At 45.7% G+C, this 68,122-nt stretch overlaps 1 protein-coding gene across 1 annotated transcript; it reads right to left on the reverse strand.

Annotated features, from left to right (window-relative positions):
- Positions 1-45,124: 45,124 nt before the first annotated feature.
- LOC119268345 (transcriptional corepressor LEUNIG-like) lies at positions 45,125-60,571 on the reverse strand. The gene is made up of 18 exons (XM_037549955.1): positions 60,162-60,571; positions 56,802-56,899; positions 56,586-56,695; positions 55,428-55,859; positions 55,082-55,170; positions 53,271-53,358; positions 53,077-53,152; positions 52,888-52,937; positions 51,701-52,009; positions 50,299-50,463; positions 49,423-49,650; positions 49,214-49,331; positions 48,062-48,171; positions 47,829-47,978; positions 47,574-47,738; positions 47,355-47,474; positions 45,750-45,956; positions 45,125-45,646 (listed from the first exon to the last, which is right to left on the reverse strand). The coding sequence occupies exons 1-18, from the start codon at positions 60,221-60,223 to the stop codon at positions 45,500-45,502; spliced, it is 2,724 nt and encodes a 907-aa protein (XP_037405852.1). The 5' UTR covers positions 60,224-60,571; the 3' UTR covers positions 45,125-45,499.
- Positions 60,572-68,122: the final 7,551 nt, after the last annotated feature.

The following is a 68,122-nucleotide window of genomic DNA, read 5'->3' on the forward strand; positions in this document are numbered from 1 at the left end:
TGGACGATGAAGGCCTGCTTCTCAGTGGACTGCCATCTTGCTCGCTGCTTCACGGGGCGTACGTTGGGGCACACCCTTAGATGATGTTGGATTACCTCTCTCGGGATACCTACCAGTTGGTTGGGCTCCCACGCGAATATCTCCTTGTTCGCGCGCAAAAACCTCACCAAAGCTTCTTCTTGTCCCGGGTCGAGGCCGGTTCCTATGGTGAAGGTGGCTCCTGAAGACCCATCCTCATTGACCGGCACCTGCTTGGTCTCCACCTTGTCTTGGGTGAACAACTGCTTCTTCTTGGTGGGCGCGGTCTCCTTGGCCTCGGGTGCACCAGCGCCGGCTGGCTGTGCTGCTGCCGCGGTCTTGAAGGCGAGCCTGAGCGCCGTCACGGCCTCCTTAGTGTCCCCCTTGATGGTGAGGACGCCCTTGCTCCCTGGCATCTTCATGAGGTTGTAGGCCAGGTGAGTCGCCGCCATGAACTGAGTGAGAGCCGGGTACCCGAGGATGGCGTTGTACGGGAGACCGGTGCGGGCGATGTCAAAGTCCACCAGCTCAGTGCGATAGTTGTCTCGCGTGACAAAGGTGACAGGGAGGCGGATCTGCCCCAGAGAGTGGGCAGCTCCACCACCCACGCCCACGAAGGGCTTGCTGAGGCCCAGCCGCTCGAGCGGCACATGAAGAAGGTTGAAGGCTTCTATGGAGAGCAAGTTGAGGCCGGCACCGTCGTCGACGAGGGTCTTCGTAATGGCCACGTTGCAGATGGTGGGCGTGCAGAGCATCAGGAGCACCCCGGAGCCGGCGGTGGAGTCGGGGTGGTCTTCCGAGCCGAAGGTGAGGTCGGCCTCCGGCGCGGCCCAACCCGGCGGAGCCCCCGGGCGCCTGGTGGCTGCCCCAATCTGACGGAAGAAAGGTTTGACGTGGTGATCTGAAGGTGGTGCTTGAGAGCCACCCAGCAGTGCCGCGACTGCGTGGTGCGTCGGCACCGCATAGCACGCGGTGAAGAGGTCGCGGAGTTCCCCTTAGGATGCCACCGTGGATCCCGGGAGGTTGAGAAGCTAGGAGCGCGGCTCGCCGGCGAGGGCCATGGGGAACCAGTTGGCCTTGATCTTGTCGTCGCCCCCGGCTTCGAGGACGGCCTCTGAGGGAGTCCTGGATTAGGGGGTCTCTGGATAGCCGGACTATATCTTTCGGCCGGACTGTTAGACTATGAAGATACAAGATTGAAGACTTCGTCTCGTGTCCGGATGGGACTCTACTTGGCGTGGAAGGCAAGCTAGGCAATACGGATATGTGTATCTCCTCCTTAGTAACCAACCTTGTGTAACCCTAACCCTCTCCGGTGTCTATATAAACCGGAGGGTTTTAGTCCGTAGGACAACATACAATCATACCATAGGCTAGCTTCTAGGGTTTAGCCTCTCTGATCTCGTGGTAGATCTACTCTTGTACTACCCATATCATCAATATTAATCAAGCAGGGCGTAGGGTTTTACCTCCATCAAGAGGGCCCGAACCTGGGTAAAACATCATGTCCCCTGCCTCATGTTACCATCCGCCTTAGACGCACAGTTCGGGACCCCCTACCCGAGATCCGCCGGTTTTGACACCGACAGCCTCCTCGTACGCCAGCAGGAACGGCATCGGGTCTGCCGCACCATCGTAACGCGGCGACATCTCCGGCTTGAACTTGGTTGGCCACTGCACTCGCCGCAGGGCAGGGGCCAGGGCTCGGTACCCAGACTCCCTGTTGCTGGTGTCGGCCGCAGAGGTGGGTGGCGGGGCACCTGCCATGGGAGCGAAGTGCGGCGGCGCGGGGCGCAGGTTGGTGGAGAGGAGCTCCGACGCACCCCTACCTGGCGTGCCAAATGTCGGATGTGGGGTTCTGGCAAACCCTTAAGGTTCGAACATTGGGGTGCACGCGAAGTCTTTCCCTCCTACCGATCTACGCTCTAGCTCGCTAAGGTCTTGCGGGCGAACTCGACGAACTCACAACACAGAAAGACACGGGGTTTATACTGGTTTGGGCCACCGTTGTGGTGTAATACCCTACTCCAGTGTGGTGGTGATGGATTGCCTCTTGGGCTGATGATGAACAATACAAGGGGAAGAACAGTCTCCTGAGGTTGAGGTGTTCTTGTGCGTATGAACTTGTGGTGTGTAGATTCTGTCAAGCTAAGATGAGATGCCCCTACTATGGTGGTGGCTAGTCCTATTTATAGAGGCTCTGGTCCTCTTCCCAAATATTGAGCGGGAAGGGAGCCAACAACGGCGGGCTAATTTGAAGGGGGGCAGCTAGTACAAGCTATCCTGACAAAAGCGGTCTTCGCCTGTGAAAGGCTCTGGTGGCGACGCCATCTTGGGCTCCACGATGACCTTCGCCTTGCCGTCCGCCTGGTCTTGGTCTTGTTGCACCGAAATGGCAACCTTTTCCTGAGGCCTCGGTACTCCACGGTTGCGCTTGCCTCCTTTGCACCAAAGGGGAAATAAGGACGTTGTGCGCGTTGGCGCCCGCCTGGCATCGTTTGTCATGGCTCACGTCATGAGAGCCTCGTGAGGTTTGCCCTGCCTTGGTATCTCCGCTCCTTGCGAGCCTGCCTAGCTAGGCCACTGCAGAGAAGGTCTTGCGTCGTCCGCCTCACGAGGGTCTTGGATGCTTTGTTGGTGAAGATGGGCCGTACGGCCTGCTGCTTGGCCACGCCGTGGGCCGCAGGCAGGCAAGTCTGGGGACCCCCATTCCCAGAACGCCGACACCCCTGGCCGGCCTCCTCCTCCCCCTCCTTTATATATGTGGGCAGGGGGCACCCCAATGCACAACAAACAATCTCCTAGCCGTGTGAGTTCAACACCTCGGTCATATCGTCGTAGTGCTTAGGTGAAGCCCCGCGCCAGTAACTTCATCATCACCGTCGCCACGCTGTCGTGTTGATGGAACTCTCCCTCATCCTCAACTGGATCAAGGGACGTCATCGTGCTGAACGTGTGTTGAACACGGAGGTGCCGTACATTCGGTGCTTGGATCGGTTGGATCATGAAGACGTTCGACTACATCAATCGCGTTACTAAACGCTTCCTCTTTCGGTCTACGAGGGTACGTGGACACACTCTCCCCTCTCATTGCTATGCATCTCCTAATTAGATCTTGCGTGATCGTAGGAATTTTTTTGAATTACTATGTTCCCCAATAGTGGTATCAGAGCCAGGTCTATGCGTAGATGTTATATACACGAGTAGAACACAAAGAGTTGTGGGCGATAATAGTCATACTGCTTACCACCAACGTCTTACTTTGATTCGGCGGTATTGTTGGATGAAGCGGCCCGGGCCGACTTTACATGACCGCATTCATGAGACTGCTTCTACCGACGTGCTTCTCACATAGGTGGCTGGCGGGTGTCTATTTCTCCTACTTTAGTTGAATCAAGTTTGACTACGGCCGGTCCTTGTTGAAGGTTAAAACAACACACTTGAGGAAAAATCGTTGTGGCTTTGATGCGTAGGTAAGAACGGTTCTTGCTAGAAGCCCATAGTAGCCACGTAAAACTTGCAACAACAAAGTAGAGGACGTCTAACTTGTTTTTTAGGGCATGTTGTGATGTGATATGGCCAAGACGTGATGAGATATAAATTGTTGTATGAGATGATCATGTTTAGTAGAAGTTATCAGCAACTGGCAGGAGCCTTATGGTTGTCGCTTTATTGTATGAAATGCAATTGCCATATAATTGCTTTACTTTATCACTAAGCGGTAGAGATAGTCGTAGAAGCAATAGTTGGCGAGACGACAACGATGCTATGATGGAGATCAAGGTGTCAAGACGGTGATGGAGATCATGACGGTGCTTTGGAGATGGAGATCAAAGGCACAAGATGATGATGGCCATATCATGTCACATATTTTGATTGCATGTGATGTTTATCCTTTATGCATCTTATTTTGCTTAGTACGGCGGTAGCATTATAAGATGATCCCTCACTAAATTTCAAGGTACAAGTGTTCTCCCTGAGTATGCGTCGTTGCTATAGTTCGTCGTGCCGAGACACCACGTGATGATCGGGTGTGATAAGCTCTATGTTCACATACAACGGGTGCAAGGCAGTTTTGCACGTGCAGAATACTCGGGTTAAACTTGATGAGCCTAGCATATGCAGATATGGCCTCGAAACACTAAGACCAAAAGGTCGAACGTGAATCATATAGTAGATATGATCAACATAGTGATGTTCACCATTGAAAACTACTCCATCTCACGTGATGATCGGACATGGTTTAGTTGATATGGATCACGTGATCATTTAGATGACAAGAGGGATGCCTATCTAATTGGGAGTTCTTAAGTAATATGATTAATTGAACTTTGATTTATCATGAACTTAGTACCTAATAGTATTTACATGTCTATGTTGTTGTAGATCAATGGCCCGTGCTACGGTTCCTTTGAATTTTAACGTGTACCTAGAGAAAGCTAAGTTGAAAGATGATGGTAGCAACTACACGGACTGGGTCCGTAACTTGAGGATTATCCTCATTGCTGCACAGAAGAATTACGTCCTGGAAGCACGCTAGGTTTACCGCCCGCGCCAGCAACTGCAGACATTGTGAATGCCTGATTGTTGCATGTTGATGACTACTCGATAGTTCAGTGTGCCATGCTTTACGGCTTAGAATCGGGACTTCAAAGACGTTTTGAACGTCATGGAGCATATGAGATGTTCCAGGAGTTGAGGTTAATATTTCAAGAAAATGCCTGAGTTGAGAGATATGAAGTCTCCAACAAGTTCTATAGCTGCAAAGTGGAGGATAATAGTTCTGTCAGTGAACACATACTCAGAATGTCTGGGTACCACAACCACTTGACTCAGCTGGGAGTTAATTTTCCTAATGATAGTGTCATTGACAGAGTTCTTCAATCACTGCCACCAAGCTATAAAGGCTTCGTGATGAACTATAATATGCAAGGGATGGAAAAGACAATTCCTGAGCTCTTTGCAATGCTAAAGGCTGCGGAGGTACAAATCAAGAAGGAGCATCAAGTTTTTATGGTTAACAAGACCACTAGTTTCAAGAAAAAGGGCGAAGGGAAGAATGGGAACTTTAAGAAGAACAGCAAGCCTGTTGCTGCTCAAGTGAAGAAGCCCAAGTCTGGACCTAAGCCTGAGACTGGGTGCTTCTACTGCAAAGGGACTGGTCACTGGAAGCAGAACTGCCCCAAGTATTTGGCAGATATGAAGGATGCCAAACTAAAAGGTATATTTGATATACATGTTATTGATGTGTACCTTACTAATGCTCATAGTAGCGTCTGCGTGTTTGATACTGGTTATGTTGCTCATATTTGCAACTCGAAATAGGGGCTACGGATTAAATGAAGATTGACTAAGGACGAGGTGACGATGCGCGTGGGAAATGGCTCCAAAGTCGATATGATTGCCGTCGGCACGCTACCTCTACATCTACCGTCGGGACTAGTTTTAGACCTAAATAATTGTTATTTGGTGCTAGCGTTGAGCATGAACATTATATCTGAATCTTGTTTGATGCAAGACGGTTATTCATTTAAATCACAGAATAATGGTTGTTCTATTTATATGAGTAATATCTTTTATGGTCATGCACCGTTGATGAGTGGTCTATTTTTGTTGAATCTCGATTGTAGTGATACACATATTCATAATATTGAAGCCAAAAGATGCAAGGTTAATAATGATTGTGCGACTTATTTGTGGCACTGATGTTTAGGTCATATTTGTGTAAAGCGCATGAAAAAACTCCATGTTGATGGACTTTTGGAGTCACTTGATGCTTGCGAACCATGCCTCATGGGCAAGATGACTAAAACACCATTCTCCGGAACAATGGAGCGATCAACTGACTTATTGGAAATAATACATACTGATGTATGCGGTTCGATGAGTGTTGAAGCTCGCGGCGGGTATCGTTATTTTCTGGCCTTCACAGATGATTTGAGCTGATATGGGTATATCTACTTAATAAAACATAAGTCTGAAACATCTAAAAAGTTCAAAGAATTTTAGAGTGAAGTGGAAAATCATCGTAACAAGAAAATAAAGTTTCTACGATCTGATCATGGAGGTGAATATTTGAGTTATGAGTTTGGTCTTCATTTAAAACAATGTGGAATAGTTTCGCAACTCACGCCACCTGGAACACCACAGCGTAATGGTGTGTACGAACGTCGTAACCGTACTTTATTAGATATGGTGCGATCTATGATGTCTCTTACTGATTTACCGCTATCATTTTGGGGTTATGCTTTAGAGACGGCTGCATTCACGTTAAATAGGGCACCATCTAAACCCGTTGAGACGACGCCATATGAGCTATGGTTTGGCAAGAAACCTAAGCTGTCGTTTCTTAAAGTTTGGGGCTGCGATGCTTATGTGAAAAAGCTTCAGACTGATAAGCTCAAACCCAAATCGGAGAAATGTGTCTTCGTAGGATACCCAAAGGAGACTGTTGGCTACACCTTCTATCACAGCTACGAAGGCAAGATGTTCGTTGCTAAGAATGGATCCTTTCTAGAGAAGGTGTTTCTCTCGAAAGAAGTGAGTGGGAGGAAAGTAGAACTTGATGAGGTAATTGTACCTTCTCCTGAATTGGAAAGTAGTTCATCACAGAAATTAGTTCCAGTGATTCCTACACCAATTAGTGAGGAAGCTAATGATGATGATCATAAAACTTTAGATCAAGTTACTACCGAACCTCGTAGGTTTACCAGAGTACGATCCGCACCAGAGTGGTATGGTAATCATGTTCTAGAGGTCATATTACTTGACCATGACGAACCTACGAACTATGAGGAAGCGATGATGAGCCCAGATTCCGCAAAATGGCTTGAGGCCGTGAAATTTGAGATGGGATCCATGTATGAGAACAAAGTGTGGACTTTGGTTGACTTGCTTGATGATCGGCAAGCAATAGAGAATAAATGGATCTTCAAGAAGAAGACTGACACTGACGGTAATGTTACTGTCTACAAAGCTTGACTTGTTGCGAAAGGTTTTCGGCAAGTTCAAGGAGTTGACTACGATGAGACCTTCTCACCCATAGCGATGCTTAAGTCTGTCCGAATCATGTTAGCAATTACCGCATTTTATGGTTATGAAATTTGGCAAATGGATGTCAAAATTGCATTCCTTAATGGATATCTTAAAGAAGAGTTGTATATGATGCAACCAGAACGTTTTATCAATCCTAAAGGTGTTAACGAAGTGTGCAAGCTCTAGCGATCCATTTATGGACTGGTGCAAGCCTCTCGGAGTTGGAATATACGCTTTGATAGTGTGATCAAAGCATATGGTTTTATACATACTTTTGGAGAAGCCTGTATTTACAAGAAAGTGAGTGGGAGCTCTATAGCATTTCTAATATTATATGTGGATGACATATTGTTGATTGGAAATATACATAATTTCTTGATAGTATAAAAGGATACTTGAATAAGAATTTTTCAATGAAAGACCTCGGTGAAGCTGCTTATATATTGGGCATCAAGATCTATAGAGATAGCTCAAGACGCTTAATTGGACTTTCACAAATCACATACCTTGATAAAGTTTTGAAGAAGTTCAAAATGGATCAGTCAAAGAAAGGGTTCTTGCCTGTGTTACAAGGTGTGAAGTTGAGTCAGACTCAATGCCTAACCATTGCAGAAGATAGAGAGAAAATGAAAGTCATTCCCTATGCCTCAGCCATAGGTTCTACCATGTATGCAATGATGTGTACCAGAACTAATGTGTGCCTTGCTATAGGTTTAGCAGGGAGGTACCAAAGTAATCCAGGAGTGGATCACTAGACAGCAGTCAAGAACATCCTGAAATACCTGAAAAGGACTAAGGATATGTTTCTCGTTTATGGAGGTGACAAAGAGCTCGTCATAAATGGTTACATCGATGCAAGCTTTGACACTGATCCGGATGACTCTAAGTCACAAACCGGATACATATTTATATTGAATGGTGGACCTGTCAGTTGGTGCAGTTCCAAGCAAAGCGTCGTGGCGGGATCTATGTGTGAAGCGGAGTACATAGCTGCTTCGGAAGCAGCAAATGAAGGAGTCTGGATGAAGGAGTTCATATCTGATCTAGGTGTAATACCTAGTGCATCGGGTCCAATGAAAATCTTTTGTGACAATACTGGAGCAATTGCCTTGTTGAAGGAATCCAGATTTCACAAGAGAACCAAACACATCAAGAGATACTTCAATTCCATCCGCGATCAAGTCAAGGAGGGAGACATAGAGATTTGAAAGATACATACGGATCTGAATGTTGCAGACCCGTTGACTAAGCCTTTCTCACGAGCAAAACATGATCAGCACCAAGACTCCATGGGTGTTAGAATCATTACTGTGTAATCTAGATTATTGACTCTAGTGCAAGTGGGAGACTGAAGGAAATATGCCCTGGAGGCAATAATAAAGTTGTTATTTATATTTCCTTATATCATGATAACTGTTTATTATTCATGCTAGAATTGTATTAACTGGAAACTTAGTACATGTGTGAATACATAGACAAACAGATTGTCCCTAGTATGCATCTACTTGACTAGCTCGTTATTCAAAGATGGTTAAGTTTCCTGACCATAGACATGTGTTGTCATTTGATAAACGGGATCACATCATTAGAGAATGATGTGATGGGCAAGACCCATCCGTTAGCTTAGCATAGTGATCTTTAGTTTTATTGCTATTGCTTTCTTCATGACTTATACATGTTCCTCTCACTATGAGACTATGCAAATCCCGAATACCGAAGGAACACCTTGTGTGCTATCAAACGTCACAACGTAACTGGGTGATTATAAAGATGCTCTATAGGTGTCTCCGATGGTGTTTGTTGAGTTGGCATAGATCGAGATTAGGATTAGTCACTCCATGAATCGGAAAGGTAGCTCTAGGCCCTCTCGCTAATGCACATCACTATGAGCATTGCAAGCAATGTGACTAATGAGTTAGTTACGAGATGATGCATTACAGAACGAGTAAAGAGACTTGTCGGTAACGAGATTGAACTAGGTATGATGATACCGACGATCGAATCTCGGGCAAGCAACATACCGATGACAAAGGGAATGACGTATCTTGTTATGCGGTTTGACCGATAAAGATCTTCGTAGAATATGTAGGAGCCAATATGAGCATCTAGGTTCCGCTATTGGTTATTGACCGGATATGTGTCTCAGTGATATCTACATAGTTGTCGAACTCGTAGGGTACGCACGCTTAACGTTCGATGACAATTTGTATTATGAGTTATGTGATTTGATGACCGGAGTTTGTTCGGAGTCCCGGATGAGATCACGGACATGACGAAGAGTCTCGAAATGGTCAAGAGGTAAATATCGATGTATTGGAAGGTTATATTCGGACACCGGAATGGTTCCGAAGTGATTCGGGTATTTTTCGGAGTACCGGGAGGTTACCGGAACCCCCCGAGGAAGTATTGGGCCTTAATGGGCTTTAGTGGAAAGGCGAGAAGGGCCGCAAGGGGTGCCCCCCCTCCATGGCAAGTCCGAATTGGACTAGGAGGGGGCGGCGCCCCCCTCTTTCCTTCTCCCTCTCCTCCTCCTTCCCTCTCTCCCCCTCTTGGAAAAGGAAGGGGGCTCCAACTAGGATTGTGAATCCTAGTTGGACTCCCCTATGGCGCGCGCCCCCCCTTGGCCGGCCTCCTCCTCCCCCTCCTTCATATACGTGGGCAGGGGGCACCCCAAAGCACAACAGACAATCTCTTAGCCGTGTGCGGTGCCCCCCTCCACTGTTCAACACCTCAGTCATATCATCGTAGTGCTTAGGTGAAGCCCTACGCCGGTAACTTCATCATCACCGTCGCCGTGCCATCGTGCTGAGGTACTCTCCCTCGTCCTCAACTGGATCAGGAGCTCGAGGGACGTCATCATGCTGAACGTGTGCTGAACACGGAGGTGCTGTACGTTCGGTGCTTGGATAGGTTGGATCGTGAAGATGTTTGACTACATGAACCGCGTTACTAAACACTTCCGCATTCGGTCTACGAGGGTACGTTGACACACTCTCCCCTCTCGTTGCTATGCATCTCCTAGTTAGATCTTGCATGATCGTAGGAAAAAAATTTGAATTACTATGTTCCCCAACAGTTCATCGTTTTCATTAATATGTTGATACAAGTACAAGCATTACAGAACACAAACATGGACTCGAGGGATTGCATTATTTGAATTAAAATTTGGCAAGTGCCGACAAATTTAAGATTGAAAAAAGATAAGTGCCCCATGATCCCCTCTTTTTGTTTTCCCTCCATCAGGCATTGCGGCGGAAGGAGGAAAAGACGACAAAAGGGCACCCAAGCAGGAGCCCATCCCGGTCCCGTCATGACCCACCTGGCGCGGCTTGACAAGACCGGGAGTGGCGAGGCTGCGAAGGAGGAGTGTGGAGGATGGGGCAGCGCCCTCTGATCGCCACCTCCAGAGCCAGCAAGAAGCCCCGGCTTGTGGACTTTTGGAGTTGTGTTGAATAGGTCTCTCAAATTTGCTCCTTTCCGGTCCAAAATTCTAGCTGCCGACATTCACCCTCTTCGTGTAAACCTTGTAAAATAAGAGAGAAAAGGCATACGTATTGTACCATAACTAGTGGGTCCACCCGCGCATTTGCGCGGCTAGATGTCTATTATTTACTATTTATTTATTTTAGACAACCATATGTTGTCATTTGATTATTTATTTTTCTAAGTGGTGAAATCAATATAGTATACCATTAAAAGTTGATTAGTTGTGTGCCACTAAAAAATGTTTAATACTAATGGACCTTGCATTATTTGATGCTAACTACAAAATTGAAATTTAAATTTGATATTATTAGGAGAGCAACACATTTATAGGAATTGATTTAAATGTTGTCCCGAGATATGCATTAATGGCTGCCTCAGTGCAATTACATAGTTCAAATATATGCACAATGTTTTTTATCTTCTTTGCTCTTCTCCGAGCCTCTTTAACAATGAGGCTATGATATTCTCCTAGAGGGGCATGTTTCGACAATAATCATCACTTGCTTTTCTTCTGTTTGTTCATTTTTTTTTCGCCTTCAATCAGTGCAGCAAACCTAATTTTATGATTTTTGTTTGATTCTCCAAACCCCAACGCTTATGTCACTGAAGTAGGTGCATGGTGACTTTGGTTTAGTTACGTTGATAGCCAGGTGGACGGTGAAATTATATGTTCCCCGCAAAAAAGCATTGATAGCGAGTTGCGGTTCGCTAGTACGCTACTCTTATTTTAAAACCTGATTTGTTGATATCATAATATGTATTCCACTACAATGTCCTTAGTTTAAGAACATGTAATTTCATGCAAGATTTTTTGTTCCATTTTGTTCAAACCACTTGTAATGATTTATTTTTCCATTATGTTCAAACCACTTCTAATGATTATGTTCAAACCACTTTTCATGATTTTGTGTCACTGATTTCATGCATGGTAGTGCAACTAATGCTTTTCCGCCATGTTGAGCACTGCTGGCCCTCTATCTTTATTACCATACATGATTTTGTGTTGCCACTTTTTTCCATATGATTCCATGTTGTTGGTCTTCACAACATCTTCTAGATAGTATCTTCCTGATATTATGTATTGATGGTAGCAGAAGTGCCTTCGAGTATATTCGTCTAGTGATCTACATTGATGTTGTTTACAAACCTTTGACTCAATCAAACAAGGCTGATTGTACGAACAAGGTGGTTTGTCTCAGGTGTGGGCTGCCGGGGCATGAGGCCAAGGACTGCAAGCGCCCCCGCAGTCCCTCACCGGAAGAAGATCTGAGAAGGACGACATCGGCCAAGGTGGCGAGGCGCGACGTGGCGGAGCAGCCCATCCGTGCGAGGCCAGGCTCTATAGGTCCACTGGTGCCGCCACCTCCGCCCCCGCCCCCAGCGGCGGCGGTGTAGACGGGCTCACGCGTAGCCTGGCCTTGCCTCCCCTCCCTGAGGATGGAGCCCGGGGGGCACGAGGAGTTCCTGCCGTCCGAGCTCTGCGTCGTCCGTCGCACTCGCGTCATGGAAGACCTGGAGCGGCGTCTCCAGTTCGTGATGGTGGCCTATGTCGGGGGGGCGAGGCATGGCATCTCATCGGAGTTTGTGGCTGAGACGCTGCACTCAGTGCTGGGCATTTCGCCGGAGTGGTTCTCGGTGCACGAATTCAGACCGGAAGACTTCCTTGTGGTCTTCGCCAGGCAAGAGCATCACAACAACATCGGAGCACGGCCTTCTATCGAGCACAAGGGCGTGCGATTGTTCTTTAGGCAGTGGAACCGACAAGCCCAGGCGGTCCACTCCGTCATGAGGTTCAAGGTCTCGCTGGTCCTCGAAGGGATCCCACTGCATGCGTGGGAGCGAGAGGTTGCGGAGGATATCCTCGGCTATGCCTGCCTCGTGGACTCGGTAGCGGCCAAGACGAGCGCGCGTCGGGATCTCTCTGCGTTCATGCTCACGGCGTGGACGGCGGACCCGGAGAGAATCCTGTCGCTGCGCTGGCTGGCTGTGCTAGAGCCAGGCTTGGTCGCGCCGCTCGCCGACCCGGAGCTTCTACAGTACAAGATTCTCATCCATGTTGATGCGGTGACTGAGTTCGATGGAATGGACGAGCCTTGGTTCCTTAGGGCATCCTTGGAGAGCGGCCAAAGCGGCATTCTGGAAGATGGCGAGGGCCCCATGGGAGGCCGAGGAGGAGGGGAGAGAAGTCACATGTCCAGGCCGCGTTGGAGCTTCAGGGTCAGAGATCAACGTGGGCGTCACGTTCTCGGAGGGTCGGCAACTGATGCCCCTGCGGCGCCGACGGCCCTGCCGGCGGCGAGTCCAGGGCCTGGCTCGGCTTGGTGCATTCCCCCGATGATTCCCCTGACCGTACTGTCAGCAGGTGGGGTCTCCCTCCCCATCCAGAGTAGGCTGACGCACAGGACTTCCGCTTTTGACCACCTTTTGCCTATGCGGGGTACCACAGAAGCAACAGACAGAGTACGTGGCCATGGTCCAAACGGCAACGTGGGGAGACAGCAGCATCAGATAGAGAGTGTGTCCAATGTTCAAACGGCCATGGCGGGGAGACTGTTGGGTAACGCAGTAATTTCAAAATTTTCCTACGCACACGCAAGATCATGGTGATGCATAGCAACGAGAGGGAAGAGTATCGTCCACGTACCCTCGTAGACCATAAGCGGAAGCGTTATGAGAACACAATTGATGTAGTCGTACGTCTTAATGATCTGACCGATCCAAGTACCAAACATACGGCACCTCCGAGTTCAGCACACGTTCAGCTCGATGACGTCCCACGAACTCCGATCCAGTAGAGCTTCACGGGAGAGTTCCGTCAGCACGACGGCATGATGACATTGATGATGTTGCTACCGACGCAGGGCTTCACCTAAGCACCGTTACGATATGATCGAGGTGGATTACGATGGAGGGGGCACCGCACACGGCTTGGAGCAATCAACTTGTGTGCCCTAGGGTGCCCCCTGCCCCCGTATATAAAGGAGCAAGGGGGAGGCCGGACGGCCAGCCCTTGCATGGCGCGCCAGGAGGAGGAGTCCTCCTCCTAGTAGGAGTAGGACTCCCCTTTCCTACTCCTACTAGGAGGGGGAAAGGAAGGAGGAGGGGAGAAGGAAGGAGAGGGAGGAAAGGAGGAAAGGGGGGCCGGCCCCCTAGTCCAATTCGGTTTGGGCTAGGGGGGCCGCGCACCCTGCCTTGTCCTGCCTCCTCTTTTCCACCACTTGGCCCATGAGGCCCAATACTTCTTCCCCCGTATTCCCGTAACTCCCTGGTACTCCGAAAAATATCCGAATCACTCGGAACCTTTCCAATGTCCGAATATAGTCGTCCAATATATCAATCTTTACGTCTCGACCATTTTGAGACTCCCCGTCATGTCCCCGATCTCATCTGGGACTCCGAACTACCTTCGGTACATCAAACACATAAACTCATAATACCGATCGTCACTGAACGTTAAGCGTGCGGACCCTACGGGTTCGAGAACTATGTAGACATGACCGAGACTCATCTCTGGTCAATAACCAATAGCGGAACCTGGATGCTCATATTGGTTCCTACATATTCTATGAAGATCTTTATCGGTCAAACCGCATAACAACATACATTGTTCCCTTTGTCATTGATATGTTACTTGCCCGAGATTCGATCATCGGTATCTCAATACCTAGTTGAATCTCGTTACCAACAAGTCTCTTTACTCGTTCCGTAATGCTACATCCTGTAACTAACTCATTAGTCACATTGCTTGCAAGGCTTATTGTGATGTGCATTACCGAGAGGGCCCAGAGATACCTCTCCGACAATCGGAGTGACAAATCCTAATCTCGATCTATGCCAACTCAACAAGTACCATCGGAGACACCTGTAGAGCACCTTTATAATCACCCAGTTATGTTGTGACGTTTGGTAGGACACAAAGTGTTCCTCCGATACTCGGGAGTTGCATAATCTCATAGTCATAGGAACATGTATAAGTCATGAAGAAAGCAATAGCAACAAACTAAACAATCATCCTTCTAAGCTAACGGATGGGTCAAGTCAATCACATCATTCTCTAATGATGTGATCCCGTAAATCAAATGACAACTCATGTCTATGGCTAGGAAACATAACCATCATTGATTCAATGAGCTAGTCAAGTAGAGGCATACTAGTGACACTCTGTTTGTCTATGTATTCACACATGTACTAAGTTTCCAGTTAATACAATTTTAGCATGAATAATAAACATTTATCATGATATAAGGAAATAAATAATAACTTTATTATTGCCTCTAGGGCATATTTCCTTCAGAGCCAAGACTGGAGTTGGGGCCCATCCAGCGGGACCTGGACACTCCGCCCCGCCATTCGGTGCATGGTGCGGTGGGGCTGGTCAAGCCTGTCCTCGAGCGGCATGCGGCACCCTCGAGATGCGTTCAGTAGGTGGCTTTGGTTCCAGCGCCTCCCCAATCATCCACGAAGCCAGGCGAGTTCGTGGTGGGCGCACCTACCCCAGGCCCCACCTTTGAGCTGGTGCTGGAACCTTCCCAACCAGTCTTGGAGACTGTTGTGACCGTTTCAGTGGTGGGCATGGCAGACACTGGCCCCGCTCCTGTGCAGGAGGGAAGCCAGGGCATTGGGCCACGTGCAGCATTGGTGGAGCCTGCCCCACCCGCCTGCAAGGCGTTCGAGGACCCAGAGCTGGTTGTTGCACGGGGCACAGTGGACACATGCAAATCATTGGAGGATGGGACCCACCCTGAGGGAAATCATGCTGTCATGCAGCCATGCACGGACGTGGGAGTGGTAGTCTCACGTGATCTCGCCCCACTAGTGCTGCTCGAGGGTGCGCGCGCTGGTGACTCCACGCTGTTGCATGGCTCAGTTCAGCTCAACATGGTGGGCGACTCTATGAACATGTGCGCTGAGGAAGGTGACTATAGGAGGAAGGAGGACAGGGCTATCATTGTGCCTTCCCACGATGGGCTATCAGCACAGGACGTAGAAGACTTCTCGAGGCTCAAAACTTTCTAGTCCAGCATAGTGAGAAAGCTTGCACCTCCGCTTCTCAAAGAAGTTCAGGCCTCTGGCCTCAGGCCTGAGACAGAGCCATTCACCCCGAAGAGAACACGCATGCCACCAAGAAGACAGCTGCACAGAGTGTAGCCAAAGCGACGCCGACCAAAAACGTGCTGCTTCGCACTCTCAGGCTTGCGCTAGAAGACTTCCAGGAGGATGACATAGCAGTTCACGAGCTCAAGCATCTCTTCGACTCACCGCTCCGCGAGCAACACATTCGAGTGATTGCCACACTTTTTGGCAAGGCCTTGCCAGGGATGTCTATGGGATCAAGAGTGGCTTCAGTGATAGGCGCACTATGATCGTGCCATGGCGAGTGAGGGTGTGGGCGTGGGCCATTTCCATGGACACAAACCCCTTGGTGACATGCTGGAACATTCGAGGCTTGAACAATCCGGCCAAAAGAAGAGCGGTGAAGGAGTTTTTAGACTCGGTTAAGCCTAGCATAGTGTGTTTACAAGAGACTAAACTTGCAGTTGTAGATGTTTTTCTGTTATTACAATGTTGTAGAACGTCTTTGGACGGCTTTGCCTACTTGCCGATGGAGGAGATGAGAGGTGGCATTATCTTAGCTTGGGACACCACGGTTTTGCATATCGACCATATCCAGAGGGACGCCAACTCCCTCACAGGACTGGCTCGCCCCAAGGTTGGAGAGGAGTGGTGGATCGCGATGGTCTATGGACCACAAGGAGACGAGCTCAAAACTCAGTTCCTCGTAGACTTGCAAGCTAGGAGAACATTGTGCACGGGGCCTTGGATGGTCCTTGGCGACTTCAACATGATCTTGCGTGCCTCGGAGAAAAGCAACATGAACCTCAATCGCACCATGATGAACAAATTTAGAGCCTTCGTTGATAATAACGAGTTGAAGGAGCTTTACATGCACGGACACCATTTTACTTGGACTAACGAGCGAGAGGCCCCAACATTTACCAAGATTGATCGCATCTTGGTCTCCATTGATTGGGAGCTGGCTAGACATGACTACCTCCTCCAGGCGCTCTCCACAAACATCTCAAACCACACACCCTTGCATCTCTCGGTTGTTGCTCACCATTAGCCAAAGAAAAGACTCTGGTTTTAGTCCTTTTGGCTCAAGATTGATGGCTTCGACCAGGCCACCAGCGAGGCTTGGACCTGTGACCCCGCGATAGTCGGCCCCTTTAAAAGGTTGGACACTCTATTCAGAAATGTTGGTGCTGCACTGCAAGGTTGGGGGCAAAAGAAAGTTGGTAACATCAAGTTGCTCATGTCCGTTGCCTCGCTAGTGATTTTCCGGTTTGATCAAGCCATGGAAGTAAGAGGTTTGTCGGAGCTCGAGTATTGGTTGAGGAGAACGCTAAAACTATCCTTGTTGGGGCTAGCTTCCTTGGAGCACACCATAGAAAGACAAAGGTCCAGGTTTATATGGTTGCGGGAGGGAGACGCTAATACCAAATTCTTCCAGTCGGTGGCCAGTGGTAGAAGGGCTAAAAACTTCATCCCCCAAATAAGAGTTGGAGATGAGACTATCACTGATCAAGCTCGCATGGAGGAGTCTTTTGCTTATGCTTTTCAGAGCCTCTTGGGTACGGCGCACACGAGGAACCACACCCTTGATCTTGATTACCTGGGAGTCAAGCAACTAGACCTGTGAGATATGGAGGTCATGTTCACAGAGGAGGAAGTTTGGGGTGTCATCAAAGAGATGCAGCCGGATCGCGCCCCCGGACCTGATGGCTTCACCATCGCATTCTATCAAAAGGCTTGGCCCATCATTAAGAGAGATGTCATGGCTGCACTCCTCAAGCTTTGCGTGGGTGACGACCGTGGCTTCTCCAGATTGAACCGAGCCCTCATCGTGCTAATTCCAAAGAAGCCGGACGCAATTAAAGTGGGCGACTTCCGCCCTATTAGTCTGCCTCATAGCTTTTCCAAGATATTTGCTAAGTTGCTTGCCAATAGGGCTTGGAGGAGAATCCATGAGTTTGTTGGAGTCAACCAGTCCGCGTTCATCAAAGATCGTACCCTGCATGATAACTACTTGCTGGTTAAACAAGTTGCCAGGAAAGTCCACGTGAGAAAGAGCCCCGATGTTTTCCTCAAGTTGGACATCACGCGTGCCTTCGACTCCTTATCCTGGCCTTTCTTGTTCGAGGTGCTGCGTGCTAAAGGCTTTGGAAGAGTCTGGTTGAAGTGGGTGGTGTCAGGACCCCGACTCAATGCCACATCGATCTAGCATGTAACACCTCATATCACTTTGCGGCCTCACGCACGGTATTTCCACGGGTGTCGCCTTACCTTTGCTCGGGACCGTTTGCGCCTTTTGGCACACGTATATGATAGTGTCGCTAGCATCCATATGATAAGGAGCCCGGGCTGACATGGCTAGTCGTAAACCCAAAGTGGCACAAACCTACAGGGACAGGCATCCATGACCCAGCATCGAACGTGTCGGCCATCAGCGAGTGAATCCAGGCTGTAGCACTGGGCTAGCAGGACTCCGGTGAACCGGGCTGTAGCGGGCTAACAGGACTCCGGTATTCATCGCGTGACATTTCCCCGAAGGGACAGACACAGGAACGAAGAAGGCCACATGCCGGCCAACCTAAGTGTTCCGGAGCAGTAGCAAGCTACCATGGCTCAGTGGAAACACTAGGAGACATTTCCCGGTAAGAGAGGCTACTAAGGATAAACAACTAGATAGTCAGATCCCACACATACAAGCATTTCAATAACATACACACAATATGCTCGATATGTGCAAATACAACATGGCATCACAACATGACTCTACGACTCAAGTAATATATTCAATAGGCTCCGAGGAGCGAGATATTACAAACATGGGTCTCATGACCCAACAATCAGAGCATACAAGTCAAAGCACATGCGGAAGCTTAACATGTCTGAGTATAGACATCTAGAAATGAAAAAGGCTGAGAAGCCTGACTATCTACCAGATCCTGCTGAGGGCACAAGATCGTAGCTGAGGTAACAAGCTAAACGTCGGAGTCCACGCGGTACTACTAGCGAGACTGAAGTCTCTCTGCAAAAACATAAATTAAGCAACGTGAGTACAAATGTACCCAGCAAGACTTACATCAGATCTATCTACATATGCATCATTATCAACAAGGGGGTGGTGGGGTTTAACTGCAGCAAGCCAGCTTTGACTCGGTGGCTATCCTGAACTACGACTGCAAGTAACTCTTGAGGTGGCGCACACGAGTCCACATATTCACCATATCAATACACCACTATGGATCCGCTCCCGTCTCCCTACGAGAACGCCATCCATAGCACTCACGCTTATCTTGCGTATTTTAGAGTATCCACTTTCACTTGTCTATGAACTGTACAAGGGGTCCAAGTTTCCATATCCGAGGAATCCGGCTATTCGAATAGATAATGATAACCCTGCAGGGGTGTACTTCTTCACACACGCTTTCGCCACTTATCGCCATGTACACGTCATGTACCTCGGCAACCTTCAAGCGGAAGCCGGGCGAGGGAGTCGGCCACGACCTGACTAACCGAACAAGTCTCTAGTCCAGGTTTATCGCCTATTCAGGTTCCATCCGCAAGGAGATCCGGCCGGGGTGTCGCTCACGGCCCCAAATGATGTGAGCAGGGTTCCCAAGCCCACCATCCGGGTGCTACTTGGTACACCGGGCCACTGTGCCTAGTCTGTCCCAAGCCCACCTGTACCGGGTGCCACTTGGTAGACTACTAACACTACCTACAAACACCAGAAACTAGTTGCAACTCCTGGACAGAGATCAGGTTGATTAATAAGTCGAGAGAGCTTGGAGCGCCCGGAGCCCAATGTGTGGTAGTAACTGATCATGGATCACAAACACAGAACTCAGTTCCTGAGGACGGCTGCAATGAGACAACCCACCATGTACTCCTACATGGCCTCTCACCGCTACCTTTACCAAATCGTGTTCACACACTTAGCTCTCAACGGTAGGACATGTTCACACACCTCTGATTCATCCCCGATGAATCAGACCTGACTCAACTCTAAGCAGTAGCAGGCATGACAAACAAGCATGAATGAGTAGGCACAACAGGGCTCAAACAACTCCTACTCATGCTAGTGGGTTTCATCTATTTACTGTGGCAATGACAGGTCATGCAAAGGATAAAGGGGTTCAGCTACCGCAACAAGTAACAGATGAATCGTTGTTGTCCTAATGCAGTAAAAGAGAGCAGGAGCGAGAGAGTGGGATTTTATCGGAATGAACAAGGGGGTTTTGCTTGCCTGGCACTTCTGAAGATAATATAGCTCTTCATCAGTGTCAACGATCACATCATCGGTACAGCGTCTACCGAGGGGGAACAACACCGGCAAACACAGAAGAAACACGATCAATGCAATGCACAATATGATGCATGCTATGACATGGCAATATGAATGTGTTTTGGGCTAATGCATCTAGCAACAGGTTAAATGGGGTTGGTTTGAACACTAGGTTCAAATTCAAACTCCATATGTGAGAGTTTAAATGCCATTTAATTGATTTGTGCTAAACAGCAGCTATAAGTTGTTCTAACATGCATGAAAATGGTACAGATGGATAGATTGGATTTTTCTAATCATTTTTCATATATAAATTATTTAATTTTGAGCTACGGTTGAATTTCTATGATTTATTGAAGTTTAGAATATTTTCTGGAATTTCCTGAATTAAATTAAATCCAGAAAACATTACTGTGTCAGCCTGACATCATCATGACGTCAGCAGGTCAACGTGGCACGGTCCGGGTCAAACTGACCAGTGGGTCCCTTCTGTCAGTAGTTAGTTAATCTAACTAAATTTAGTTAGCGCTAATCCTGGATTAGTTAGCAGGGCGGGCCCCACCTGTCATGGACCCAAGGGTCAACCTGGGCCCACCAGTCAACGGTCAGCGGGGGTCAAACCCACCGGCGACATGACGCCGGCGAGGCCATACGCGGCGGTGCGCGTCGGGAACCAACTACAGGGGCTCTTTTGGCGCGCAGGGAGCAGCTACGGGGAGAGGGTGGAGTGGCGCATCCAACGGTGGCGGTGGCGGAGGCTGGGGTGGCCGGAGCTGCCGGCGGCGAGCTGTTTTGCAGCTGCTGGAGTTCGGCCATCGACGGAAACCATGCCACAGAGCACGGGAGGAGCAGCAGTTGGGTGATTTGAGCTCCTTCGGATGCACTGAGCGCGTTGGCGGGCTCATATGCAAGCGGCGACAGCTGTGGCCGCGACGGCGCCATGGCCGGCGGCGAGGGATTCTCGGGCAAGGTGGTGGGGGCTAGCTAGAGTGCGCAAACAGAAAAAGGATGAGAAGGGGGAGATGCGGTAGCTCACAGGGAGGCCGGAGAGCGGTTCAGCGGGCTCGGGGACGCGTCGGAGACGGCGAATCGGCACGCGGCATCCGGCGGCCGTGCGTGAAGAAGACGGCTCGATGACGGCGATGCAGGGCGTCCGAGGTCGCTTGACTCGGCGGAGAGGATGAGGGCGAGGTAGCCGAGCTACTGGGCACGCCGAGAGGTCGAGGGGGAGGCTCTGGGTGCGGCAACAGCGGGCGGCGGCGATGAGCTCCGCTCGGGCTGCGCGAGAGAGAGAGCCAGGGGAAGGGAGGGAGAGCAGCGAGTGAGGGAGAGGGGACAGGGTCTTTGGGCGTCTTTGTGGCGCTGGTAGAAGGCCCGGGGCTCCCAGGAGGAAGCAGGAGGTGGCCGAGGGCTCTCGGGCGCGCGCCACGCCTCGCCTCTGCCTGCCTGGCGAGAGGAAGCAGGTGGCTGGCACAGGCCAGCACAGTGCTGGGCCGGCCAGCGGGCTGCCAGGTGGGCTGCGCCAGGTAAGTGCTCTGTTTTATATTTTCTGTTTGTTTAATTTTAAATTTATTTTGCCACTGTTTTGAATTTAAAAATAATTCAAACAATGCCAAAAACTCCTCTGAATATTTTTGTTTTGCTAGATGGACTTTTCCAAAAGCTCATAAAATATTTCAGGGGTATTTGAAATTATATTCTAATTATATGAATATAATTCAAATTCAAATAGCTAATGATTTAAATTCAAAGTCCCAAGATTAAGTCCCTAAAAATGTTCAATATTTTGGTTGGGACCAGAACCCTTGCCAAAAATTATCAAACATTTAAGAAGAGCATTTTGGAACAATGAATGAGATTTTAGGGTTTTTGCCCTTCTTTTATTTAGGGTTTTGAGGCTTCCAAATTTCCTCAGTTCAAGTTTCAAAATTTAAACATGATGCAAACACTAGGCAGCACCAGAAGCTAGGGATCTGACAACTCACCCCCACTAAACAAGAATCTCGTCTCGAGATTCAAGCGTAGGGTAAGATGAAGGGGAAACGCAAACTAGTATAATCTTCACGATCCAGGGTGCACTTCAAATGAACGTTGATTCGTTCACCATCATTATCTTGATGTCTTGTTCCGAGAACTCCAGCTAATCATGACAAGAAGAGGAAAGGAAAACTCTAGAAGGATCGATCTTCTCGAAGGTCGAACAACTCACGGAATGAGACATAGAACCATCTCTCGGGTTGAGACACGAGATACACATCAAGAGGGGTGGAAAGAAACGGATGACGAAGGTTCACTAGGTGGACAATAATTCCACACTTAAGAAGGTGGTAAACGATTGTCAACGTAGCGAGGAGTTGAGTTTCCATGATGCCACAGCGGGACATCCTGGAGGAGGGTGATTCGTAGATTATTACCTTAAGTGGCAAAAAGAATTACCTTTGATTCAGAGATCATTGAAACTCTTTAAACCAGCCTAAGGCAATTCTTGAGCGATCGTTTGGAGGGGGTCGGTAGAATGGCATACTCGGACTTGGATGATGTGGATTACCTTGTTGAAGACAACGTAATGGATGAATTTGCTTACCACCGGAAATGGAAGAGACCCATGGTAGAATGGCACATTGGCGGTGCAAGCTGGGAACAAAATGCAAATGTTGGGAATGACTCTGGTAACTGGGGAAGAACCCAACAATAGAGAGTGAATTCACTGTTTGAAAAGGTCATAGCATTGCCGAGGAAACTGGGAGCACTATACAGTTAATGCCGACGATCAAACCTAGCACTTGCGCGTGCTCTCAAGAACTTGAGCATTTCCATAATCATCAAGATTTTACCAATATCCGTGTCAAGGATCCTGGCAACACAACTTGCTACCATGATGAATGATGATGGATGATGCAGATGCAAAGAAGATAACACTTTCTCAGATTTCACCCTTGGCGGGGCCAAGGAAATAAAATCTGGATGATCGACCGAGAGACATTTAGCACTCCGCTTCTAATGTTCTCCTTGATGTGCTAGTTTAACCCATTCATAGAAATGGTCTGGTATCTAGAACATCAAGTAAAGGTCGGACTTCGGAAACACAAAAATCCATAAGGAACAACTAGGGAGGTAAATCCTACGAAATCCTTATGGGGAGGTGGCCAACTTCTTCAATCAAGATACTACAATAATAGGTCTTTCGGCTGGGTGTGTTGGCCATGACATCCACTTTACCGGTTATCGAGGGACCAGTATTATAGTTCTTGGGAAATGTTCCAACCATCATATCTGCCTGAGATGCAGATCTGGTTGGTGTCAGGATATTCCAGACTCATCGAGTCTAGGAAGAAAAATGAAAGTTTGCAACACAAATCGACGAGATGACGTTGCGAGATTCTCGGGAAATGAACTACGATAGCAAGCTCTAAGACATGAGCTGGTTCTGCTACACATGTGTGAACACGATGTCCTAGACAAGCATGACCACGTGGTAGTCTTACAATAAAACACTACCGAGTTCTGGTTGGGAACCATCACCGTGGATAACGAAGTCCTTGCATAAGTCATATGATTAGCTCTTATGAGGGAACTTCTTCTCCTTGAACAAATCAATCAGTGGCTTGGTGTGCTCGGGACACATATGGAATGAAGGTTGCAAGTCTCCAGACCACGGAATACTTCGCACGTGTGCATGACTGACTTGCGATGATTTCAGAGGAAGCAAAACTAACTTTCTCAAATTCATGGCGGCAACTTTCACCAAATGCACGTGTATAAGAGGAAGTCACTCCTTTCATCAAACAAATACTTCATGAGCTAGCATGAAGAAAATGCTTCAAAAGTTTCCAACACTAACTTATTGTCCAACAAGATCTTGGAGAAGATAAAATGATGTTGATGGGCTCAACAACAATTCATCGAGATTTCCATGAAGATGGAATTCCCTAATTATGTGAATAGGTGATAGCATTGGTCAGACCCATAAGATATAATGGTGTATGCTCAAGGAGTCAACCACGAGTAAGACAACATTACGAACATCGTTGGTTCTGATTTGATTTGAGAATAGCCCACACTCAAATCAAAGTTTTAACAAGATAATAGGTCCAACAACTGATCACAGGGACCAATCGATGAAGACATCATCTTTCTTCAACATACACACATACACGGAAAGATATCCCTTAACATGAACTAAGTCAGTCAAGCTTTTATCTTCCAACTCTCCAAGTTGCTGTTTAGCTTAACCAACTAGCTCAGGGTATCCAACACCGATTCTTGGAGAGAGGGTGGTTCACAAGAAACCAACTTGATCACGAGCTCAACATAACAGTCAGGGGACAACCTGGTAATACTTCCGAGAAGATATTCGGAAAATCATGAACCACCGGTATGTTACTAAGCTCGAGAACAATCTCGCTTTTGAGGGCAAGATGATATGATCAAATGAGTGAGGACTTGACAAGATCCTAACTCATCAATCGAAGGGTGCACCTAAATAAGGACTAGGTAGCACAACCTATCTTAGAATGACGATTCGAGATCCAACACGCTAAGAATGAAATTATTGTCCATTAACTACCAAGCAACGGGGTTGCTAGGAGTATTGAGTTCACACATCACAATTCACTTGTCGGCACTCCAGTTGCAACAACACGGAAGTGAGAAATGAAAATGATGGCGAGAAGTATCACTACGTCAAGAATTCACAAGGGCTAGAGCAATTTTCATGAAAATCCTGACATAAAGGGGGTGATACTCCAGGGTAGAACAGAATCAAAAGCTGGATTGCATCTGATCTGCGGAAGACAACTTCTTTGACTCGATCCTGGATATGGATGAGGTACTGGAGTTTGTTTCTCCTAGTTATTCCGGAATAGAATGGCTTGACGGACCACAAGAGTAATAGGCCTCGATAAACGAATGCAAGCATACTCTTGACTATCAATTGATAGACGAGGGTCAGAATGCAACTAAAGAGAACAACTCAAAGGAACATATAATTTTCTGAGTTGTGGATGCATAGATTAGTATGTCGAACCAAGTTCAACATGTTTCTTCCGGATAACCCATGCAGAGAGGTAGGACTGGCAGAGTCACGATTTATGAATGGAGAACTCATCAAGAGCACTCTGGTTGTGATCGTTCAGTTCAAAAGAACTCCTGCCAAGAATGGTTCATGGTATTTGGAAGAACGATATACCATGGACCTCGAGGACTATCGCAAAGGTTACTAATATCCTAGAGGCACTAGCAATTACTATCAACATGAAGTAAGTAGGGTGAATCTTGGGCTCAGAAACCCAGGAGTAGAATACCTGCTACTAACTGGCATCACGGGATGCTTTCGAGAATGATAGCCAGAACCATCACACTGGAAACACAGAACATGGCTAGATTACTAGATGATCCCCTGAGACACCTAGGGTCATAATAATAACTCCAATATAAATGTCGAGGCAATAGAGTACCTCAACTCACCGTCTAGTGTGGTTAATCTGGCCATAAAGGACATCGGGAACGGAAAGAAAGGATTTGCAAATGCATCAGACTATTTAGAAACCTGGGATGACTCGGACAGCGTAACGGCTGCAAATGCTCAGAAAAGACTTGAGACATTCACAAAAATGGTGGCATAACCACTCAGAAGCACAATATCAAGGTTTCGAGATCAACAATTAACATGCAGAAGTCGTAGGAACTGAACTCAAGCTTAAATCCAACAATCTTATAAGTCTAAAGATTAGTAACACGTGATCCTGATAGAAAGAAGAGAAATCCTAATTCCTTAACCCCGTAGGAAAGATAAGATGACTCAGATCAGAAGGGCATAAGGTATAAGGAGTAAAAAGAGCCTTACGTTCCATCCCACAATCAATTCCCTTATATAACTAAGAATTTCTAGACTCAACTTCGACCAGTTTGGCTTGGTAATCCTACAGGCAGTCAGGCTCTGATACCAACGCTGTCAGGACCCCGACTCAATGCCACATCGATCTAGCATGTAACACCTCATATCACTTTGCGGCCTCACGCACGGTATTCCCACGGGTGTCGCCTTACCTTTGCCCGGGACCGTTTGCGCCTTTTGGCACACGTATATGATAGTGTCGCTAGCATCCATATGATAAGGAGCCCGGGCTGACATGGCTAGTCGTAAACCCAAAGTGGCACAAACCTACAGGGACAGGCATCCATGACCCAGCATCGAACGTGTCGGCCATCAGCGAGTGAATCCAGGCTGTAGCACTGGGCTAGCAGGACTCCGGTGAACCGGGCTGTAGCAGGCTAACAGGACTTCGGTATTCATCGCGTGACATTTCCCCGAAGGGACAGACACAGGAACGAAGAAGGACACATGCTGGCCAACCTAAGTGTTCCGGAGCAGTAGCAAGCTACCATGGCTCAGTGGAAACACTAGGAGACATTTCCCGGTAAGAGAGGCTACTAAGGATAAACAACTAGATAGTCAGATCCCACACATACCAAGCATTTCAATAACATACACACAATATGCTCGATATGTGCAAATACAACATGGCATCACAACATGACTCTACGACTCAAGTAATATATTCAATAGGCTCCGAGGAGCGAGATATTACAAACATGGGTCTCATGACCCAACAATCAGAGCATACAAGTCAAAGCACATGCGGAAGCTTAACATGTCTGAGTACAGACATCTAGAAATGAAAAAGGCTGAGAAGCCTGACTATCTACCAGATCCTGCTGAGGGCACAAGATCGTAGCTGAGGTAACAAGCTAAACGTCGGAGTCCATGCGGTACTACTAGCGAGACTGAAGTCTCTCTGCAAAAACATAAATTAAGCAATGTGAGTAAAAATGTACCCAGCAAGACTTACATCAGATCTATCTACATATGCATCATTATCAACAAGGGGGTGGTGGGGTTTAACTGCAGCAAGCCAGCTTTGACTCGGTGGCTATCCTGAACTACGACTGCAAGTAACTCTTGAGGTGGCGCACACGAGTCCACATATTCACCATATCAATACACCACTATGGATCCGCTTCCGACTCCCTACGAGAACGCCATCCATAGCACTCACGCTTATCTTGCGTATTTTAGAGTATCCACTTTCACTTGTCTATGAACTGTACAAGGGGTCCACTTTCACTTGAGGTGGCGCACACGAGTCCACATATTTACCATATCAATACACCACTATGGATCCGCTCCCGTCTCCCTATGAGAACGCCATCCATAGCACTCACGCTTATCTTGCGTATTTTAGAGTATCCACTTTCACTTGTCTATGAACTGTACAAGGGGTCCAAGTTTCCATATCCGAGGAATCCGGCTATTCGAATAGATAATGATAACCCTGCAGGGGTGTACTTCTTCACACACGCTTTCGCCACTTATCGCCCTGTACACGTCATGTACCTCGGCAACCTTCAAGCGGAAGCCTGGCGAGGGAGTCGGCCACGACCTGACTAACCGAACAAGTCTCTAGTCCAGGTTTATTGCCTATTCGGGTTCCATCCGCAAGGAGATCCGGCCGGGGTGTCGCTCACGGCCCCAAACGATGTGAGCAGGGTTCCCAAGCCCACCATCCGGGTGCTACTTGGTACACCGAGCCACTGTGCCTAGTCTGTCCCAAGCCCACCTGTACCGGGTGCCACTTGGTAGACTACTAACACTACCTACAAACACCAGAAACTAGTTGCAACTCCTGGACAGAGATCAGGTTGATTAATAAGTCGAGAGAGCTTGGAGCGCCCGGAGCCCAATGTGTGGTAGTAACTGATCATGGATCACAAACACAGAACTCAGTTCCTGAGGACGGCTGCAATGAGACAACCCACCATGTACTCCTACATGGCCTCTCACCGCTACCTTTACCAAATCGTGTTCACACACTTAGCTCTCAACGGTAGGACATGTTCACACACCTCTGATTCATCCCCGATGAATCAGACCTGACTCAACTCTAAGCAGTAGCAGGCATGACAAACAAGCATGAATGAGTAGGCACAACAGGGCTCAAACAACTCCTACTCATGCTAGTGGGTTTCATCTATTTACTGTGGCAATGACAGGTCATGCAAAGGATAAAGGGGTTCAGCTACCGCAACAAGTAACAGATGAATCGTTGTTGTCCTAATGCAGTAAAAGAGAGCAGGAGCGAGAGAGTGGGATTTTATCGGAATGAACAAGGGGGTTTTGCTTGCCTGGCACTTCTGAAGATAATATAGCTCTTCATCAGTGTCAACGATCACATCATCGGTACAGCGTCTACCGAGGGGGAACAACACCGGCAAACACAGAAGAAACACGATCAATGCAATGCACAATATGATGCATGCTATGACATGGCAATATGAATGTGTTTTGGGCTAATGCATCTAGCAACAGGTTAAATGGGGTTGGTTTGAACACTAGGTTCAAATTCAAACTCCATATGTGAGAGTTTAAATGCCATTTAATTGATTTGTGCTAAACAGCAGCTATAAGTTGTTCTAACATGCATGAAAATGGTACAGATGGATAGATTGGATTTTTCTAATCATTTTTCATATATAAATTATTTAATTTTGAGCTACGATTGAATTTCTATGATTTATTGAAGTTTAGAATATTTTCTGGAATTTCCTGAATTAAATTAAATCCAGAAAACATTACTGCGTCAGCCTGACATCATCATGACGTCAGCAGGTCAACGTGGCACGGTCCGGGTCAAACTGGCCAGTGGGTCCCTTCTGTCAGTAGTTAGTTAATCTAACTAAATTTAGTTAGCGCTAATCCTGGATTAGTTAGCAGGGCGGGCCCCACCTGTCATGGACCCAAGGGTCAACCTGGGCCCACCAGTCAACGGTCAGCGGGGGTCAAACCCACCGGCGACATGACGCCGGCGAGGCCATACGCGGCGGTGCGCGTCGGGAACCAACTACAGGGGCTCTTTTGGCGCGCAGGGAGCAGCTACGGGGAGAGGGTGGAGTGGCGCATCCAACGGTGGTGGTGGCGGAGGCTGGGGTGGCCGGAGCTGCCGGCGGCGAGCTGTTTTGCGGCTGCTGGAGTTCGGCGATCGACGGAAACCATGCCACAGAGCACGGGAGGAGCAGAAGTTGGGTGATTTGAGCTCCTTCGGATGCACTGAGCGCGTTGGCGGGCTCATATGCAAGCGGCGACAACTGTGGCCGCGACGGCGCCATGGCCGGCGGCGAGGGATTCTCGGGCAAGGTGGTGGGGGCTAGCTAGAGTGCGCAAACAGAAAAAGGATGAGAAGGGGGAGATGCGGTAGCTCACAGGGAGGCCGGAGAGCGGTTCAGCGGGCTCGGGGACGTGTCGGAGACGGCGAATCGGCACGCGGCATCCGGCGGCCGTGCGTGAAGAAGACGACTCGATGACGGCGATGCAGGGCGTCCGAGGTCGCTTGACTCGGCGGAGAGGATGAGGGCGAGGTAGCCGAGCTACTGGGCACGCCGAGAGGTCGAGGGGGAGGCTCTGGGTGCGGCAACAGCGGGCGGCGGCGATGAGCTCCGCTCGGGCTGCGCGAGAGAGAGAGCCAGGGGAAGGGAGGGAGAGCAGCGAGTGAGGGAGAGGGGACAGGGTCTTCGGGCGTCTCCGTGGCGCTGGTAGTAGGCCCGGGGCTCCCAGGAGGAAGCAGGAGGTGGTCGAGGGCTCTCGGGCGCGCGCCACGCCTCGCCTCTGCCTGCCTGGCGAGAGGAAGCAGGTGGCTGGCACAGGCCAGCACAGTGCTGGGCCGGCCAGCGGGCTGCCAGGTGGGCTGCGCCAGGTAAGTGCTCTGTTTTATATTTTATGTTTGTTTAATTTTAAATTTATTTTGCCACTGTTTTGAATTTAAAAATAATTCAAACAATGCCAAAAACTCCTCTGAATATTTTTGTTTTGCTAGATGGACTTTTCCAAAAGCTCATAAAATATTTCAGGGGTATTTGAAATTATATTCTAATTATATGAATATAATTCAAATTCAAATAGCTAATGATTTAAATTCAAAGTCCCAAGATTAAGTCCCTAAAAATGTTCAATATTTTGGTTGGGACCAGAACCCTTGCCAAAAATTATCAAACATTCAAGAAGAGCATTTTGGAACAATGAATGAGATTTTAGGGTTTTTGCCCTTCTTTTATTTAGGGTTTTGAGGCTTCCAAATTTCCTCAGTTCAAGTTTCAAAATTTAAACATGATGCAAACACTAGGCAGCACCAGAAGCTAGGGATGTGACAGGTGGCTAGTTTGCTGCAAACAGCAAGCACCAAAATTGTGGTGAATGGGGTTCCCGACAGAAGAATTTGGCGCGCCAAAGGTTTAAGACAAGGAGATCCAGTCTCTCCCTTGTTGTTCATCATTGCCATGGATATCCTGTCCACGATCGTTGCTAAAGCATCAGAAGAGGGAGTTCTCAGCGCGTACACGGGCATCTCTGCTACGCAGCGCCTGTTGTTATACGCTGACAATGTCGCGCTATTCGTCAAACCTTCGGACGCAGATCTGCCATTTGTGAGGCACGTGCTGGAAATCTTTGGAGAAGCTTTGGGCCTGCGAGTGAACTACACTAAGTCTACTGACATCCTCATCTCTGAGAACAATGATGATAGAGCGAGAGTTGAAGGTATCCTTCAATGCACCATGTTCGAGTTCCCCTGCAAGTACCTCGGGCTACAACTCGCGCTCAAGCAACTCACTAGGGCATAGTGGCAGCCACTACTTGATTAGGTGTGGCACTTCCTCCTCGCCTGGCATAGAGGCATGATGTAGCGCTCGGGAAGGTTGATCCTGGTCAAGTCGGTGCTATCGGCGAGGCCGGTGCACCACTTACTGGTCATGGACGCCCCTGCCTGGGTGTTTGAGGATATAAACGGGTGGTTGCGCTCTTTCTTTTGGGCAGGTAAGGACCGGGTCTCTGGTGAGCAATGCTTAGTTGCATGGAATAACATTTACAAGCCAATTGCCTTCGGTGGATTGGGAGTGAAGAACCTAAGCCTGCAAGCGATCGTGCTAAGAGTGCGGTGGGAGTGGCTCCGACGGACTGATCCTCGTAGGCCTTGGTAGGGCTTGCATCTGTTGGTGGACGACGAGGCCAGACAAGTTCTCGATAGTCTAGTAAAGATTGCAGTCGGGAAAGGAGATAGAGTACTATTCTGGAGAGATAGATGGATTCACGGCTTCTCAATTGGTGACATCGCACCCCTTGTCTTGGAAAGCGTGGACACGAGGACAAAGAACTCCAGGACAGTGGCCCAGGCAACGCTGGAGGAGAGATGGACCAGCGACACCCATTCCCCATTCTCCTTCACGGGTTTGCTCCAGATGGTGCACCTGAGGCACGCGATTGCTACGGTTCAGAGAGACTTGCAAAGTGAGGACGAATTCAGTTGGCCACACGATCCTTCAGGAGCTTATACTGCGAGATCCACGTATGCGCATTTGTGCCAGGGCGGAATCAGATTCCCCATGGCCGTGGCCATTTGGCAAAGTTGGGCCCCGCTTAAGTGCAAGATTTTTACCTGGCTTGCGGTACAACATAGACTATGGACCTCTGACAGGAGAGCTCGTCATGGCATGCAAGATGAGCCTTCGGCTTGCTACATTTGCTTGCAAGAAGAAGATAATGTAGAGCACATGTTGGTGCAGTGCCCCTATGCGAGAGAAGTTTGGCACACATGTTTCGACACTTTGCAGGTTAATGTTGGCATTCCAGACGGGTAGGAGGCACTCGAGGAGTTGTGGATCTGGATTACGAGAGGATTCCACGGCAAAGTGAAGCGATGTTTCGACTAGCTGGTCATTGGAGTGTTGTGGGCCATTTGGAAGCAAAGAAACACGCATGTTTTCAATCGGCTAAAGCAGGTGGTGGGCCCCAGAGAGCTCGCGATGGTGATACTTGGGGACATTCAGGATTGGTCGAGCGCTGGGTTTGGTGTGGGTGGCCTAGACAGATTCGTGAGGAGTTAGCTGTTGGGGAACGCAGTAATTTCAAAATTTCCTATGCACACGCGAGATCATGGTGATGCATAGCAACGAGAGGGAAGAGTGTCGTCCATGTACCCTCGTAGACCGTAAGCGGAAGCGTTATGACAACGCGGTTGATGTAGTCGTACGTCTTCATGATCGACCGATCCCTAGTACCGAATGTACGGCACCTCCGCGATCTGCACACTTTCAGCTCGGTGACGTCCCGCGAACTCACGATCCAGTAGAGCTTCGAGGGAGAGTTTCGTCAGCACGATGGCGTGGTGATGGTGTTGATGAACCTACGGATGCAGGGCTTCGCCTAAGCACCGCTACGATATGACCGAGGTGTATTATAGTGGAGGGGGGCACCGCACACGGCTAAGAAAGATCAATGATCAACTTGTGTGTCTTTGGGGTGCCCCCTTGCCCCCGTATATAAAGGGGGAGGAGGAGAGGGCCGACCAAGGGAGAGGCGCGCCCAAGGGGGGGCAATCCTACTCCAAGTAGGTTTGCCCTCCCTTTCCTATTCCAAGAAGGAGAAGGGGGAAGGAGGAGGTGGAGAGAAGGAAGGAGAGGGGGGCCGCTGCCCCTTCCCCTTGTCCAATTCGGATTGGGGCAAGGGGGGCCGCGCGCCACCTCCTAGCTGCCCTCTCTCTTCTCCACTAAGGCCCATAAGGCCCAATACCTTCCCAGGGGGTTCTGGTAACCCCGGGTACTCTGGTATATGCCTGAAACCTCCCGGAACCCTTCCGGTGTCCGAACATAGTCATCCAATATATCGATATTTACATCTCGACCATTTCGAGACTCCTCGTCATGTACGTGATCATATCCGAGACTCCGAACTACCTTCGGTACATCAAAACACAAAAACTCATAATACCGATCGTCACATAACTTTAAGCATGCGGACCCTACGGATTCGAGAACTATGCAGACTTGACCGAGACACGTCTCCGGTCAATAACCAATAGCGGAACCTGGATGCTCATATTGGTTCCTACATATTCTACGAAGATCTTTATCGGTCAAACCGCATAACAATATACGTTGTTCCCTTTGTCATCGGTACTCCCTCCTTCCATCTATATAGGGCCTAATGCATTTTTCAAGACCGCCTTTGACTATTGACAAGATTAATAGTACATGGGATGTATAATGTGAAAATTATATCATTGAAAGCTCCTTTCACATACGAATTTGGCGGTATGCTTTGTGTAAGTTGCATGTCATATATTATTGCTCTAACTTTTGGTCAAAGTTAGCCTTGAAAAACGTATTAGGCCCTATATAGATAGAAGGAGGGAGTATGTTACTTGCCCGAGATTCGATCGTCGGTATCTCAATACCTAGTTCAATCTCGTTACTGGCAAGTTTCTTTACTCATTCCGTAATACATCATCCCGCAACTAACTCGTTAGTTGCATTGCTTGCAAGGCTTATAGTGATGTGCATTACTGAGAGGGCCCAGAGATACCTCTCCGACAATCGGAGTGACAAATCCTAATCTCGATCTATGCCAACTCAACAAGTACTATCGGAGACACCTGTAGAGCACCTTTATAATCACCCAGTTACATTGTGACGTTTGGTAGCATACAAAGTGTTCCTACGGTATTCGGGAGTTGCATAATCTCATAGTCATGGGAACATGTATAAGTCATGAAGAAAGCAATAGAAATATACTAAACGATCGAATGCTAAGCTAACGGAATGGGTCAAGTCAATCACATCATTCTCTAATGATGTGATCCCGTTAATCAAATGACAACTCATGTCTATGGCTAGGAAACTTAACCATCTTTGATTCAACGAGCTAGTCAAGTAGAGGCATACTAGTGACACTTAGTTTGTCTATATATTCACACATGTACTAAGTTTCCGATTAATACAATTCTAGCATGAATAATAAACATTTATCATGATATAAGGAAATATAAATAACAACTTTATTATTGCCTCTAGGGCATATTTCCTTCAGTCTCACACTTGCACTAGAGTCAATAATCTAGTTCACATCGTCATGTGATTTAACACCAATAGTTCACATCTTTATGTGATTAGTTCACATCTCCATGTGACTAACACCCAAAGGGTTTACTAGAGTCAATAATCTAGTTCACATCGCTATGTGATTAAAACCCAAAGAGTGATCATGTTTTGCTTGTGAGAGAAGTTTAGTCTACGAGTCTGCAACATTTAGATCCGTATGTATTTCGCAAATTTCCATGTCTACAATACTCTGCACGGATCTACTCTAGCTAATTGCTCCCACTTTCAATATGCATCCAGATCGAGACTTAGAGTCATCTAGATTGATGTAAAAAGCTTGCATTGACGTAACTCTTTACGACGAACTCTTTTATCACCTCCATAACCGAGAAATATTTCCTTAGTCCTCTAAGGATAATTTTGACCGTTGTCCAGTGATCTACTCCTAGATCACTATTGTACTCCCTTGCCATAATCATGCTAAGGTATACAATAGGACTAGTACACAACATAGCATACTTTATAGAACCTATGACTGAGGCATAGGGAATGACTTTTCATTCTTTTCTATTTTCTACCATGGTCGGGTTTTGAGTCTTTACTCAACTTCACACCTTGCAACACAGGCAAGAACTCCTTCTTTGACTGTTCCATTTTGAACTATTTCAAAATCTTGTCAAGGTATGTACTCATTGAAAAAACTTATCAAGCGTCTTGATCTATCTCTATAGATCTTGATGCTAAATATGTAAGTAGCTTCACCGAGGTCTTTCTTTGAAAAACTCTTTTCAAACACTCCTTTATGCTTTCCAGGAAATTCTACATTATTTCCGATCAACAATATGTCATTCACATATACTTATCAGAAATGTTGTAGTGCTCCCACTCACTTTCTTATAAATACAGGCTTCACCGCAAGTCTGTATAAAACCATATCCTTTGATCACTTTATCAAAGCATATATTCCAACTCCGAGATGCTTGCACCTGTCCATATATGGATCGTTGGAGCTTGCTCACTTTGTTAGTACCTTTATTATTGACAAAACCTTCTGGTTGCATCATATACAACTTCTTCTTTAAGAAATCCACTAAGGAATGTTGTTTTGACATCGATTTACCAGATTTCATAAAATGCGGCACCTGCTAACATGATTCGGACAGACTTTTAAGCATCGATATGAGTGAGAAAATCTCATCGTAGTCAACACCTTGAACTTGTCGAAAACATTTTGCGACAATTCGAGCTTTGTAGATAGTAACACTACTATCAGCGTCTGTCTTTCTCTTGAAGATCCATTTATTCTCAATGACTTACCGATCATCGGGCAAGTCAATCAAAGTCCATACTTTGTTCTCATACATGGATCCCATCTCAGATTTCATTGCCTCAAGCCATTTCACAGAATCTGGGCTCATCATCTCTTCCTCATAGTTCATAGGTTCGTCATGGTCAAGTAACATGACTTCTAGAAAGGATTACCGTACCACTCTGGTGCGGACCATACTCTGGTTGACCTACGAGGTTCGGTGGTAACTTGATCTGAAGTTTCATGATCATCATCATTAGCTTCCTCACTAATTGGCGTAGGAATCACTAGAACTGATTTCTGTGATGAACTACTTTCCAATTAGGGAGAAGGTACAATTACCTTATCAAGTTGTACATTCCTCCCACTCACTTCTTTTGAGAGAAACTCCTTCTCTAGAAAGGATCCACTTTTAGCAACAAATATCTTGCCTTCGGATCTGTGATAGAAGGTGTACCCAACAGTTTCCTTTGGGTATTCTATGCAGACACATTTCTCCGATTTGGGTTCGAGCTTATCAGGTTGAAACTTTTTCACATAAGCATCGCAGCCCCAAACTTTAAGAAACGACAGTTTGGGTTTCTAGCCAAACCACAGTTCATATGGTGTTGTCTCAACGGATTTATATGGTGCCCTATTTAACGTGAATGCAGCTGTCTCTAATGCATAACCCCCAAAACGATAGCGGTAAATCAGTAAGAGACATCATAGATCGCACCACATCTAGTAAAGTACGATTACGACATTCGGACACACCATTACGCTGTGGTGTTTCGGGTGGCGTGAGTTGCGAAACTATTTTGTTGTTTCAAATGAAGACCAAACTCGTAACTCAAATATTCTCCTCCATGATTAGATCGTAGAAACTTTATTTTCTTGTTACGATGATTTTCCACTTCACTCTAAAATTATTTGAACTTTTCAAATATTTCAGACTTATGTTTCATCAAGAAGATATACCCATATCTTCTCAAATCATCTGTGAAGGTCAGAAAATAACGATACCCGCCGCGAGCCTCAACACTCATTGGATTGCATACATCAGTATGTATTATTTCCAATAAGTCAGTTGCTTGCTCCATTGTTCCAGAGAACGGAGTTTTAGTCATCTTGTCCACGAGGCATGGTTCGCAAGCATCAAATGATTCATAATCAAGTGATTCCAAAAGCCCATCAGCATGGAGTTTCTTCCTGCGCTTTACACCAATATGACCTAAACGGCAGTGCCACAAATAAGTTGCACTATCATTATTAACTTTGCATCTTTTGGCTTCAATATTATGAATATATGTATCACTATGATCGAGATTCAATAAACCATTCACCTTGGGTGTATGACCATTGAAGGTTTTATTCATGTAAACAGAACAACAATTATTCTCTGACTTTAAATGAATAACCATATTGCAATAAACATGATCAAATCATATTCATGCTTAACACAAACACAAAATAACATTTATTTAGGTTCAACACTAATCCCGAAAGTATAGGGAGTGTGCGATGATGATCATATCAATCTTGGAACCACTTCCAACACACATCGTCACTTCACCTTTAACTAGTCTCTGTTCATTCTGCAAATCCTGTTTCGAGTTACTAATCTTTAGCAACTGAACTAGTATCAAATACTTAGGGGTTGCTATAAACACTAGTAAAGTACACATCAATAACATGTATATCAAATATACCTTTGTTCACTTTGCCATCCTTCTTATCCGCCAAATACTTGGGGCAGTTCTGCTTCTAGTGACCAGTCCCTTTGCAGTAGAAGCACTTAGTCTCGGGCTTAGGTATAGACTTGGGCTTCATCACTTGAGCAGCAACTTGCTTGCCGTTCTTCTTGAAGTTCCCCTTCTCCCCTTTGCCCTTTTTTCTTGAAACTAGTGGTCTTGTCAACCATCAACACTTGATGCTTTTTCTTGATTTCTACCTTCGCCGATTTCAGCATCGCGAAGAGATTTGGGAATCGTTTCTGTTATCCCTTGCATATTATAGTTCATCATGAAGTTCTAGTAACTTGGTGATAGTGACTAGAACTCTATCAATCACTATCTTATCGGGAAGATTAACTCCCACTTGATTCAAGTAATTGTAGTACTCAGACATTCTGAGCACATGCTCACTAGCTGAGCTATTCTCCTCCATCTTGTAGGCAAAGTGCTTGTCAAAGGTCTCATACCTTTCGACATGGGCATGAGTCTCAAATACTAATTTCAACTCTTGGAACATCTTTTATGCTCGGTGGCATTCAAAACATTTTTGAAGTCCTAGTTCTAAGCCGTAAAGCATGGTGCACTAAACTATCAAGTAGTCATCATACCAAGCTTTGCCAAACGTTCATAATGTCTGTATCTGCTCCTGCAATAGGTCCGTCACCTAGCGGTGTATCAAGGACATAACTCTTCTATGCAGCAATGAGGATAATCCTCAGATCACAGAGCTAGTCCGCATCATTGCTACTAACATCTTTCAACATAGTTTTCTCTAGGAACATATCATAAATAAAACGGGGAAGCTATATGCGAGCTATTGATCTACAACATAGATATGCAAATACTATCAGGACTAAGTTCATGATAAATTTAAGTTCAATTAATCATATTACTTAAGAACTCCCACTTAGATAGACATTCCTCTAATCATCTAAGTGATCACGTGATCCATAACAACTAAACCATAACCGATCATCACGTGAAATGGAGTAATTTTCAATGGTGAACATCACTATGTTGATCATATCTACTATATGATTCACGCTCGACCTTTCAGTCTCAGTGTTCCGAGGCCATATCTGCATATGCGAGGCTCGTCAAGTTTAACCCGAGTATTCTGCGTGTGTAAAACTGTCTTACACCCGTTGTAGATGAACGTTGAGCTTATCACACCCGATCATCACGTGGTGTCTCGGCACGACGAACTTTGGCAACGATGCATACTCAGGGAGAACACTTCTACCTTGAAATTTAGTGAGAGATCATCTTATAATGCTACCGTCAAACAAAGCAGAATAAGATGCATAAAGGATAAACATCACATGCAATCAATATAAGTGATATGATATGGCCATCATCATCTTGTGCCTTTGATCTCCGTCTCCAAAGCACCGTCATGATCAACATTGTCACCGGCGCGACACCTTGATCTCCATCGTAGCATCGTTGTTGTCTCGCCAACTATTGCTTCTACGACTATCGCTACCGCTTAGTGATAAAGTAAAGCAATTACAGGGCGATTGCATTGCATACAATAAAGCGACAACCATATGGCTCCTGCCAGTTGCCCATAACTCTGTTACAAAACATGATCATCTCATACAATAAAGTATAGCATCATGCCTTGACCATATCACATCACAACATGCCCTGCAAAAACAAGTTAGACGTCCTCTACTTTGTTGTTGCAAGTTTTACGTGGCTGCTACGGGTTGAGCAAGAACCATTCTTACCTACGCATCAAAACCACAACGATAGTTTGCCAAGTTAGTGATGTTTTTACCTTCTCAAGGACCGGGCGTAGCCACACTCGGTTCAACTAAATTTGGGGAAACTGACACCCGCCAGCCACCTGTGTGCAAAGCACGTCGGTAGAACCGGTCTCGCGTAAGCATACATGTAATGTCGGTCCGGGCCGCTTCATCCAACAATATCGCCGAACCAAAGTATGACATGCTGGTAAGTAGTATGACTTGTATCGCCCACAACTCACTTGTGTTCTACTCATGCAGATAACATCTACGCATAAACCTGGCTCGGATGCTACTGTTGGGGAACGTAGTAATTTCAAAAATTTCCTACGCACACGCGAGATCATGGTGATGCATATAAACGAGAGGGAAGAGTGTCGTCCACGTACCCTCGTAGACCGTAAGCGGAAGCGCTATGACAATGCGGTTGATGTAGTCGTACGTCTTCACGATCGACCGATCCCTAGTACCGAACATACGGCACCTCCGCGATCTGCACACGTTCAGCTCGGTGACGTCCCGCGAACTCATGATCCAGTAGAGCTTCGAGGGAGAGTTTTGTCAGCACGACGGTGTGGTGACGGTGTTGATGAACCTACCGACGCAGGGCTTCGCCTAAGCACTGCTACGATATGATCGAGGTCGATTATGATGGAGGGGGGCATCGCACACGGCTAAGAAAGATCAATGATCAACTTGTGTGTCTTTGGGGTGCCCCCTTGCCCCCGTATATAAAGGGGGGAGGAGGAGAGGGCCGGCCAAGGGAGAGGCGCGCCCAAGGGGGGCAATCCTACTCCAAGTAGGTTTGCCCCCTCCCTTTCCTATTCCAAGAAGGAGAAGGGGGAAGGAGGTGGAGAGAAGGAAGGAGAGGGGGGCGGTCGCCCCTTCCCCTTGTCCAATTCAGATTGGGGCAAGGGGGGCCGCGCGCCACCTCCTGGCTGCCCTCTCTCTTCTCCACTAAGGCCCATAAGGCCCAATAGCTTCTCGGGGTGGTTCTGGTAACCCCCGATACTCTGGTGTATGTCTGAAACCTTCCGGAACCCTTCCGGTGTCCGAACATAGTCATCCAATATATCGATCTTTACGTCTCGACCATTTTGAGACTCGTCGTCATGCCGTGATCATATCCGAGACTCCGAACTACCTTCAGTACATCAAAACACAAAAACTCATAATACGGATCATCACATAACTTTAAGCGCGCGGACCCTACGGGTTCAAGAACTATGCAGACATGATCGAGACACGTCTCCGGTCAATAACCAATAGCGGAACCTGGATGCTCATATTAGTTGCTACATATTCTACGAATATCTTTATCGGTCAAACCGCATAACAATAATATACGTTGTTCCCCTTGTCATCGGTATGTTACTTGCCCGAGATTCGATCGCCGGTATCTCAATACCTAGTTCAATCTCATTACCGACAAGTCTCTTTACTCGTTCCGTAATACATCATCCCGCAACTAACTCATTAGTTGCATTGCTTGCAAGGCTTATAGTGATGTGCATTACCGAGAGGGCCCAGGGATACCTCTCCGACAATCGGAGTGACAAATCCTAATCTCGATCTATGCCAACTAAACAAGTACCATCGGAGACACATGTAGAGCACCTTTATAATCACCCAGATACGTTGTGACGTTTGGTAGCACACAAAGTGTTCCTCCGGTATTCAGGAGTTGCATAATCTCATAGTCATAGGAACATGTATAAGTCATGAAGAAAGCAATAGCAATATACTAAACGATCATTGTGCTAAGCTAACAGAATGGGTCAAGTCAATCACATCATTCTCTAATGATGTGATCCCGTTAATCAAATGACAACTCATGTCTATGGCTAGGAAACTTAACCATCTTTGATTCAACGAGCTAGTCAAGTAGAGGCATACTAGTGACACTTAGTTTGTCTATATATTCACACATGTACTAAGTTTTCGGTTAATACAATTCTAGCATGAATAATAAACATTTATCATGATATAAGGAATTATAAATAACAACTTTATTATTTCCTCTAGGGCATATTTTCTTCATTAGCTTCTGTTTTTTCGGTGTGGGTGTGCCGGCGACTTATATTCGCATTGTTCGTCGGTCTCTTGTAAATATTTTGCTCCCTTCTATAAAAATATGATATGCTATTGGCATACTCTCAAAAAACTCAATCAAGCTCTGCTGAGTATTCATGCATCATCACCATAGTTTTATTGGACATCCTTCCCTCCTCAACCCTCAAATCTTTCATACTATTTCTTGCCCGGTTTCCTCCTACCATCACGTCCAATTCGTCCAGCCTCTAGGAAGACATCTAGATTTCCCAGTTAAGGGTCTCCATGTAGAAACCCCACAAAAAAAGGGTCTCCATGTAGAAGCAATTAAGAGACGGAAACCGTTATTCTTTAAAAGCACAAAAAAGTAGACACTCAGTCCACGGTGTAAATATTTATGCTGGAGGCATGTGTAAATTTATATATGAATAATTGGTTTTATGCCTGAAAAATTTGAATGCTCTAGAAAACTACCTTGTAATCATGAAAATTGATTTTAAACATCAAAAATGTATTTTAAATCATCACAAAAATCTCCTCTAATATTCATGAAAATTTACACACAAAAATTCATATTCATGACTAAAATAGTCAAAAGTGTTGACAATTGAAAAAATATTATTTTTTCCTTGGAGCTCATCCAGTTGTTCGACACTTTTCACTATAAATACTCAGAAAAAATGTTAATCACGTCCCATGCGCCGCACCTGTAAGTTGCATGCGGTTGTATTATAACGGAATCGCTCCCACTTGAGACACAACACTACAAAATTGGTAGCTGTTGTGCTCGTTCACCACCTGCTGCTTGTCCAGCTCAACCATCTGCCGGCGCATCCACTGCCACACCAGCTGCTGTTCGTGGAAGGAGGACGGCGGCTACCGCACCAACTGCATGGCGGATGGCCCCTCCTTGCCCAGTTATGACGTCCCGCAAGAGCGCTTGTTCCCATCCTCCTCTTTCTCTGCATGCGCTGCTCTCGCCCAAATCCTTGTGGTACCCGATGTTATGTTTATGGAAGTGGTCGCTGTCCAGTCCAAAGCCAGTGGCGCATGAAATCTCATTGGAGCCGGTGGCGCTGTGGCAGGAGTGCATGAACTTCTCCACTTCTTACTTGGTGCCCGACGTCGAAAGCGACAAAAGTTTGTTGAACTCAAGCTCACCGGTGCCAAGCGTAGCATAACTCGTTTGCATGGGTGTTGAGGTGGAAGGAGCTGACGGGAAGGCAATGGTTGTTGTCACGAAAAGCGATGTGCGTCGGGGTGGCCGGCGTTACCGTCCCTCCTACAGGATATCTTGTACTTCTTGGTCGGGATGTTGTGCCTCTTCCATAGCGTTTTCTCGATCCCTCCGGACCAGGAGCATCTAGTTCGAAAGATGAGGTTGTTCCTCAATGTGCCGACAACACTATTAGCTTTGATGGGATCATGGGCGCACTTCAGGAAGTTGGGTTCGAGGGCCCGATGCGACTTATGGATCACATGTAAATTTTACCATCAGTGATGATAACTGTCATGTCATTCAGATTCATCAGAAAGGCAGGGGCTATAATCCCCTGGCTTCTCGCATGTACGTGCACACAATGGACATCTTTATTTTCCTTCTATTCTACCTGATCTCTCCATGATAAACGTTTCACGACGGGGCACCGGCCGAAGCTTCGGCCGGTCGCGTCCACGTGCAAACGTACCCAACGACTCACCTAGCGACACGTAGGATGGGGGCCTCTCATGTGCGTCTTCTCCCTCCTTTTTCTCTTCTTTTTGTCGCTCGTCTCTCTCTTTCCCTGCTGCCATGGTCAACCTTCGCTGCCCGGAGGCCTCCCAGGGCGCCGCCGCCATGGAAATCAGCCGATCCGGCTGCCCTCGGCCAGATCTGCTTGGATCCGCGCCACAGGAGCTCTGTCTGCCTCGTCGGACCCGACCACGTCTGAGTTGCAACCGACCACGCGCGGAGCTGCAACCGTTGAACCTTTTTCCTCCCGGAACGGCACCGCGGCGACGATGGCCATGGGCAGGCGTGGGAGCTCGGCGGAGCAGCAACAAGTAGCTGTGAAAATGGTTATAGCAAATTCCAACACCGTTTGTAGCAAAACCAACTATGGTTGCAGCAAAACGACGTCATCGTCATCACGGGGTTCACAACTAAGACAATTAGTTTGAAACTTTTTCCAATGCCGGTTGTAGCTTTTCGTTTGTCGTCCATGGCTTATGGCTCCACAGTTGAAGCTTTTTTCATCGTCGGATGAAGCTTTTTTGGTTGCCGGTTATATCTTTTCTTTGGTCGTTCATAGTTTTCCGTCGTACGAGTTGAAACTTTTTTCATAGCCGGTTGAAGCTTTTTTCGCCAGTGATTGTAGCTTTTTCCGTCGTCGGTTGCAGCACTGGGCATCTCCCCCAGCGCTTGATTTTTTTGTTACAAGCGGGGGATGAGCGCCAGCGAGCACACCGGTGAGCACGCCGACGACCTTTTAAAACGGCCATTGGTTGTAGCTTTCCCTAGAGCCGTTTGCAGCAAAGTTGTGGATAAAAAGCTTCAGCCGCAAAAAAAATATCTTTGAGCGGGCGCGGGGAAAAGCTTCAACCGGTGTGTGGAAAAGCTTCAACCGGTTTATGAAAAGCTTCAACCTTGGAAAAAGCTTCAATGGCCATGGAAAGGAGAGCTTTAATCCGGCATGACGGTCGACGGCATGGGCGGTGCTGCATCGCCACCAAGCTACAACCATCGCCATGCGGAGCTGCAACCAGAGGGTGCAGCTATTGCATGAGTGGAGCCGGGGACGAGGGCGGCGACCGGTGACGAGGACGGACGGCAAGGGCGTTAACCGGCGACAAGGACGCCGCGGTGGTGCTTCAAGTTCAGTCGTTTTCTCGCGGGGGGTGGCGGGGCCGCGAGGGTGCAAAGCGTCGGCGGGCGCTCGAGGTGTTGCAATTTTTATCACAGGGGAAGGGAAGCGGACGACTACGAGGAGGACGAAGCTAAGGTCAGATCTGACGATTTTAATCGTGGGTATCGGGTGGCCAGGGCTCGACCGAGGCGCCCGCGCCTAGCGTCGTCCTCTCTCTATTGCATAAATATGTACTTGTCCCTTAGATATGCATGTCTTATTTGTTTTTTTGTTTTTTTAAGAGCGCATGTCTTTAGAAAGGAAAGGAGAGTTCAACTGACTCGTTCGGATAAGACAAAAAAAAGTGCATGTCTGTGATGCTATCTGACCACAATACTAACTTAGCCCGATCTAATTAGATTAGTACTTTATATGCCGCGAAACAACCTGTGGTTGAATGGTTAGAGAAACTAAATCTCAAGATGATATACCGGCTCAGTCTTTCGAAAGTGCTCATAAGGATAGGATGTACATGTATGCGTTCATAGGGATGAGTGTATGCACGTGTATATGAGCGCTTGTATCTGTATTGATGTTAAAAAAAATACTTTATGTACCAAGGTTATTGTCTGGTCTTCCCGTAAAGTGCACCCTTTGCATGTGTACGTGACAGTTAAATATGCGTATTTTTTTTAGGAAATAAGGATGATCCCCGGCCTCTGCATCAGGGAGATGCATACGACCACTTTATTGATTAATCTCGAAGACCTTATAAAAATATTACAAACAATATATCTGAATCCACCATCCTGGCAATATGACATATGCGTATACATACATATTATTATGTTACGCAAAATCTTTTAAATCTCAGCCATTAGTATTCTAATCTAACGGTACAAATAATATTAGCATATGTGGACGAATATAATGGCTTGTTTGCCTTTTGTCTTAATTATATAATACTTCCTCCATTTTTGTATACAAAGCCACAAACTCATATTACAGGTACTAATATAAAATTTAATGAGTGCTTTACAAGTCAACTTTTCTTCTTGTTTACTGGAATCATTAATAGTCCACATGCATGCAAAGAGACTGAGTGGAGAAAGTAGCTACTGTCATTATGACTACATGCATGCAAGTATTAAACAGGTTGTTAGTACGAGAAAATAGCATTAACTTTGCCTCGATCACTGTTGGTGGCCTTGTATAGATGCAAAATGTATATTCCATAGTGGCCTTGTATATGAAAATGGAGGGAGTAGATCGATAGATATTTATATCCCGTTGCAACACACAGGCATTGTTCGAGTTATTTATGAAGGAAGAAATGTCATTTGATGTATAGGGTAAGAAATTTTTCCATTGATCTAAGCTAATGTCTTTGAAAATGTGAAGGATTGGAATAGGAACCGATTCCTACAAACCAAAGTGCTTCAAAGGGATTTTTGCTATGCAAACCATCCTTTAGAATTCCCATAAAATTCATGTAAACCAAGGACGACGGAATGTTTCCCGAAGAATAGAGGCCGCAGTAACCGCCAACCCAGTTTAGACCAGTCGAGTCGACACTTTTGTTCTGGCATCTCAATCGCCATCCAACAAATATGCAAAAGAAGAGCATTGGAGAATTTGGAGGCACACAAAGAGAAAGGGGAAATAAGAGCAAACGCAGTTGAGAAAAATGCAGTCAGAATCAGCAAATACATAAAGGCATCTGTGCTTGTGACCATTCAATGATAACAACACTCTAGAGTTTGCGCAGGCCACTACAGAGTATGGTACATTCTACAAGGATAGTTACAAACCTATCCAAGGGCACATGCAGCAACTGGGACGACATCAAATTGGGTTAGTTCTTGAACACAGATAGCTTGAAGACATTTTCGTTAGCTGCCCTCGTCATGTGTTTATCTGCGGCAGAAACCGCCCTGTTTCTACATCATACAACGTTGGCTGGAACCAGACGACAGATGTCCACAGGGACCAACTTGTAAAATGTGATGTAGAAGGAAGGTTGCTCCCTGTTCTCACTTCCAGAGCTTGACAAGCTTATCATGACTTACTGAAGCGACCAATCCTGATGCATTTGATGCAGCTAGGGCTGCAATTAAGCCGTCATGGGCGTTGCTGATGGTCACCGTATTCTTCTCCCTTATGTCCCAAAGTTCCAAGGACTGCAAGATATCAATGATACACAGACACAATAAAAATGTCAACACGAAATGGATCAACTTGGGCCTCATAAGTAACGACCTCATAAGATATGAGAGAGCTTACCTCGTAACAACCAATTACAAGCAATGACGGATAATTCGGGTGAAAAACACATGAATTGAACTTATTTCCACTGCAATTCAACTCATTCACACACTCGCCATCATTTCCTGAAGTAAATGACCACACCTTGACAGAATCTTCACTTACAGAGGCCAGATAGTCACCCGCAGCATCCCAACAAATCGACTCGATGTTCTTTATGTGTCCCTACACATGAACAAAAGTTCCTATTACAGTGAGCACCACACTGATGAAAGCAACGTTAATTGCGATACCAAGCTGACAACATCGAATTGTTTTGGAAACTTGGATTGCAAGCAGGCAAGATACTCGATAAATATATTTGCTAATCCCCATTCATCAAACATTCGAAGGCCTAGCCAAACCAGTGTAATGATGATCTGATTTGTAGTGGCAACGGTCTAGCTAAAAGACATGGGCCAAAATGAACACTATTACTGCAACAATCCTATAATAAATCTTATACAGTATCATACAAGATCTGATCAGATAAATTCTCACACAAGTCCCCTTATCCATCCTAAAACTATTCCTGGCTCACCCCCAGCCCCACAAACTTTTTGTGGGTCTCGCTATCCTGCATCACTTTACCCCCTCGCCAGTTTTTGTGATGCAAGTCTCTTCTGAAAATTTTCAAAAAAGATTGAAAAAAATTCATGTATCTAGGTTGTGGAGTAAGGTTTATGTACGTAAATGTTTGTTTAAAAATATGATCAATGTTTTGAATCGCATTTTTCATGGCAAGGTCCGAGGCTCCGAGCTATAGCAACAGCAGCTATTGCTAGCTATCGTGGAAGCTATTTCAAATAGCGTCTTATTGATCAAAATATTAATAATATCATATGCACGCTTAAAAATGTCAGTCAACAGAACTAAGAAACCATACACACACACACACACACACACACACACACACACATATAGCACCATGTCTCAAGTCTACAACTACCAAGTCAGTTAGAGTAGCATTACAACCATTCAAAGTAGCATCGGTCGAAACAAGATTTTGGATGCCATACTAGTAGGCTTTCTGATTTTTCAATTGATGTCTTGTATACTCGTATGCATATTCTTTCTGGGCTTAGTTTTATAACTAGAATTGAAAACGGTTGCTGTTTTGGCCCATTACCATCTACAAGGAATAGCTTCAGCTAATGCTGCTTTTACTCAAGGCAAATAGATACGCTAGAATAGTGATGCAAGGTGCCATAACGTAGCTATTAGGCTGCAAAAAAAAAAACCTATAGTGTAGCAGTGGCTAGCTATTTAAAATACTGTGACCATTTACATACAACCTATGCAAAATGGAGGCTGCCAAATCAGCTGAACTCCCAAATGAGCAGAATGATTTCTGACAAACCTATGTTTAGTGTCCATATATGTTGCAAATAACCCAACATCGCAACCAAATTTTCTCAGTGTGTTTCTAGTAAGACATTTGTTAAATGCTACACAGGTGGGGGCACAGAAGAAGAAAAGAAAAGGCATGGTATAGCATAAAGTACACATAGCAAATACACAAGTAACTCTGAAAAGTTGAAAACAATTCAAGGATGTGTTTGACTATGATCTCTGGTAACGAACCTTTAAGGCATTCCTACACACTTGTAGTGTTTCTGCATCCAATATTGATATCATCTTCTCAGAGGCAGCTGCAAGATATTTCCCTTGACGAGGTTGATATCTCAACTGAGTTGCACCTCCCTGGGATAAGATGCCGATAACAGGAGAATGTTTCAGCGCATTATAAAAGAACATCCTTGACAAACAAGAAATGTTTGGGAGAGAAAAAGGGCTGCATACGCTGAAGACCCTAACGCACGTCACACAGCTACCATTGTTTATGCTCCAGCAGCGCACTTCCCCATCACTATCACAGGAGCAAACGATGTCTTCTTTATTTGAATGAAAATCAAGCGACTTAACAGACACTGAATGACCCGTGAAAGTGCGGAGTGAATAATCTGGCTGTATATAGTCAATTAATTAGTCAGTGCATTTTAAGGTATATGACATCTTGTGAAACGTAAGAGAGACAGTAGTTAGAAATAGGTATACATTGTCAGCATCCCAAACCCGCACAGTTTTGTCAAAGGAAGATGTTGCAAGGCGGGTCATGCTTGGGCTAAATCGAACATCTGTAATAAGCATCGAGTGCTCTTCTAATGTAGATTTGGGGTTTAGGGCATCTGTAAACCATAAAACAGCCTGAAAAATACGAAAGCGGGTATAAGCTTCCAGTTTCTTTAGCACCAGTATATTCACAATTACTTTTATGTTGGTGTCCATGCCTTTTTATCGTGGCCTCCGGTGGCGAGCAGTTTTCCGTCTGACGAGAAATGGCAACAGCTAACTTTGCCTGTACTCGCACGGGCTTTTGCAACCTCGGAGAAACCAGACCCTGCAATAGAGACACTGGGCAATGAGTCACCCCATCAAAATAATTTGCAACCGAGTAGAATGAAACAAGTCCATGGCACCCCACAGCATATAGAATCATTTATCAGCATACTCCTGTCCTATGTAGCAAATGAATCCCAGACCAAACACATCCACATTAATTCTTCGCCAAATCAGCTATTCTCCCATGTATTAAGCTCAAAGAAACCAATTAGTCCCAAAGAACACCACCTGCTAGGGGGCACCGGGTCACTTCCTGTCACCTTTACTGTCATCACAATTCACTACTAACCAGCAATGGATGTATCCTCCGCCAAATTAGAAGAGATTGATTCCAAGGGAATTATGTAAGAATTTAACTTAAGGCGCATGCAAATATGCGATAGTAGTGGGGTAATGAAATGTCAAATTCTAAATTTGATTGACATTGAGCTTGGCAGGTGCTGCAATGGGATTTTGAGCAAAAAGGGCTTGATCAAGTCACAACGATGGCTCAGCAGAAGCGCCCCCTGGGATCTACTAGCCGCTTTTAGGTTTGGCAGGAATTGCCATGGATTAAGAGCGATTGGCAAGGAATTGAGCTATATTCCCTGCTAAGTCCTCTTAATCCCTGCCAAACCTCTTCAAACTGAATAGGCCATAGGAAGTAGGTTTTGGGAAGGTGATACAACATACAACACGGAAAATTATTTTTCCAAAGTGTCCTTTCCTACAGTTTGCTCTCATAACCACAAGTATGATAGCATGCTTAGTAAACTGATAATAATTAACTACAACAGAACTAAAGACTCAAAAGCATTACATCTTGCAAAAGATACACTGTACACATTTTTTTATTTAACAAGTTATCTGATACAATCACGCGAATCAATCTCTCTCAAAGAAACAAAGGAATTGCAACTTGTTGAAACCAAGAATCACGCAGACATTCCAAAGGAATATGCGTGGGAAATACGGCGATTGTTACAGGTAGGCCAATCTATTTGTTCAGGCGAAAGAGTCAACTCAAGAAAAACCATGTATCAGAGGGAAACAAAACATACCTTTACTGGCATCAATGCAGCATCCCATGGTTTCCCGAGGATCCATGTCCTCCTGTGATAAAAATGAGTCTACATTTTCATCCAAGGAGCCATCTTCCAGCAAACGGTCCACATCACCCTGAAATTAAGTACTTCTGTCATCTCACTGACAGAGGCAATGTGCTAATGACACTTTACAAGGAGAATGTCTGATTTCACAGTATAAATACCAGTGGGTTTACTGGAGAGGTCAAGCTTCCAGTGCCATCAGAACCAAACATCATCAATGGTTTTGATGGACCACCATTATGCAGCAGCTGTGGCATGGACATTGCATCTCCTGGTGTGTGAGTGGAAGGCGTCGAAGGTGCAGAACTTGGAGATGGCCCAGCAGTATTTGCTGTTCCTGAACTATTAGCTCTACTAGAGGAGACAGGTTTCTTTCTCTTCTTTGATGCCTGAACCACAAAGAGAACAATGTCAGTGTTTGAACCACTAAAATCGAATTAATATCAAATTTACTAATCTAAAACAATTGGAATGATTACCCATATTTTCTGACAGATGTATCACAGAACCATGAGTAATAGTGAAAGCTCAAAGGGGGCATACTAACCGCAGGACAACAAAAAACTGAAACTCCATAGGAAATTACGTACTGAACATCAGAGTAATACTTAAAACAAGTGGCAAGGTAGCATGGTCAATTGCAGTTCAAATATACTGTGCAAAATCTGAGAACTGCTAGCATGTCTTTACAAAGAGCAAAACAATGCTCTTATTGTCTTGTCAAGTTATCGTAGGTTACCAAATGTGTCTGCACAGAACACCATCCAAAACTTGAGATCCTAACACTTATTAAGCACTCAGCGCTGTAGTTGTATGTGGCCAATTTAAAACATGCGACTGAAATGAGATGCGTGCTTCATTATAAGATTGATTTATCGTTAATATCTCAATAAAGAGGCAAATAAAGGTATATCTACAACCATTAAGACCGTCACTCCTCCACATTGCAGCATAAATAAGCAGTAGTATGTTAAATTTAAAATATTAATATAAACATCATCTGCTGAAAACATTGTATTTGCATAACAGTAACATACTAGGTCAGCTACTACAAAAGAGTTTGGTATGCTTCCATCAATAGGCATGCATCCAACTCCAGGCTTTTCCTGTTGCTGGAGAAGCTGATTTGAGCTCTGAGATTGCTGACTGGAGACTGTAGATTGCTGAAGCTGTTGTTGCTGTTGTAAATGAGCAATTTTCTTCTACTACATAGAAACGCCCATATAAGGAGAGAAAGAGCATAGTTAATAGAATAATAGAAAATAACTTTTCTGCTGTAGATTTAGCCATCAAAGGAACAACAGCAGTTCCTGGTTTCTAAGATTGTTTGCCTGGTCAGCTTCACTCATACAGGCAGTAATAGTATACAGATAAGATGATGAGAAAAGTACAACAGTTGCAGCACTTCAAATAGAAGGAATGGAAAGGTCTACAAAAATAAAGGAGTAGAAATCGTTCTCTGTTTAGTTCTTGAATGTATGAAAGAAAATGTTATGAAAGGAAAATACTGGTGGACAAGTAAAAAGGCCTAATGGATGGAAACTAAAGCTGAATATGTTTCATTTTGATCAGTTCTGAGTAGATGTGCCATTTGGCTAGGATGTTCGTGTTCCATCCTTCTGTAAACAAACTGGGAATACAGTCTCTGTATAATACTCTCTCCTTCCAAAAATGTAAGAAGGCGTATTAGTTTTCTCCTAAGTTAAAATTTTAAGTTTGACCAAGTTTACAGTAAAATTATCAGGATCTAAAATACCACATACATACACTACGAAAACATGTATGTTTTGAGTTCAGATTTATACACACACATACATATTTATTTGGTATTGTAGATGTCGATCTTTTTCTTTGTATGAACTTAGTCAAACTTAAGAACCTCTTATTCAGAAAGAGAGAGTAAGAAACTAAGAAGCCTCATTATGGCTTCAACTAGGTAAATATAATACCTCATAAAGAAAACCTTATATTATGGATTCAGAATTGCTAATTTCAATCGACTGATTTTTAATTTGGCTTCACCGAATGTTTTGTCTGTCCAATCACGTGCTGTGATTGAACTCCCAGTTTGTTCATGTATGTAGGGTAATAGCACTCCCTCCAAGCCAATAGTATGTATTGTGAGTGTTTATTTATTTTGTCTACGTGTGTTTGGTATAAGCATTCTCCTCACAAGCATTCCACACTGTTTCAATCATATTTTTTATTCACATGGGTTTACTATTCTAGTACTACTGTTGTTACAGTAGTCATGTACATCAAATACAGTTTTCATTACATGTATTTTTGGTTGGTAGTTCTGTGTAGCTGTTATCTGCTTGTCAGCGGTTGAAAAAGTTGAATGAAGGTGAATTCATTTTCAGTCGATTGTCAAATAGACAGTCCCGTGATTAGCTGCAGAAAATTAGCCCCTGACAGGTAGGACGTCATAGAACATACCTTTATTAGCATGTCTATATCTGTACGTGATCCACCACTTTGGCTAGGAGAACCAATATTTGGAATAATATCCACACCACTGTTTGTCTGCCCATCCTGCCCCATGGCCATATTTCTATTGTTAAGAAGCATCCTTAATCTTCTGGTATCAACATCACTAACTGTAGGGGAAGCCATGTTTTGCTGCGCTTGCATCAAAAGCTGATGTTGCTGTTGTGGATTCAGAAATTGGAGCTGTTGAAATTGTTGTTGTGGAGATTGCATAAATGACTTCGGCTGCAGGATACCAGAGCGAAGCTGGTCGAGGCCCTGGTAAGTAAAAGGTGTATATGTTACAACAGAATTTGCAAGATAGCACCCATGTTAGAGCAATCAATGTCAATCACATGGTTTAGAGTATACTCAGAAAGTACACAAATTGTTTGTTGCTTCCCCAACTGCTGAATGCACACGTGCGCTGCATAACAGCCCAAAGAATTCATTGTTCACAAACTGCAAAAATGTGCTTGCTAAGGATACCCCAGAATCAGTAACAGAATTAGAAACTGGCAACAAGAGGGCAACATGTAACGAACAAGAGCTAGGTCAGTAGGCAAAAAATCACAAGCTTCCTCAAGCAGTGCAACCATTAAGGTATGTGGAGACGTTGGTATTTTCGTTCAGAATGGCCACCAAGGCCACCCAGCAGTGGTTTGGCTACTGCCGGAACAAACCGATCCGATTGCGGGTTACTGAGTTGAACCTCATGAGCACTAGATTTCAATATTTTGTACTGTATCGGTTAATGGAATATCACACCCCTCCCTCCCTCCCTCCATGTTGCAAGCATTCACAAAGTGGATCTTCAGGTGCAAGTACACATCTTGCATCTGGCACTCTACCAGAGTGCCACGCAAAAAAGAAAAATAGTTGATGTTAGAAAGTTAAATATTCCTGGAGCGTCTGCACTTGGCAAGGGTTTATCATACGTCACCAGAAAAAGGAGGGGCTACAATTGCAGTTCTATGAAAACTAAATTATTTGTTTAAATAATATAACTGTGCCCCTGCATTATGCAGCCGCATCGAGCATGTGCCTCAACCCCTATGCATATAAACAGCCAAAACCGAATCCACAATAGGACCATAAATCATAAGCAGAGCACATACACGATAAGAAATAAAGTGTGGTCATAAGATAAAACGTACCGTGAGTGGCCAACCTTTCAGAGTCAAATTGCTTCCACCTTGACTAGATCCTGTTTAAAATGACATCTGAATTAAGCTTAGCAAACCAAGCACTAAAAACAGTTTGAGCAAGAAAATAGTGTAAGCTGAAGTTTGAATAGTTAACTGACGCAACAGCAAATCCAGGCAATAAGCTGGACAAACTATTACCTTGGACACCAATGAATGATCCCTCGGGACCTGCACTTCTGGGTGTCAAAACTGGATTGATCTCAGTTTTGATACTCTGTAAAGAATAAAATATGATAGCAGATAAGAAACTAAAACCTGTAAGGCCCGCTCTTCTCTATCTAGTTTTGGCACTGGGCATAATTACGAGAAGCAATGAGAAAACTATATGTAACCTGTTCTTGCATAGGCATTTGTGGGCTTCTTGCCTGAACCTGTTGCAGAGCACCTGACAATCCACCAACAGCTCCATGCAAAATTTGCCTATCAAAGGTAAAATTTCAATACTATTTGAAAGCAAATGCACCATATCTTATTTGCATGAGCCAACATGAACAGTTATTCCTTATGGTTTGATTAGCATTTTTACTCTAAGGCCCAATCATGATTCATGACTCATGGCAGGTCATGGACTCATGGTACTTCCACTACTGAACGAAGTAACATACCTTCTACGTAATCAAAAACTGTAACCTTACAGTTGTCTGCTGCTTATCCACAACAACATTGCAAAGCACTAAAGTCTAAACATAATCTATAGCAGTCATGTGAAGAAAAGAGTGTGATGTGAACAGTTGTGTCCTGTAGCAACAGAAAGATATGTACCCTCCCAATCAAAACATAAAAGTTAAATAAGTATATTAACTTTTATAAATAACGATTTTTGTCCCGTATACTAATCTACTCCCTCCATTCCAAATTAATTGAGTACTAGCTTTTCCTAAGTCAAACTTCTCTACATTTGATCAAGTCTATAGAAAATTGGGCCAATATTTACATCATATATATATTACAAAAAATATTTTATGATACTCCCTGCCTTGGCGCAGTGGTAAAGCTGCTGCCTTGTGACCATGAGGTCATGGGTTCAAGTCCTGAAAACAGCCTCTTACAGAAATGTAGGAAAGGCTGCGTACTATAGACCCAAAGTGGTCGGACCCTTCCCTGGACCCTGCGCAAGCGGGAGCTACATGCACCAGGTTGCCTCTCCCTCCATCCCTCATGGCGCCCTCATTATTGGTGATCCAATTTTCACCCACAATATATAAAGTATATGTCATATTGTCATTAATATTACACCATTGGAAACTACTCCCTCCGTCCCACAATATAAGATCGTTTTTCAAGCTAACATAACTTGAAAAACGATCTTATATTGTGGGACGGAGGGAGTACATTTTAATACTAATTGAACAGCATAATTTTGTGACCTATAACCTATGATTTGTTGGTCAAATTGATGGCGAAAATTAAACCTCGAAATACATGTGCGCCATGTAAATAGGGACAGAGGGAGTAGATATAAGTAGACTAATCTAGTTCCGTAGATAGACTTGGGCAAATTTGAAGAAGTTTGACTTAGAGAAAAGTTAGAACTTCAATTAATTTGGAATGGAGGGAGTGATAGTTAGGCATGTTCGGCAGTATACAGATCTTCTCCGTATTTGTGAGGAGGACCTGATATAAAGAGGCCTATTGCGACCATTAAGATTAAGCAAGAAATATAATTAAAACATCCTCTGTCAGGGACTTCATCCTCAAGGCGCTGTCGTGTCGACGAAACCACTTCATAGCAATAGCACAAACAGAAGTGTAACATCCGTTGATCCTCGAGGTACAATCAATCGATGAAAAAAAACAAATTCAGAATGAAAGTATGATTAAAATTTTCAAATGCTCCAGGGCTACTATGATCTGAATTTGGACAAAGAAAGATATACGAAGTTTCCAGGACGAACAATCTAGAAAAAATAAGGTAAATTCTCGAATGCACCTTGCGCTTAATGTTTTATGTGCCTGTTCGATCACAAAGATGCCAATCATGCTACAGAGAAAGGACAAATCCTAGCCCAGGATATGATGCAAACGAGAGCTCTCCAACAAGAACTATGCACTCATAACAATTTATTGTTTTCCCTGATTTCCATTTTCTACCGTCTCATGCAAGCTTGTCAATGCACACATAATCTACAAGTTCAGAAATTACCCTGAAGATTGTCCGCCTGCGGCTGCTTTCAACGACGTTTGGTTTGGATCAAGTGCTTGGCCAGCATTTTCCCCATACCTTTGCTGCACCTGGAATTTTCACAATACAAATAAACATTTTACTGATTTTCACTGTTCTATAAGGGGGTTTCTACCCCACCTAGGCGGTGTTTAGGCACTAGGATCACCCATCCAACCTTGCCCGCCCAGGAGGCTACCTAACCCAGCTAGTCAGTGCCTAGGCACTAGGCGCCACCCTGCTGCCGTGCTTAGTGCATTTCCAAATAGTGTTACTTTCGCGAGGAATCAACCAAAACATAAGAAACAAGATCCAGTAGGAGTGATACCTTCACCGATGCCTCATCCAGAGAATCCCTTTGAGAAGGGAGCTTTAACCTCTCCTCATACATTTTTGCTGCCATAGCATTCGCAGTTGCTGGGTTTTGTCGCATTAAAGGATCAATTCCAGAAAGCCCACTTGCAGTGCCATTAAGAAGATTAGAACCATCTCTACGCTGCTGCTGCTGCTGCTGTGCAGCTCTCTGTAACAACATTTGCTGCATTTGTATTTGTTGATGCTGTTGAGATTGTTGCTGCTGCTGAGATTGTTGGTGGTGGTGGTGGTGGTGTTGTTGCTGTTGTTGGTGTTGTTGTTGTTGTTGCTGCTGCTGCTGCTGTTGGTGGTGCTGTTGTTGCTGCTGCTGCTGCTGAGTTTGCTGCTGAGATTGCTGTTGTTGCTGATGCTCATGTTGATGTTCCCTTGCTTTCACTAACTGAGTCTGACAGGGCACAATAAAGTATATCTTCATTTGTATGAACTTCTATGGGTTCTCCTAAAATTTACTTGAAAATATGATTTTTCTAGTTTTATTTTATGTTTCATAATTTTCCGAATTTCATGGTTCCTCTGATATTTTTAACTGGTGGCTGCTATGCTTGGTGCGGTGTAATGTGTAATGTACCCACCGCGATCCCAGTTGTATCCTTCCAGAGGAGGCGGCCTTGAAATTTCTTAAACATTGACAAAAGTTGAAGCCTATTTACCCAATCGAAATGTTCTTAAAAAGAAATTTGGACCAATTGACAGATGAAGAAACAAGAAGAAAGATGCAAACTTGGGGAGTGAGAAGAGAAGTCACAAGCTTGGGGAAAAGAGTAGCATCAACAGGCTAATTGTAGAGAGAATTAGGTGTTAAAGCTCAGAGTAGTGGAGAGGAGAAGAAACAGAGCTCAGATCAGTGTAGGGAATAGGAAGCATTGGGAAGGAAGGTAATAGAGAGCTTTGGAAGGAAGGTAATAGAGGGGTCAAATTTGGCAGATCTATAGCTGGCCACGTCATACTAGCGGAAGTGATACAATCCTGTTCTCTGTGATATTTTGGTGGTACAAAAATGAAACAATACATCATTGTGGTATTTTCCATTTTTCCTTTTAGAACCAGGTTTTTTAAGTTTTACCCATGAAGTGGATAATATATTATAGAAAGAAAGAGCAAAGGTACGTACCTGAATATATGATGCTGCAATATCTGAATGCTTCTCATTTGTTCTTGCTATGAATATATCCCAAAATACCGACCACCATTCAAAAAGGAAGCCACCAGGAGCATCAATTGCTATGAGAAAGATAACCGCAGAAAGTGAACAGTAGCACTCGATATGAGGAAACTAAAAACCTACTTACTAAAATAGCTTCATGTCAACTTGCTGAGAGGTACATACCAACTGGATCTGGTGAGACCTTCCCTTCCGTTTGGAAGGCTTTTGCAGTTTCCTGCAAATTTCTCTTCACGAAATAGTCATATATGTAGACATCCAACCTGTTTTATTAGACAATCAATCGTTTATTTCTGGAAATGGATGTTGAAGTTTGAACCAGATAAGTTCGAATTCACAAGTAAACTGTCATCAGAAAACGAGGAATGTACTGCATTAACTTTATTTTATGTTCTAACATTCTCAATAACAAATTAATGATGAGCTAGAAGCTTAAAAAGCAAGTCCTAATGTGTTCTATACTAGCGCTTTAAAAATTGTGACCTTTTACTATTCACATAAAATATTTAGGTAGAGCAGCCTACTACACATGAACCACAAATCATTACCACCAATCATCGTTAGTAGGCGTGGCCACAATACAGATGGCCTCGTCAAAAAGAAAAAACGCTCCTCACGTCGCTCCCCAGGGCAACGCCAGGGGCCCAACCCTAGCGCCGCCAAAAGCCCACCTACCTAGGCGTTTCCCCTACTGTCGTTGTCGCCGGTGTTGGCCACGGTGGCGGCGGGCCAGGCGCTGAAGGTGCCTGGGTGGGTGGTTCACGGCGGTGACCCCATGGTGCGGCTAGGGCAGTGCCTGTGGGGAGATCATGTGCGACGGCCAGGGCGGGCGGCCCTAGTTGTGTGGCGATGGTTGCCGCCTCCATGGCATGTTGCTTCTTTGGCGACAGTTGGTGGCGGTGGGCCGTAGATCTGATCCTTGCCTAGATCCGTCATCGGTGTGGCTCTTGGTCGGCCGGCGGCGCATAGGGCCGGTGAGGGGCAGCTGGAGTCCCATTGCCGGCGTTCCGGCGGCTGCGTGCACCTTCACTGCGCGGCTCGCACAGATCTAGTCAGCTGCGGGTTTGGAGTGGTGCAACTGCCCGTGAAAACCGTGTTAACTTCTCGAGGGGCATCATTTTGGAACAGGTGTTGGCTAGAGGAGCCAGGAGGTGGAGAGGTGTTGCATCTACCACATCGACGACGGCTGGTCTTGGCGGCGTGGCGCAGCTGAGTCTTGGCTACGGACGCGGGATGATGGACGCACGCAGGGTGGTGGCACTATTTGGCGTCATGGTGATGTCAACGACAGGCCCGGTGAGGGTTATGCATGGTCCCTGTCCTGAAGACGGCGGCGGCTTCCGGAGCATGCGCATGCAGTGCATGAGGGTCTATTGGACCGGTTTGTGCTCCCGGCTCGCTGTTGGGCGGCTTGGTGAGGCCTCCGGATCTAGATGGTGGTGCTTCAGTGAGAGGTCAGGACACATGGCCCTGATCATGGCAACTCCCATCATTGAGCTTGTAGGGTAGCGACAGTAGTCACAATCGAGATGGCTTTGGGTTGATCGATGTATTCTTTTTGTCAGGCTTCCTTGAATACAACACCAACAACAAAGCTTCAACAAAGCCTTTAGTCCCAAACAAGTTGGGGTAGGCTATAGCTGAAACCCATAAGATCTCGCAACCAACTCATGGTTCTGGCAGAAGGATAGCAAGCTTCCACGCACCCCTATCCATGGCTAGTTCTTTGGTGATACTCTAGTCCTTCAGATCTCTCTTTACGGACTCCTTCCATGTCAACCTCGGTCTACCCCGATCTTCCATGACATTATCAGCACGCTTTCACCGTCTGCTATGCACTGGAGCTTCTGGAGGCCTATGCTGAATATGCCCCAACCATCTCAGTCGATGTTGGACAAGCTTCTCTTCAATCAGTGTTACCCCAACTCTATCACGTATATCATCATTTCGGATCCGGCCCTTCCTTGTGTAACCACACATCCATCTCAACATGCGCATCTCCGCTACACCTAACTATTGAACATGTCAGATTTTAGTCGGCCAACACACAGCGCCATACAACATTGCAGGTCGAATAGACGTCCTATAGAACCTGTCTTTTAGCTTTTGTGGCACTCTCTTGTCATAGAGAACGCAAAAGCTTGGTGCCACTTCATCCATCCGGCTTTAATTCGATGGTTCACATCTTCATCAATATCCCCATCCTTCTGCAACATTGACCCCAAATATCGAAAGGTGTCCTTTTGAGGCACCACCTGCCCATCAAGGCTAACCTCCTCCTCGTGACTAATAGTACTAAAACTGCACCTCATGTACTCGGTTTTAGTTATACTAAGCCTAAAACCTTTCGATTCCATGGTTTGTCTTCATAGCTCTAACTTCCTATTGACCCCTATCCAACTATCATCAAATAGCACCACATCATCCGCAAAAGCATACACCATGAGATATCTCTTTGTGTATCCTTGTGACCTCATCCAGCACCAAAGCAAAAAAAGATAAGGGCTCAAAGCTGACCCCTGGTGCAGTCCTATTTTAATGGAAAAGTTATCGGTGTCGTCATCACTTGTTCGAACACTTGTCACAACATTATCGTACATGTCCTTGATGAGGGTAATGTACTTTGTTGAGACTTTGTGTTTCTCCAAGGCCCACCACATGACATTCTACGGTATCTTATCATAGGCCTTCTCCAAGTCAATGAACATCATATGCATGTCTTTCTTTTGCTACTTGTATCTCTCCATAAGTTGTACGAAGAAAATGGCTTCCATGGTCGACCTCCCAGACATGAAACCAAACTGATTTTTGGTCACGCTTGTCATTCTTCTTAAGCGGTGCTCAATGACTCTCTCCCAGAGCTTCATTGTATGCTCATTGGCTTAATTCCACGATAATTAGTACAACTCTGAACATCCCCTTGTTCTTGCAGGCTTTGTTGAATAATTTAATAAAAATGGCTGTGTGCATCATTTTTTATGCAGAGGCCGGGGGTCTCAGCCTCCTTTTCAGAAGAAAAAATTGTCATTAGTAGGCTTTTTTTTGCGAGAGAATTATCATTAGTAGGCTTGTGAAACTGCAACATCCAACGAAGCTACTTTGTGTTCAGCCCTCGTGAAAATATTATCAACTAATACAGAAGTACTAAAAAACCATCGTTTCACAATGGATTTTGACAAAAAGCGCAAACTCTAACATCAAAACCTAAGGTTTGGAACCAAATTAATTGTATACTAAAATCACTAATACAAACATACACAACAGTCTAGTAGGGAAGTGAATTTATACAGGACACAAACCGTGCCTGCAATTACTCGCTAAGCTGAGCCTACTGGGAAAAGAGGAGCTAAATGGAAACCGCTGAGAAATAGGAACTCCCACAAAACGATATTCCCCTCTCTCTCTCGCTGCTCGCAGGTACTAATCTATCACAATGCTCGCCCAGGAAGCACCGTGACCGCAGAACTCCACGAATCAACACAAGGAAGCATGCAACAAACCAAAGATTTTAGAAGATATCCTCACATCTTATCCGCCTCCCAGTTGGTCTGCGACTGGGACTGGGACTGAGACTGAGATTGCGACATGGCTCCGCACCCGGCGCCACAACCTAGCAAATCCGGAGGCGCCCACGAGAAAGGAGCCCGGCCAGGGTGGTGTTCCCCCCCGACAAGCGCCTCCGCCTCTACGGCGACTGGGCGCGGGCAGTGACGCGCTAGCTCCCCGCAGCCGCCGGGGAAGGTGGGCGCGCGTATCTCTCTCCCGCAGCGAGGGCGAGCCCTTAGGGGTGGCTGGGTGGGGGAGGCGAGAGGAGAAGGTTGGATGCGTCTGCAACGGCGGGACGGGAGGAGAGGGTGGAGCGTAGGCGTAGCAGAGAGAGGTGGGAGAGAAGTGGAGAGGAAAACAAAATCGACGAGAAGGAGAGGAGAGGGGGATTGGCCGCGCTGCGTGTACCAGAGACTTGTATGGAACTGATGGTTTGTGTATGACGCATGGGTCCAAGAATATTAATTCCGTCAAGGGGCCTACTGTCAATTCTTAGGGTTCAGCGTGGAAGCCATTCATACGCTTCTTTTTTCTTTTCTTTGCGGAGCTTTTACATCACGGAGGCTACTAGTAGAAACATAGAAACATGGTGATAAATTGCATACTTCCAAAAGAGCTGCGCAGCACGCAAGTAACGCACATCGGCACCACAACCGAAGAATTTGACTTCCTCAAAAAAAAATGACATCAAATTTGGACCCAGACGACGCCCTATATATGGTAGCTTTGTGACTGAGATTTTGATTTTAGAATATTGTAAAACATGACACATAAATGATCGCTTTGAACTACGTGTAGTGTAAAAAATGCTCTTATATTATGGGACAGATGCGAACCTACCTCTGATTGGATGATATGACGGCTCGGTTTCTTAAAGGTGCTCATAAGCACGCAAGACTTGGTTTCCGAGATATTCATGTTTTTAACATTGCTATGCTTGCAAGGCAGGTGTGGCGTCTGATTGAAAATCCAGACAGCCTGTGCGCACAGCTCTTGAAGGCCAAGTACTACCCGAAGAGTTCTATTCTGGATGCGGGCCAGGTCACAAACATGTCCTACGCGTGGTGCAGCATCACCTACGGAATTGACCTAGTCAAGTAAGGGATGATATGGCGTGTGGGAGACGGGGCAAGCATTCGCATTTGGGACGATCCATGGATACCCAGAGCTTGGTCTAGGCGAGTGATCACCCCTCGTGGAGGAAATCTTTTGACCAGGGTCTCTGAGCTCATAGATCCATCGACCGGCAAGTGGGACACGGAACTGGTCCGAGGTATCTTTTGGGAGGAGGATGCGGAATTGATCCTTCAAATGCCTCTACGAGATGGAGCAGTTGACTTCCTGGCCTGGCACTTTGACCCCAAGGGTGTATTCTCCGTCAAGCAGGCGTACAAGCTGAAGAGGGCACTAGCCGAGTCCGGGGCTGCACAAGGGGATGGGATTCCTTAGGTGGCCGGTGACCTAGAGGGTGGAGGGGAGGCAAAGTGGAAGAGGATATGGAAACTGCCATGCTCGGGCAAGGTTAGGCATTTTATGTGGCGCCTTGCACATAACACACTAGCCACTAAAGATATTCTTTGTCGAAGGGGAATGGCAATTGAGGATCACAAGTGTTACTTGTGCAATACGAGAAACGAGTCGGCTAAACACCTGTTTGTGGAATGCCACGAAATTAAGCAGGTGTGGCGGGGCCTTGGCCTTGAGTATGCTAGACAGCGACTGACAAAGTGCGATAGTATTCACACAACCTTGGAATATTTGTGGCAGCTCGTCGAAAAGGACCGGATGGCTATCATTATCATGTGGTGGCAGTGGTGGACTCAGCGCAACAAGGTTAGGGAGGGAGAGAAACCAATGGAGCAGGCGCAATTCGCTATTAGAGCTGCATGCACGGCCGAAGAATTCCATGTTTTTTTTGCAAAATGGCCCCCTCGTCGGCATGCACCCCACGTTGGATCCCGCCCCCACAGGACATACTAAAATTCAATGTCGATGGTGCGTTTATCGGGGAAGGAAGGCAGGGAGGCTGGGGAGTGGTCGTTCGGGATAGCACAGGCGAGGTTGTGGCTGCGCGGGCGGGACGGATTGATCATGCCGCTGATGCGTTCAGCACCGAGTTGAGAGCGGTGGAGCAAGCGTTGGATCTTGCGGCTGAACTGGGGGTCGTGCAGTTGACTGTGGAGATGGACGCTCTAATGCTGGAACAGGCCCTAAACAGACGCGCCCCGGATTGTTCGCGTCAAGCGCAGGCGATTGAAGACATTAAGGTGCAGTCCAGGCTTTGGTTCTCCACATGTGTGTTTGCCCATTGTAAGTGCGAGGCTAATATGCCAGCGCATCATATGGCGAGATTAGGCCTCTCCCACCAAGTGGGTGATATTCTAGTTGTTGATCATGTACTTCCAGCAAATGTTGCTGAGTTTGTAATGGGTGATCTTGCCCAACACGTTTCGTAATAAAGCTCTTTGCTTGCCTTAAAAAAAAGATATCTATATGCTACGTACTAGTAGTTGTTTGTTGAAGAAACCAGGCTCACAATTACGTATTAGCAACGTCTTTGTTTGATTGATATACGATTGGTAGGTGCTAATCATGCAGGTTCCACTAATTACTCGAAAGACGCGTTAATTAATCAGTACTACTACGTCTATGTCCTTCAAAGCGTAAGGGAAAAATCACAGGCAATCTGTTTGTTAAGTTCGTGGAGGAACCCGGTCGATATGTTTAGTTTATCAACGGGAGAAAAAAAATTATCAACTAGACAGGGCTCAAGTGGGTTTGTTGCATGCTATTCTCTTAAGCAAACAATGCCTAATTGATGTCTCTTGGTTCAATGGCATGTCTCTCACCCATCATCCATGAAAACAATGTGACTTGCAGAGATAGTTTCCCGGGAGTAAAAAAACATAAACCATTACTATCATGGTGTCATTAGCAGAAAAACCACCCATTTTCTTTTTGTCAAAAAAAAACACCAAACACAACGTTAAAATTTTACAGAAATCATTGAATGCCACTTGACCCTGATTTTGACGTGGCAAAGGGCTGGCCGCGGAGGTGATGGTCCTCCCACGTAGCGTCGTGGTGGCCCTGGTTCTCATGCAACATGGCGAGCACCTCCTTGGTAATGCCTCCCTAACAACACGGTGCTCTTCCTCTCAAGGCTCGTCTACCCCTCTCTCTCTCTCTCCGGTGTCTTGACCTGCCTCCCCAACAGGCGGTCCTGAATCACCATGTGATGCACAAGCTCGACGCCCACCACCTCCTGCAGGCGCACCCGCGATGGTGGCGGCAAAGAGCAGCTCGATGACACTCGAGAAACCTCCCTTGACGAGGTCCTTGATAATCCCTAAGTGCAACGAACTACCATAGCACTTTCCCATGATGGAGGTGGTAAGTATGGAGTGTTGAACCTACAAGAAGCTAAAGGTAGGATTAATATTCTCTCAGATCCTATCTGCCACTGATACAAACCTACGTACACTAAGTGTTTGCTTTACATAGAAAATAAAACTAGAACTACTTTGCAGATAAGAAAGGGTAGCTTTACAAGACAATAAAGAACTTCAAAATAAAAGTTAGGTGTTGTTTAAGTAAAAGTACAATAAAATAAAGGGAGCGAGTATGAAAAAAGAGGTGGTAGGATATCCGTAATTGTCCCTAGGCAATTGGTTAAGTTACTAGACCGATCGTCATCATTGCAATATTATATGTGGGAGAGGCCTCTACCAACATACTATCCTTACTTGGAATCATATGTACTTATGATTGAAGTTATTAGCAAGCATCCGCAAATACTAACATGTTCATTATGTTGAACTTAACCATAGCATTAAGATGTATTGTTCCCCTTCATCCCATATGCATCAATTTCTATGGTGTGGCAAGGTAATTCTGTCACTCCGGCTATCGTATGCATGGTCCTATCAACATATTACTGACCCTAAGGTGTGATACACACGCACTCATATGATGGGCACCAAAGAACATCAACATAACAACATGCAACTCAAAAAAACATAGCAATTCACCAATTAACCATATGACAAAATAATCTACTCAGACATAATAGAGATGCAATAGACCATCGGTAAATAATGTATATATAGAGTCAGACGTCATGTTCAAGTAGGGATTGCAGAGGTTTATGGGAGGGTGGATCATTGTATAGAGAGATAGTAAGGTGATGAAGATGTTGATGGAGACGGCAAAGTTGATGATGATTCCCCCGGTGGCACTCTGGCGCCACCGGGAAAGAGGGGGAGAGAGGCCCTTCCTTCTTCTTATTCTTGCTTGGCCTTCATCCTAGATGGGAGAAAGTTTCCCCCTTTCATCCGTGGCGTTCTTGGCCTCCCGGAGCATGAGCCTCCCCTGAGATTGGATATTGGAATTTTATGTCTATCTCTCTATGCTGAAATCTGAGAGGTTTCGCCGTTTTATTGACCCCGGGAGATCCGTAAGTCTGGAAATATAAAACAATTATGGCGGTTCCTCGACTTCCGGTGCAGGATACCCTCCAAAGGCCAACCCCAACCGACCTCCATAGCCCCCAAAAAGGACCCACCCCGTGGATAGGGGGTGTTCATGTGGGGAGGCCGTCTTGATCCCGTGGAGCTCCTCTCTGGGTGGGTCCAGGTCCCCTTAATCTCTTATTTTCCAAATAAATCCTCGTAAATCCCTGTGCATTTTTAGCTCCACAAATTTGGATTTTCTAGTAAATGAAAAACATGCAGAAAACAGCACCTGGCTCTGAGCACTAATTAATATGTTAGTCCAATAAAAATAATATTAAAGTGTATCAAAATCATATATAATTGATGTGAATATGGCATGAATACTTAAAAATTATAGATACGTTGGAGACGTATCGGTCCTGCGTGGGGATTTCCTCAAACAACTTGGCTACGATGGCAGACTTCGTGTAGACCTCCAGAACGCCGGCCTCGGTCACGAGCGTGTCAGGGTTGGGTGAGGCGAGCTTGGGCCAGTGCATCCATTTTGTATCCCATGCACCATCATCGCCGACAACTCCATCTTGTAGCCCTCCATCGCTGGAACCCACGCCGTCCCCACCACCTACCCAGCTCGGTTCAATTCAGCACTCATTGCGCCCGCGGGAGCAGAGTGCGCCACCTTATGAGAAATGTCAATGAAGAGGTGTTAACCACCCTCGGCAAGTTAATGGCATCCAGCCGGTCCTTAGAACCCGAAATCAGTGCATCCTCTTAATACATGTTTGCTCAAATCAACTGGACGCCCCCCCCCCCAGTTTCATCAGCGACGGCTGTAGCCATCCCTTGATGACAACTCACCCGCGGTGGCTACAAGCTCATCTTCGACGGGTATAGCCGGCATCAACAAGGCGCTCGCACTGTTGGCTCGGGAGAGATTCAAGTTGGGCGCCTCACAAATACCTTTGTCCTCCATGATCACAGTATCGCGGCATGCCCATTCCATTCTTCGAGACTTATTCTAGGACGACAAACTCGGTCTATCGGGTGGTGCACGCGACTACGACGTGTCGGCTCGGCTCCCATGCCTACCAGGTGACGCGTGCGAGTAACGGGAGGGCACCCACCCACGTGAGCATGGGACAACGGCGGTGGATTCATCCATGGAGAAGGGTCTCTGGCTATGTGCACCGGGCGGACTGGAGCATCAACCTCTGGCTTCACGAGTTGTAGCGGAAGGTGATGAGTCAATAGGGAGTGGAGATTGGTCAGAGAGACAGAGAAGGAAGCTGATGGGTGGGCCTGACATCCAATTTAATGTTTGTTAGTCAGCGTTGTCTACCCCTTGCCATGTAAGCCTGGTAGGCGGGCCCCAATGTTCATAGTCGGGGGCAATCGGTGTTTTCTAAAAGTTCAGCATTGCGTCTGGTGATTTTTATCTTTAAAAAAGTGGTGGTAAACTTCTAATGATGTCGCAATATTGGTGGCTTTATGCTTTGTACTCCTTTCTAGGCGGTTTGTAGTATGTGTCCTATTGCTAGTTACTAGATGACCTATTGTCCCATTGGTGTAGAGACCAACTGCAACCCAAAAGTTAAGTAAACAATTTGAAGGATTTTTTTCCTCAACTGTCTGCAAAATGATTATGTTCGTACTATGTTGGTATTTTCCATGACGATGACCATTTCCATAGCTGCCTTTGGCAACACATAACTTGAGCAGATAAATGGACTCTGAGATTTTTTTTATGCTTCGCCCTTTCCACATCTCATAATTGTGATATAAAAACAACAAACGAGAAATTAGGTGAACCATTTGAAGGATGTTTCTCGCAAATTTCCTGCAAGTGACTATATTCGTTTGTAATTGCCTTGTATATTTAACAAGGGACATTTACATTTGTGCCCCTAACTCGAAACCACTACTCATATTTGCCCCTAATTTTGAAGCATGCTCAAATTTGTCCCTCTGTCATTAGTTGCACTTATAGTAATACTCTTTCGTTCCGTTTTCATCCAATCAAAGCCATTTGACTACTGTTTGGGCGTTTCTTTGACATTTTTTCCTCTAAGAAAAATAAAACAAAAACTAATAGAGAAGAGAGAGAGAGAGAGAGAGAGAGAGAGAGAGAGCACTCTTACCTTTTGGTATAGGACGACCGAGCCAGCCCACTGCCGAGGCCGAGCGCGTGTTGCCCACATGCGCACCTGAGGCCACATCCGACTTGCACCGAAGCTAATCCCCTCCCGTCAATGCCACAAGGACATCCATAGTACATGCCCTTCGCCCTATCGCTCTCTCCTCACCCCCAGCTCTCTCCTCTGAAACTGTCTGATAGCAACCGCTGATGACCCACAAGTATAGGGGATCAATCGTAGTCCTTTTGATAAGTAAGAGTGTCGAACCCAACGAAGAGCAGAAGGAAATGACAAACGATTTTCAGTAAGGTATTTTTTGCAGGCACTGAAATTGTCGGTAACAGATAGTTTGATAGCAAGATAATTTGTAACGGGCAATAAGTAGCAATAGTAACAATAAGTGCAGCAAGGTAGATCAGTCCTTTTTATAGCAAAGGATAGGTCGGAACAGTCTCTTATAGTAAGAAAAGCGTTCTTGAGGACACACAGGAATTCCATCTAGTCACTTACGGAATAGCGCATAAAATAGGGTGACAATATGATGAAAGTGACTAGATGGAATTCCTGTGTGTCCTCAAGAACGCTTTGCTTACTATAAGAGACTGTTCCGACCTGTCCTTTGCTATAAAAAGGACTGATCTACCTTGCTGCACTTATTGTTACTATTGCTACTTATTACATGTTACAAATTATCTCACTATCAAACCACCTGTTACCGACAATTTCAGTGCTTGCAGAAATTACCTTGCTGAAAACCACTTGTCGTTTCCTTCTGCTCCTCGTTGGGTTTGACACTCTTACTTATCGAAAGGACTACGATTGGCCCCCTATACTTGTGGATCATCAAGACTCTTTTCTGACATCGTTGCCGGGGAGTGAAGCGCTCTTGGTAAGTGGAAATTGGTAAGGAAAAATTTATATTACGTGCTGAAATTTATTGTCACTTGTTACTATGGAAAACCATCCTTTGAGCGGTTTGTTCGGGGTATCTTCACCTCGACCGAAAACACAAAGAGTTGCCCCTCAACCTACTGCACCTACTGAAAATATTGGTTATGAAATTCCTCAAGTATGATAGAACAACTTCTAGCTAATCCTTATGCATGAGATGGAACTAAACATCCTGATATGCATCTGATACATGTGGATGAAATTTGTGGATTATTTAAGCTTGCAGGTTTACCCGGAGATTAAGTTAAGAAGAAGGTTTTTCCCTTTATCTTTGAAGGGAAAAGCATTGACATGATATAGGTTATGCGATGATATTGGATGTTGGAACTGGAATCGATTGAAATTGGAATTTCACCAAAAAAATATCCTATGCATCTAGTTTATCATGATCAGAATTATA

This window comes from Triticum dicoccoides, chromosome 3A (genome assembly GCF_002162155.2).
Source record: "Triticum dicoccoides isolate Atlit2015 ecotype Zavitan chromosome 3A, WEW_v2.0, whole genome shotgun sequence".
Taxonomy (NCBI): Eukaryota; Viridiplantae; Streptophyta; class Magnoliopsida; order Poales; family Poaceae; genus Triticum; species Triticum dicoccoides.

Excerpts from the sequence above, each read along its gene's own strand:
- LOC119268345 (XM_037549955.1), bottom strand. The coding sequence starts at position 60,223 with ATGTCGCAATCTCAGTCTCAGTCCCAGTCCCAGTCGCAGACCAACTGG. Across the intron at positions 55,860-56,585 it reads TTGCAGCATCATATATTCAG|ACTCAGTTAGTGAAAGCAAG; the intron begins GTACGTACCTTT and ends GTGCCCTGTCAG. Across the intron at positions 49,332-49,422 it reads CCTCTCCAGTAAACCCACTG|GGTGATGTGGACCGTTTGCT; the intron begins GTATTTATACTG and ends ACTTAATTTCAG.